Here is a 72,089-nt window from a genome sequence, read left to right as displayed (position 1 = left end):
TGTGAGCTTCCATAACAGACTGGATACACGTGGCCATAGCACGATGAGCGGCCATAAGCCTCGTAACTTTATACATTTTCATGCAGGGTGAGATGTTTTTTACAATACCTGAAGTTTACTTAAAATTGGTTGCCTTTAGGGTTCCCCATTGTAAATCGTCGCACAAACTAAGCGTTTCCTGTCCAGATAATGTTCTACAAATTTATCAGTCAGGTCGCATTGCTAGTTTCATTCATGGGTCTAAATACTGTGTATGACAGGGCGTCTTCTTGATTCAGAGTTTTTCCGAACTTAATCTGATAGCTAGTGGCTGGCAGGCACACCGCTCCTCGCTCGCTTCAGACCTGCTACTGACTCGCTTCACATCTCGCTTGCTACTGACTTCCTACGAACGCTGAAGTGCGGTCTCTCCTGCCAACAATGCTTTCTGGTGCAGACAGTCCCTGCTACCATTACGAAATGTTTCGGATTGACAGATACAGTTCTCTTTTTGTTTTACAAGATACCTCTATTCCTTGAGTAATCGATGACTTATTTGTAGACTTTCTTCTAACCTTGGTTAGTTTTGGGAGAAAACAGTGTTCAGATAACTTAAGCACTTTATTAGCAAAAGTGTTATATTTTTTATTCATGCCATGAGCCCTGCAAACATCACTCCAGGTAATGTCTCTGAGGAATGTCCTAAAATAATCAGTTTTTGGGTTATTGATTACCCTTTTAAGTGCAGATTTAACAGATGTTATGTCCTGTTCCGTATTAACATTTAACAGAAGGAACTGCATGTCATGGTCTGAGAGACCGTTGACTGTTTGTTTTGTAATATAATTTTGTTCATTTCTATTTGTAAGCAAATGGCTACCCTACTTGGGAACTTAACAGTGGGAATTAAGTTGAATGATAGTGTTAGTAACTCAAATACGTTCTTATTGGGAAGGCCTTTAAGGAAATCTACATTGAAGTCACCAGCAACCACTGTTTCTTTATTTTTGGTTGTTAAATGGGCCAGCACAACTTCAAGGTAGTTTATGAACAGATTAAAGTTACCTGCTGGTGTTCGATATACACTTGATATTATAAACGTTTTTTTATGAAATTCTACTTTTGTTGCACGTGCTTTTATATGCTGTTCTAGGCAAAATTCATGAATGTGTGTGTTCTTAAATTTATGACAGTTCTTGATGAATGTGGCAATTCCTCCTTTCTCCATTCTGCTCTACAAAAGTGAGATGCTAACCTAAATCCTGTAACACCTAGAAGTTCTATACCAGCGATCACATGATGTTCAGAGAGGCAGATTATGTCATCTGGGTTTGAGGACTCTATTTCATCTATACAGATAATTAGTTCATTCATTTTATTTCTCAATCGTCGAATATTTTGATGCAATAAACATGACTGTCATTTCACATTGACTGTGTTAAAATTGGGCACTGTTGAAGTTTTTGCTGACTGTTGGAAATTCTTAACCAACAGCTGTTTATGCTGATGTAATAAGCTAGAATTATGTTTTTTTGGTTTCTTTGTCAGACTGGAGGTTTGTCTCAGTCCTAATCTCTCTTAAAACTTGTTTTCTTTTTGTCCTCCCTACACCAAAAAAGGGTCTTTTCTGAACTGTATAAGCTCTGGTGTTTTATCACTCATGACAGTGCCTGCCCCCATTTATGCAATTGTGTATTTACACTGGACATATTATTCTCTTTACAGAGACATAGAAGTGGTTTCCTACTGTACTTATTCCTTAGTGTCGCTATGACAATACAGTTCCTTTAGGTTCCCTGTACTGACATCTTCTAGCACATAACATCCGTCATGTGGGATCGAGTTTATTTTAAATTCTCCTTCCTAGAATAATTGCCATTTTCTTTGTCCTGGGACCTAGTATGAAGCTCTACCCTACGTCTTATGGGGTAGACTTTCATATCATAAACATAATCTTTTATGATACGTGTTCGATATATAAATACTTCATGGTATCTGGGAAGCAATTATATTAATTGTCCAGACTGTGAATCGTCAATGTAAGATGCCTCTTTCACCTTCTCCTCTATTGTGGCGCAGATGTCACTCACTGTATTGGGTGCATCATTGTTTCTTTTAGTATGACACTTTTGTGGGTGATCATAGTCTAACACCAACATTTTTTTTTTTTTTTTTTGCTGACAGATACGTCTAACCCTCTTGCCAGCGGAAGGATCGCACCGAACATCCGATTCAACTTCGACGTTATTAGTCGCTGCAGGTACTTAAGTTCACATGTTCCCCGGGTGAGATCTATTATAGCCTCCTGTCCCGTAAAAACTCATGGCCCAGTAACACCGGTATTGATAAGTTTTCCAAAGGAAACCTCAACCTTTGTCTGGTACTTTATAATTTGTGCCTTCTTTCCCAGCGTTCCTATAACTTTGCAATTCGTAACAGGCAAAATGTGCTGTCTTTTTATTTGCGTTACCTTCTTGAAAAATTGTGCGTTCATCACCGATACACTCGCACGTTCGTCGAAGAGGATAATGGCTGCTACACCATTGATGGTTCCATTGCCACTTGGCTGAATACTTTCATTTCCTTCCCTGTCAGCGACGGTAGATTCTTGATAGAGTTCATCTTCGCTTTTCTTACCATCCTGATAGCGAATCATATTGACGTTCTCTTGCATAGAACTATTGTCTTCATTCATGGTCTCGGTCTCCTGGCGAAGGCCTACAGGGACAGAGATTATTTTGTTGACTTTGGTGTATTCTGCTTCGGCTACGAGGATACCTCCATTATTTTCACATTTTGTGGTCTACTTGAGTACCACCATTGTGGATACTGATTATTCGGCATGGGTATAGCCTGTACGTAATTTACTGGCTGACCCGTATTCAAAAAATTTTGTTTCGGCTGCCAATGACTTGGCCCTGGTTGTTGCCAGTATTCAGTGTCACAACGCATGTTTTTTGGTTTATCCTTGTACGGGCTGTCCGATTTATTTTCGTTTCGTCCTTTACGATTAGAATTATTACTGTTGTTGGCATTTTCATTACTATAATGCCTTTGGTTACTATTCGAATGCTGGTAGTCATTGATTTAATGATAATTATTATTATTACAGAGGTGATCAGATTTTCGGTTGTAATGATTTTTACTATTACTACACTTTCCATTGCCATGGGTTTTGCTTTTGTTTTTCTTGTGACTGCCTTCGCCCTTACTTCCATTGTTTCGGTTTCAGGAACCTTTCCCGTTTGAACAGCTGGCACTATTTATTGAGTCAGAATTCTTTGTGGCGTCTCCTTGGACTAAGTTAAACGAGTCTATTACAGATAAAAATTCCTTAAGATTAGTATCTGCCACGTTAAACAGTTTCTCTCTAGTATTTATTGGCAGTCTAGCCTTCAATACTCCTAACAGGTCTCGTATGGTTACTGGTTCATCCCAGTACCTTGTCATATTAATATATTTTTCAAGTGTTTCCTCAAAGAGCCTGTCTTCGGGTTATATATCTCTGCGTTATATACAATCTTTCTTAGCCGTTTTTGAGTCGATGCTGACCAGAACTGGTCTACACACGCCTTCTCAAATTCGTTAAATGTTTTCATGTTTCTGCTGCGTTAAACGACACAGGAAATGTGTGAAACCACAAACTGGATTTTCTGTTCCTTCCTCCAAGACTTTGGAAGAACACTTCTAAAGTTTCTAATAAAAACTATGGGATGAATATTCTTTTCACTCTCCTCTTTGAATACTTGGAATTGGCGGTGTTTAATCAAGCTCTCTTCTTGCATTAAGGGACTAAAGTGCATGGAGTTGTTGTCATTAGCAGGCGATGTACTGAATTTATCGCAAGTACACTCTGCTTCATAATTCGGGTTATTGGTAAAACAAATTGCTGAGGTAATACAGACTGATTACCGAAACTATGTCTATTATGCACTGCAATAGAGGATGTCGGCAAATTTTCATTGTTCTTTTGCCTGTCAGTACCAGCGTTCTCGTTGCTGTGTGCTGACATTGTTTCAAGATTGTGATTTTCAGTGTTCAGTACCTTGGCTACTTCCGTTCGGACTTGTTTCTATACTTCTATGGAGATATCATTCTGTATTGACTCCATTGTTGCAGTCAAAGCTTTGAAATGCGTTTATAACTCCTTCTATTTACTTTTGTATTGCATATGATTTCTACATTGTGTTGTTCTGCTTCTCTTTCCCTGCAGTCATCTTTTTATGGTTTGACTGCACTCGGAAAGAAAGGAAATTATAAATATTGCCATATTTTAGAGTCTACTGTTAGAAAAAAGTATTTTTGTGTGTGTACATACTGATGCAGAGGACGGAGAAGGTAGGTACGCAGAAATTCTACTTTTTAAAGTTAACAATTTACTGATTTATATTTTGCGATTTTTCGACTATAGTAAAATAGTAAAAAAAAACTGCATGGAAAGAGCAGTAGAACAATGGGCACTCGCAGAGATGACATCCAATACTAATGTAAATACCTGATGTTGAAAATTGGAATAAGATACTGAAACGATTGGTAACATTCTTGGCGTTTCAAGAGAAAATTGATGCACGTTGAGGAATTATGAAGGAGCACATCATAAGAAGGGTCAGGGGACAGAACAAGGTAGCTCATTTTTTCTGATTTTAATGTTGGGGCTCTGATTGCATCAACATACGGGGTGTTCCATGTATCTTGACCACCATAAATAACTGTTTGTCCAGATGAAAATTACAAAATGTTTCAAGCAAATGTTATTCAGCTGTCAGGAGGACATCAATCAGCATGATTGTCTTCGTTGTAGCTTTGTATTTTACAAAGATATGACCAGCGGTATAACTTTTGTAAATAGCAACCTGTATTCTTTATTCGGTAATTCATTTCCTTTCCTAAAGACCTATTCAAAAATGTATCACCGTGTACCATTCATTGAAACACAACGTTATTAATTACATAACAGAACATTGACGTTGACGCTTCCAGCGCGTAGTGCAGGTACTTGGGTTTGACACTGGACAAATGTAAACACAAGTAGAATGCACACCCGTTATTCCGCCAGCCATCGTCAGTTGAAGAGTTGTTTGAGTTTAATGTACACCAAGGAAGAGAAGGTAGAAATGCTATTCATCTATGGGGATTGTAAGTTAGCAGAACAGTAATTACAATATTATTTTCTTATGTACGGGTACATTTAGTACAGTAGTTTAGTCCTTTAAATACTGTTGTGTAGAGTAGGCATCAGTAAAGGCTGTCCTTCCTACAAACTGCACCGACATAACGTTTCTTTTATTGTTGTTGTTGTTGTTGAAGGTAGGCGAAATGCTACTCAGGCAGCGGAACTGTACAGAGAGCGATATCCTGAAAAGAACCCACCTTCCCGGCGGATGTTTTCTCGTCTTGTTGCGACGCTTCAGGAAACGGGAAGTTTCAACCAACGACAACGCAATCGTCGTAGCACTCGCACAGACGAAGCTACCTTAATTAACTATTCTCGCTTCCATTGCTATGAATCCACACGTGAGCACACGACAGCTTGAACACGAGATTGGCTTTCCTAAAACCAGTGTACATCGTATTCTTATACGTCACCGGTTTCATCCTTACCATGTACACCTATATCAAGAATTGCATTGGAATGAATTCCAGAATCGTGTACAGTTCTGTCAGTGGGCACAGCAGCAACTCCTCGCTTAGCCGAACTTCTTCTCCAGTGTTCTATTTACCAATGAATCTTCCTTCTCAACCAAAGGACAGGGAAATACAAAGAACATGCGTTATTGGTCCAGCGACAATCCACGATGGCTTACACAGGTGGAACATCAGCGTCAATGGAGAGTTAACGTGTGGTGTGGGATGTTTGGTACTACAATTATTGGCCCTTATTTCATTAATGCGAATCTAAACGGCAAAGCGTATGCCAACTTCCTCAGACGAATTCTTCCTCCTCTTCTGGATGACGTGCCGCTAAGAACCAGAATGCTTATGTGGTATCAACACGATGGATGTCCAGCACATAATGCCTTGCGTGCACGTCGTGTTCTGAACCGATAGTATCCTGCCAGATGGATTGATCGAGGAGGAACAGTTACTTGGCCTGCTAGGTCTCCTGATTTAAATCCCCTGGACGTTTTTCTTTGGGGATGCATTAAAGACGTCTATCGCGATATTCCAACAACTCCAAGGACACGCAGGAAGGTATCGTGCTTGTTTGTAATTCTCTTCAGCAGGCAACACTGGAAGCAGTAAATAATTCTTTCATTCAACGAGTGCATCAGTGTATCGGTGTCCAGGGTCACCTCTTTGAGCACCTTTGAATGTTCTACTCCTGGAAAATGGTACAGGAGAGTCGAAGTCAATTATGTGATATGTTTTTACTTGCTTTTCTTTTGCTTTTTGACAACTCCAGCAAGTGGACGAGTTTGTGATCCCGGGCTCAAAGTCAGCGTTGTGTTATGTAATTAATAACGTTGTGTTTCAATGAATGGTATACTGTGATACATTTTTGAATAAGTCTTTAGGAGAGGAAATGAATTACCGAATAAAGACTACAGGGTGCTGTTTAAAAAAGTCATACCGCCGTTCATATCTTTGTAAAAAACAACGCTACAACGAAGACAATCATGCTGATTGATGTCCCCCTGACGGCTAGAGAACGTTTGCTTGAAACATTTTGTAATTTGCATCTGAACGAACAGTTATTAAGGTTATCAACATAAATGAGGCACTCTGAATAAGAATAAGTGATACTTCTTATTTGACAAATTAAACATCCTGAGGGCATCTAATGTGGAAATAGTGTAGTTGTAATCCGGAGTTTTCCCGGAATGAAGTAATTTCCCAAAATGCAGTCGACGCCACTCTGTAACGGGAAAGAAACAAGTGAATGAAGAAATGGACGCAATAATTCCTTAATAAATCACAACAAAGTGAATTTCTGGTTGTTATAATACAGAGGTAGTACTCATGTCACGTATGTTTAGCTGTGGGGCAGCTGACTGGAGATCTCCACCTCATCAGGACGCAAAAAATGAAACAGGTTTTGCAATTCCTTATATTTTATCCTGTAAATAGGACGGAGATCTATTATACGAGTAAATAACGGAATTGCTCGATTTAGGTTACAGTGAACACAAGATAACTTTAGAGCTATTTTGCACAAGATACGTAAAGAACTGTACCATGGTAAGTAGGTACGGGCAGGTAAAGAAGCAGCCCATCCATTGGTTGACACTGTAGTGTTGTCATTATAATGCCCGTTTAATTACTCCGTGTTCCGTTGTTTGGTATTTCAGCATACGGCAGTGACTGGATTCTGATGATATTCTCTTAATAGGCTGAGTTTTGAAAGAGCTTTTCGCAAGGTACTTAGAGTCTAACAGTGTTTTCCATTTCTTGATTAACTCTGACCACAGTCAAAGGAGATACCTTACATCTGGATGCATCGACCATTTTCTTGAAATCTTCAAATGTTTTTATCACTGCCTTTGTGTTCCACTATCTGCCTTGGGTGGAAGAGACAGGCGAAATACCATCAGACTTCAAGAAGAATGTAATAATTCCATTTCCAAAGAAAGCACGTGCTAACAGATGTGAATATATCGGAACTATTAGGTTAATAAGTCATAGTTACAAAACACTAACACGAATTATTTACAGAAGAATGAAAAAATTGTTGGAGGCCGCCTTGGGGAAATGTAGGAACATGCGAGGCAATATTCACCCTACGACTTCTCTTTGACGATAGGTTAAGGAAAGGCAAACCTACGTTTATAACATTTTTAGACTTAGAGAAATATTTTGAAAATATTGACCGGAATACTGTCTTTGAAATTCTGAAGGTAGCAGCGGTAAAATACAGCGAGCGAAAGGCTATTGACAACCTATACAGAAACCAGACGGCAGTGATGAGTCCAGGGGTATGAAAGGGAAGCACTGGTTGAGAAGGGAGTGGGACAGTGAAGTAACCTGCCCCTAACGTTATTTAGTCTGTACACTGAGCAAAAAGTAAAAGAAACCAAAGAAAAGTTTCCAGTACGAATTAAAGTCCAGGGACAAGAAAAACATAACTCTGACTTTTACCGATGACATTGTAATTCCGTTAGAGGGAGCAAATGACTTGGAAGTGCAGTTGAACGGAATGGATATTGTCTTGAAAGGGCAATATGAGATGAACATCAACAAAAACAGAACAAGCATAATGGAATTTAGTAGAGTTAAATCAGGTGATGCTGAGGGAATTAGATCAGGAAACGAGAGATTTAAATAGTAGACGAGTTTTGCTATTTGAGCAGCAAAATAACTGATGATGGCCGAACTAGAGTATATAAAATGTAGACTGGCAATGGCAAGAAAAATGCTTCTGAAGAAAATAAATTTGATAACATTGAATATAGATTTAAGTGTCAGTGAGTCTTTTCTGAAAGTATTAGCATGGAGTGTAGCCAAGTCTAAAAGTGAAACACGGATGATAAACAGTTTAGACAAGAAGAGAATAAAAACTTCTAAAATTTGATGCCATAGAAGAATGCTGAAGATTAGATGGGTGGATCGCGTACTAACAAGGAGGTTGAGAATAGAACTCAGTAGAAAAAAAATTGTGGTACAACCTGATTAGAAGATTGATAGGGCACGTTCTGAGACATTCAGGGACAAGCAATTTAGTACTGGAGGGAAGTGTGAGAGTAAAATTCGTAGAGAGAGACAAAGAAATGAAGATAATAAGCAGATTCAGAAGTATGTAGATTGCAATAATTATTTGCATTGAAAGAGGTTGGTACAAGATAGAGTACCATGGAGAGCTGCATCCAACCAACCACCGAACAGGAAACCACAACAGCGACAAAATAAAATTATTTTTATCGCATTTTAAGTACGAAAGGCCACGCACTGGGAACGTAATTTTTATCCTCTTCACGCCACTAATTTGACTGAGAGTTTTGTAATGAATGAAGAGCAAGCAGATTGAGTTTTATTTTGACTACCAGCAGAATCACAAAATGTACAGGATGTCCGAGGAGGAGAAGTCAGTATTCAGGGATATTGGAACACGAGCGTTCGAATGGCAAAGGTGTAGTAACCCAGGCTCTAAGATGCATACCTTCATCCGCTATACTGAGAAACAAATTTACTGTAAGTATTTTGTTTTCCATATTTTGAGATGTGATAGTACGGTCCGGTAACCATGGGCTCTAAAGCGTGTGTCTTAAGAGCTATGAGAACATGTTCATGTTCGCCTTGTGAAACACATTTCTTCTACTAAACAAGTGCTCATCGCCTTTAAGTTATCCATTTAAGAGCCCATGTTTGCTACACTTTTTTCTTCGAATGATTGTTCATGTCATATCTCTCAATACTGACCATTCGTCCTGGGACACCATGTACAGAGCTCTTAAATGTCCTCATCCAAGGCTTGAGTGATGAAGTTAAAAAGGAAAGATGTCACTTCATTTGCCCCCTTTTTTGCGGTGCATTCAGGATGTACATTAAAAAAGGACTCACCTGTTCATCCGCCTTTTGCAAGGACATGGATACCGAACGAATACATCTATTGTTTCCTCTTGTGTTAAACGTCATTGGTTACTATACTTGACAGGGATACATTTTTTTGCAAAGTCTATGCAGTTAGACACTTTCATTTTGTTTTTCCTTTGGGGGGGGGGGGGGGGGGGAGAGAGAAACTGCATCAAAATTCTGTTTGCAATGCCCGATGAGTGAGTGCTGACTTGCCTGTTTGTATGCCCCCAAAATGGACTTCCCTGGTTCTTTCCCTTACAGAAAAACTTTGGATGCCACTATCTGCGGACTCGCTTTCTTCCGCAATTTTAGCCTCTCAACACATGTCTGCATCGAAATGAAGAATAACGCTATTTCGTAAAAAATAACTTGTCTGTTTTTTTTCCACTGACCCATCCTTAAGCGCTTTTCTGAAAGGTACCGAAACACATCCAACTTATCCTGCAAGATACTCGTGTGATACTTGCGTTTCATTTGCAGTTTCCTGTTATCAATCCATATCCAATAAATGTTACAGCTCATGTAGAGAGATACAGAGCCGCTAAAAAGGGCTGGCATCTACAGACGTCTCGTATCTTCACAAATACCTTTAAAACGCAACCAAGCAAATTATTCAATGTTTGCACTGTGTACTTCAAATATAGGTATATGATAAAGAGAAAAACTGTGTCAGCGAATTGAAATTCTTTCTCAGCAGTTTAACGAATGGTTCATGTTTGCGCTGATGGTCTGTTACTATAAAGAATACAAATGACCTATCCCTTCTTCGCACGAGTATGGGACCGCGCCTATTAATCATACCCCATAGCATCCAAATTAATCGTATACGCAGGGCCTGGCTAGAAATGAAAGTGACAAAAGAATACTATTTATGGTGCGGGTGGGACCTGGGCTAAGCCGTTAATGTTAGCTTTCTTTCCAGGCAGAGATTCACGTAGCAGAAAGAATATCAGACAGTAATCCGAGGGTTTTGCAGTCGTATCCCTGTACGGAAACTATTATTTTATTTTTAATTTTTACATTATTTACAGTGAAAATAAATCCAAATACTTCTCAAGATATTATATTTATCAATATTTTCCTGAAAGGCATGAAAAGTAAACCAAAGGAAAATTTTTGAGTGCAGATAAATTTCCAAGACGCGAATGTAGAGCTTTGCAAATAACTTTCCAGGACGGGATTATAGTTGAAGTGCACAGGGCTTCGTATTGCATTAGTTTCATATTGACCTTCGAGCAGCTCTCGGTAGCTGCAAGCGAACAATAGGTTAATTGTGCAGGTAAAAACGGCCTATCGTTCGTTAAAGCGTATGGAGATGGATATTTTGGGAGAGCACGTTGAAAACGACCAAAATGTAAATATGACACTGTTGACATGTGAACATATAATCATTTCGTAGATGTGTGCAGCTGTAAGCAGCAAGTCACCACAAGAAATTTTGACATGTGTCCTCCAGTGAGAGAAATTTACACATAGGAAAAATCCTCCAGTGAAGCGACATTCAAAGATACAAATATTTTTAAGGATTCACGAACGTACTTAGCCGCCTCAAGATAGCATTGTAACAGCAATGGGATCGTTTATCATTCTTACAGTTCTACTAAGTAGCTTCTGTAAGAAAATGCAATTATTTTAATATTAAAATTTTATGCCATTATTTTCCCATTGGTCTTTACATATATTTGATAGACGTTCAAGCCAATGCATTGTGCAAAGTTTCCTTCATTTATTAGTGACTTTTGACTGTGAAACTTCAAAGAAATTCTTACGCAGTAAAAAATGTAAAATTTGTACAGTTGCACTTCAGTTCTGACGAAAGTTCTTTCTCTGACTCGTGAATGATTAACAAAGAGCTGACACGATGTTCAAATCGTTTCGTCATTGAGCAATGCGGCTGTAATCCTATTGAAGAAGGCCTTCTGTGAAAATACCAGTTTCCATTTTTGAGTGATTAATACACGAGGTGTTCAATAAATAACGCAACATATTTTTTCCCGGCCAGTTCCGGTTGTAAAAAAAAAAAAAAATGTGGGATTTGTTGTGAGACATAGTGACATATTTCCGCTTCATATTCTGTAAGTAGGCTGTTTAGGTTTTTATGTTGGTAACGTCACGTAGCGCTCTGTATGAAAATAATCACTGACTGTGCTGTGTCCAGTCTGTGGCTGGTTTGCATTGTTGGAATTTGCTATTGTAGCGTTGGGCAGTTGGAGGTGAGCCGCCAGCAGTGATGGATGTGGGGAGAGAGATGGCGGAGTTTTGAGAGCGGATGATCTGGACGTGTGTCCATCAGAGAGAGTAAATTTGTAAGACTGGATGTCATGAACTGATATATAAATATATTATGACTTTTGAACACTATTAAGGTAAATACATTGTTGGTTCTCTATCAGAATCTTTCATTTGATAAGTATGCCTATCAGTAGTTAGTGCCTTCGGTAGTTTGAATCTTTTATTCAGCTGGCGGTATTGGCGCACACTGTATTACAGTAGTTTGAGTAAAGAAGATTTTTGTGAGGTAAGTGATTCATGAAAGGTATAGGTTATTGTTAGTCAGGGCCATTCTTTTGTAGGGATTTTTGAAAGTCAGATTGCGTTGCGCTAAAAATATTGTGTGTCAGTTTAGTGGATCAAATGGCTCTGAGCACTATGCGACTTAACTTCTGAGGTCAGCAGCAGTCGCCTAGAACTTAGAACTAATTAAACCTAACTAACCTAAGGACATCACACACATCCATGCCCGAGGCAGGATTCGCACCTGCGACCGTAGCGGTCGCTCGGTTCCAGACTGTAGCGTCAGTTTAGTGTTGATCAGAATAAGTAAAGAGAGAAATGTCTGAGTACGTTCAGTTCTGCTCAGCTGTTTGAAAATCAAATAATGTAAGAGGTTTATCAGCACAGTAATTCACAAATTTTTCTAAGGGGACGTTTCAATTCTAAAGTTTCATGAAGTTCCGGTATGTGACGGAGATACGCAGCCTCCATAATGGCGTCTGTGACGGACGACATTCTGGATAGACGGCTGTCATGGAGTTTCTTTGGAGGAAAACCAAAGCATTGCAGATATTCATAGGGGCTATCACAATGTCTAGTGAAATCTGGCAGTGAGCAAAAGTACGTGAGTCGTTGGGCGAGGCGTCTCTCATCATCGAAACAAGATCACGCAAACCTTCCGACGTCCCGTGTGCCGGACGGTCGCACACACACAGCTGTGACTCATGCAATGTTGGAACGTGCGGACACACTCATTCGAGGTGACGGACGGACCACAGTCAAACACCTTGTTGCACAACTGGACGATTCGATTGGTAGTAGTGACATACTCGTCCACCAGTAGGGCTACTCAAAGGTGTGTGCCAGTTGGGTTCATCGCCGTTTAACAAAGGACCATTAAGGGCTTCCATGTGTTCGGCTCAATGAAGAGCGCACTCCGCAGGAAGCTGTATGTGGATGATGAGGAGGTTACTGATGCAGCAAGGCACTGACTTCGACGTCGACCCGTAGTGTGGTACCATGCGGGCATACAGGCGCTCTCGGTAAAGTGGCATAAGCCCTTGGGATTAAATGGAGATTGTGCTGTTAAAGAACGCTTTGTAGCCGCAATAGTGGGGAATAATATGGTGTATTGGAGTCCTGAATAAAATCACACTGCTTTAAAAAAAAAAAAAATGTGTTGCATTACTTGGGCGTCCCTCGTAGCATGGAAATATGATACTTTTAAACATTTCTACTGCACAACTCATTGTTAAATAAATTAATTATTCGGTAAAGCAGTCACATGATAAAAAAAAAAAAACTTGCATCATGCACTCGCCCAGTCTCAAGACAGGACAGAGACTGACAGAAATTTTGCATGAAACAAGGAAAGTGTTATAGGATTTGTTGTTATATATACAAGCAGCTTCTCAGTACTCAACACAGATATTTGGCTAGTTAACAGCTTTATACATTTCAGGTGTCTTTCTTTCTTTTGCGTGTGCCGTGTTTGCCGCGGATACGCAGGGTCGGCATGGTTAAACGGATGTGGCAATGTTAGTTGAAGGGGTGGCCGGATGCCCTTCCTGCCGCCACCCCGTACCCCCCAGGATGGAATTAGTGTACCCCAACTGTATGCGACTAGTGTAATCTATGGAATAGTGCGAAAGTGTTCAGATGTCTGCGAGCCGTGTAACTGAGACGGGACGTGGGGACCAGCCCAGTATTCACCTAGGGGGATGTGGAAAACCGCCTAAAAACCACATCCAGCCTGACCGGCACACTAGCCATCGTCGTTAATCTGCCAGGCGTGTTCGATCCGGGGCCAGCGCTTACCCGAGTCCAGGAAGCAGCACATTAGCGCGCTCGGCTAACCTGGCGGGTCTTATACATTTCAGGTGCAACAAGTGCAAATTGGTTCTCGGAATTGAAAGTAATACTATAACTTGCAATAATGAGCAGCAGCCGCTGCAAGCCAATGAGCACATTTGAAATTCAGAGATGGAACCTTCGCAACGCCCTTCACTGTCCATACGGTTGCACATTTCGTGCCAGGATTGGTCTGCTAAGTCATTCGAAACATTTTCATGTGTGAACTGCGATGCAGCAAATACAGGTGAAGAGTCAACACTTTGATATACTGTAAGAAAAAAAAGGATGCACCACGAAGGAATTATCTGAATGGGACGAAAATCAGTGTCGTGATGTGCGTTTACAGACAAACAAATAATTACAATTTCAGGAAAATTGAATGATTTATTCAAGAGAACGAGCTTCACAAACTGAGAAACTCCAAAAAGCGTTGCTCCGCCTCTGGCGCTTATGCAATTAGTTATTCGGCTTGGCATTGATTGGCGGAATTGTTGGATGACCTCCTGAGGGTTACCGTGCCCGATTTTGTCAAACAGGCGTATTAGATCGTCCAAGTCGCGAACTTGTTGGAGGGCTGCTAATAATGCTGCAAAAGTTCTCATTTGAGAAGAGATCTGGCAACCTAGTTGGCGAAGGCTGGGTTTAGCAAGCACAAAGCCAAACAGTAGAAACTTTCGCCGTGTGCGGGTGTGCTTCATCTTGCTGAAGTGTAAGCTCATCACTGAAGAGTCCTGCTCTGAACTGATCCACGGTGACGAGCGAAGACGTATCTGGGGACGCCCCGTACAGCAGAGGAATACCAACCTGACCGTCGACTGCCATATGGCCCGACAACCAAGATTAGTATTTCACCAAGATAAAGTCTTCCCGCAAACGGTGAGAGTTTCTACTGCTGGCCTCCTTGCTTGTCGAAACTTGGCCAGTAAGATCGCCGGATCTCTCCCCAGTTCAGAATCTTTGGAGTATTAACGACAGGGTCGTCCAGCCAGCTCCGATTATTGACGATCTAACACTCCAGTTGGATAGGACTGGGCACAGTATCTCGCAGAAGGACATCCTGGAAAACTGTCAGTAAACGCCAAGTCCAGCAACTTCTTGCATAATGACCAAAGGTGGAGCAACGCGTTCTCAACTTGCTCAGTTAGTGAAGCTCGTTCTCTTGAATAAATTATCCAGTTTTATGAGACCGTAATAATTTGTTTGTCTGAACATGTACATCACAATCTTCAAATGGTTCAAATGGCTCTGAGCACTATGGGACTCAACTGCTGTGGTCATAAGTCCCCTAGAACTTAGAACTACTTAAACCTAACTAACCTAAGGACAGCACACAACACCCAGCCATCACGAGGCAGAGAAAATCCCTGACCCCGCCGGGAATCGAACCCGGGAACCCGGGCGTGGGAAGCGAGAACGCTACCGCACGACCACGAGATGCGGGCTCACAATCTTCAATTTCAGTCCCATTCAGATAATTCCTTCGTGGTGCGTCCCATTTTTTTTTTCTTTTTCTGTTGTAGAGGGTACGACGACGACGACGATGACGATAAAATACTCAGACTACCATACTATACCAATTCTGAGGAGCCAGTTTAAAATCCATAAACAGGTGCATCTGATCTGTCCGATAGCAGACAGTACCACAGTGCTCATCACAAGTTAGGCCGATTTTTCCACACACAGCTTAAAGAACCTTATGTTTTGGAGAAAAGTTTTTCGGTGAAAAGTTTTCAAGATCTGATCAGCAGATTAACTAATATTAAATGCTCTCCTCAGACGAAATTAGTTTCCTCCGATGTAGTTCGCTTATACACTAACGTCCCAGTAGACACAACTCTGGATATAGTAAAAAAAATAAAAAAAAGCACTCCGTCTTCAGTCCACGAGTGGCCTACCGGGACCATCCGACCGCCGTGTCATCCTTAGTGGAGATGCGGATAGGAGGAGCGTGGGGTCAACAGACCGCTCTCCCGGTCGTTATTATGGTATTTTTGACCGAAGCAGCTACTATTCGGTCGAGTAGCTCCTCAATTGGCATCACGAGGGTGAGTGCACCCCGAAAAATGGCAACAGCGCATGACAGCCCAGATGGTCACCCATCCAAGGGCCGACCACGCCCGACAGCGCTTAACTTCGGTGATCTCACGGGAACCGGTGTAGACTGTGGAAATAGTAGAGAAGAATTTGCTAACCCATAAGAAAGTAACTGTACTGGCCGTTAGAGAACTCGTGGCTCTGCTTAGGTTCGTTCTCAAGTGTAGCTATTACAACTTTGACAATAAATTGTACACACAGCCCTTTGGTTTAGCCCCCTTTCCCCCAGCTAGGAAAGATTTTCTTAAATTCTTTCGAAGTGAACTATTTTAAAGGAAATGCTGGAATACTGAATAACATTAGGCTCCATGCCCGATAGGTGGATGACATACTCATCATTTTTAGAAGCACAAAGAATGAATTAGGTTAACTGTTTCTCAACTTTAATCAGTTTCATGAAAAATTGTGTTTACAAAAGAACTGGAAAACAGTAGCAGATAACTGAATTACCTTGATCTTACGAGTACATGACGACAAAATAGACTTCAATATTTTTCTTAAGAAAACTTTTTCTGATAGCATAACTTCATCTGACTCAGCACATCCCCAAGCTGAAAAACTGACCTTCTCCCATTCTAGTGTGCATCGAGCACTGATTACTCCATTATCACCTGAGAGCTTGTGAGATGAGAGTAAATCAATAAAATCTATAGCCACCAATAACCGCTATAATCCCTCACTATTTGACAGAATTTTGGAAGAGAAAATCTCAAAAAATTTTTTACATTAGATGATAGGAAACGGGAAGATGTGGAAGGGAAAAGATGCTTTATTTGCATACCGTTTCTAGGTAATATTTTGCACAAAAATAGACGACTTCTTTCTAAGAAATGCAGCTGCGTTTTGTCTTTTGAACTAACAACTTGAGAGGAAAGTTAATAAAAAACTTAGAACGCAAAGAGAATAGATTTTCCCAGTCGGGGGTTTATAAGATAAGATGTAATGAATGCCCACGTTCCTATATAGGTCAGACGGGGAGGGCAATTAGAACTAGGTACAAGGAACATTTACTGGGCAGAGGTGGTGTCAAAATTCATGGCTCAACATACGCTGATCATCTCGTTCAAAGCAGACATTCCCCTAGTAATTTGGAAGATACTGTTATTTTATGTTGAGAGCAGAAGGGACGTAGGTTGGATTTATTGGAAGAACTTCTAATATTTAAACACAGTTCCTACGATAAGAATTCAATTTTGAACGATCAACTGCAACTGAAAAATAAAAAATTCCTCAATGGTTTTCGTCCTGTGTTCGAAGTAACATAATTATTACATCGGGCTACTATACTGTTTTCTGAATACCAAACTTTTCGTAAGCGTTCCCAATAAAATGTACATGTCTGTATAATCAGGTCACTTCTCACGTAATTTTCATAACCCTAGTTCTACGAGGGCTATTCCGAAAGTAAGGTCCGATCGGTCACGAAATGGAAACGACTATGAAAATCCGATAAAGCTTTGCACAGATGTGTTGGGTAGTGTCTCTAGTATAACCCCAGTTAGCATCACGTCGCTCTTCTCATTTCTGAGCTCGCAGTGAGTGCGTAAAGATGTCTAGAAAATAGTGTCTGCCGCCAAGTACGGGGGCCTGGTGAGAAATTTCCCCTGAAGCTATGCAGCTAACATTACATAACTGTCGTGCTGTTTCGTCTTCAAGACAATTCTCAGCCGCATTCTGCAGGGGCAATGAAGATGCTCCTGCATCGTTTTCAAATGGAAATGTGAGATTACCCACAATACAGCCCGTAATTGTCTCCCTCTGAGTTTCAGCTCAGGTCACATGAACCGCTGGTTATGAAGACAACATTTCGGCACAAGACAACGAGCCGTAGGCCAGCGTAGAGAATTGGCGGAGAGCACTGGCGGCTGCCTTCTATAGCGAGGGTATGGGAAAGTTGGTACAACGCTACGATACACGTCTAAGTCGGGTCGGCGACTATGGAGATAAGTAGCTGCAAGGTGTATCTAACTGTTGCAAATAAAACATTTTTGATTTTTACCGTGGTTTCCATTTCGCGACCTATCGGACCTTACTTTCGGAATAGCCCTCGTACTATTGTAACACTTTTTGATGCTTCCTGTCGCTCACTGTCTTCAAAATTTGTGTTACAAAAATGTTTCGATTTTAGCATGTAGTACAGTTATATCAGCTGTTTTCTGCGGCTGTAGAATGGTTCAAATGGCTCTGAGCACTATGGGACTTAACTTCTGAGGTCATCAGTCCCATAGAACTTAGAATTACTTAAACCTAAGCTAAGGACATCACACAGATTCATGTCCGAGGCAGGATTCGAACCTGTGACCGTTGTGGTCGCGCGGTTCCAGACTGTAGCGCCAAGAACCGCTCGGCCACTCCGGCCGGCGGGGCTGTAGACCGTAGGACGGATCAGCGCAATCTAGGCGCAGTTTTCTCAATTTCTGTACATACATGAATGTTGTTGTTGCATCTTTATCCGTTACTGGTCACACACGCCACATCTTTTACCTGTAATATTTTATGCATGACAAAACTGCTTTTACGATTGTCAGTTTTAGTTATGGCTAAGCCTATTGGCGGCACATCATGATCGGCATGTAAAACGTAAGTTTTTGCTTATTTTAGTACTTAATAACTTTTCACCTTTTTGAAATGTATCGGTGTCAATGTTAGGCACCTGGCCAGTCGGCCACTCAGATATGTTTTGCATGTGGCCATTCAGCCTGCATTTATGATAACAAGTGGACGTACTTTTATCGCATTTGTAATAATCTCCACTGTACGTATGTCGTGTTTTTATAAAATCCTAATACTCTAAACTTTGCATTTATCTCTACATACTTATTGCTAGGTAATAATGCTTCTCAAGAAGACCCATTTATATGGGTTGAAACCTAGGTCAAAAAGTTTTGGCTCTTGCCTACCCACCAAGCGAGGTGGCGCAGTGGTTAGCACCCTGGACTCGCATTCCGGAGGACGACGGTTCAAACCCGCGTCCGGCCATGCTGCTCTAGGTCTTCCGTTCAAAAATGGCTCTGAGCACTATGCGACTTAACTTCTGAGGTCATCAGTCGCCTAGAACTTAGAACTAATTAAACCTAACTAACCTAAGAACATCACACACATCCATGCCCGAGGCAGGATTCGAACCTGCGACCGTAGCAGTCACGCGGTTCCAGACTGAAGCGCCTTTAACCGCACGGCCACACAGGCCGGCTAGGTCTTCCGTGATCTCCATAAATCGCTTCAGGCAAATGCCGGGATGGTTCCTTTGAAAGGGCACGGTCGACTTCCTTCCCCATCCTTCCCTAATCCGATGGGACCTATGTCCTAGCCGTGTGGTCCCTTCCCCCAAATCAACGAACCAACCCACAACCTTCCGATGTATTTATTCCACAAGTTACATTTGTACAGTTGCTGCTGTAGCCATGCTTTATACTCTATACCAGGGGTCTCCAAACTACGGCCCGCGGGCCGAAACCGGCCCGCGAGGGCCGGCAAACCGGTCCGCGTTAGCTGGCCGGACATCCCCGGTATCCGGCCCGCCAAATATTTGAGGTGGTACCTATACTGCCAACAATTGAGTTTTGAGGCCTGTCGCGACCAATACACAGCGACATTGGCTCTGCTACTCGCTACAAGACTACATAATTAAACTTATTGTTGCGGCGCTTGAAATAAGAATGCGTTGACATACTCTACCTCTATTACGTCTTGCAGTAATAGTGTTGCTAACAATGATTTTGAGATTTCGTTAACTTTGCAGAACGCTTTCGTGAAGAATGTGCAGTGACATACTTTTTTGTCGGTGAAATTCGCCAGAATAAATTACGCCAGAATTTCGGTCAGGTACGTCCACCAATCAAAATTATGTAATTAAATCGTAGTTCGTTTCAGTGCTAGCTGTTCGCACAACCTTAGATTTTTGCGATTTCATCTTTCCTTTAGCCTTACATTACGGTGATCATGGAGTGCTAGGGTGCTTCAATCCCACTAGGTAGATCTTGGCCCTTATGACTTCGTGGAGGAGTCAATGTGGCCCGCGGACTAAAAAGTTTGGAGACCCCTACTCTATACCAGTTCAGAAGATTTACGGAAGCGGTGTACATTCATTAATCTGTGGTACCTAGGAGCCACAGCGTCAGCCCAGAGGTGCCCAGCGCCGCTGTAACAGGTGTCTGCGCGGCGGCTGGCCGGCGCGACAGGGACTTAAAAGGCCGGCGGCGAGCGCGCTGCGAAAGGGCGGGACGGCTGCTGCGTGCGTCTGCGCCATCCTTACGCGGACGCGCCGGCTGCCATCGCAGGACACTCTTTCTCAGTTTGCCGCTCGCGTTTTTGTTCCGAGCGAGAATCATACGCCGGCCTTCGGTACCTGACGACAATCGCTAGGGCCGCTCTCTCGCCACGCAGGAAGTCATTCCGTCTTCTGACGTACAAAGAGAGTTGGCATGTAATTTGTCCAACACATAGAGAAAGACGTCATTGCCCACAGAAATTCTCCTGTAGACCTACGATTATAACGGGCAGCCGAATGAAACCCGAACATCACCACAACGGGACCACGGATGGCTCCATTCACACTTAGAACTACTTAAACCTAACTAACCTAAAGACATCACACACATCCATGCCCGAGGCAGGATTCGAACCTGCGACCGTAGCGGTCGCTCGGCTCCAGACTGTAGGGCCTAGAACCGCACGGCCACTCCGGCCGGCCAACTGCACCGACTTTTGCACTTCATTATCCGACTGAAACCGACGTCCAGGTATGTCTTTCGTCAGGTCGCCAAAGAGATGAACATCACACAGTGAAACATCCGGGCTGTACGGAGGATGTTGCAGCGTTCCCCAGCCAAATCGCTGAAGAGTAGCCTTCGTCCGATTGGCAGTGTGGGGGTGGGCGTTATTGTGCAGCAGGATGATTCCATCCGACAGTATTCCGACATCCCGATTGCAAACAGCAAAGCCAACAGTGGAAACATCCAACACCTCCATCCAACATCTCGCCATCAAAGAAATCCAAAGCTGTTCACACAAGTTCCGGTATGGTCATGACGACCTTCTTCTTCGACTTGTAATGGTACTTGAATTACGTAACCATTACAGCACTTCACCTCAACCTCTCGATACCAGCAATATTCTACTGTGTTTCTGTAAAAGAGTTAAGATATTTCTGTGACAACATTCAGATTTAATTTCATTAATGTAGAGGTACTTCGATACATTGATATGTATTTATTCCAATGATATTATTCTTATGTGTATTCTTTCTTTTGTCACTATGATCTTTGACGTACTTGTAACTCTGATTTTTGGGTGCGTAAGCGGTTATTAGAGAGTCAAGCTTTGGTCGTAATGTTAAAAAGACGCAAATTGTAGTAAGTTTATGAAATGTGAAGTTAAACAGTGAGGAAGATATTTTCAAGTATGTTTTATATTGTGATGTTTTGGAACGAGTTACGTGATATTGCAACAAAAGTAATAAAAAGGAAGTGTAAGTTAAATTCGGAGTGCTGATTACTTTTTTACATCACCATTGTCCTAACTTGCAAAAGTTTAATCTTCAAGAATGGTTAATGACCTATGCCTTATCACATCTATAATCTAGGTTTAAATTAAGTTTCATAAAAGAGAAAACTATCAATTATCTTTAATTACTTATTTAACTTGTCGTAAATTACAGTGGCTGATGTGGCTTCTCAATAATTATAGAACAGAAAAATCATCGCGTTTCAGATTTTTAACTTCTAATATCAAATGTGAATACCACGAAGTGTAATTGACGATCGGCATTAGTATTACGTAAAAAGGGGATGTAACAGATGCGACTTCTGCAGTTCTGTGTGAAGTCTTATGCGCTCTTATGCGGCATCACGTGCGTTCATTACCTTGTCGTTGGTTAGGCAGCGTCAGGGGGCGGCGGGCGGCGCAGCTCCACACACCTCGCCGTCTCGGAAGCAACTCTTTCTAACTTCTCCTTACTACAAGTTACCAAAGTTGGTTTAAGAAAAGCTATCTGGCTGTGTTTTCAACTGACCAATCAGGGTGTCCGTCCCTTATCGTAGGGCCTCCTAGCCTACACGACTCTGCTCTCAGCTCCTGTTCTCGTTTCTCCCCTCGGAACTGCGTCTGTTTCACGGTGGGAACGTATGACATGCATTTAGGCATTCTTGTGTTAGTCTGTGGTATTCCATTTGCTCACTCGTTTATCGTATTACTTTGGTTAATTTAATGTCAGGATTTATTCGCAGCTATGTGACATACTGCCGGATTTGCTATCATGTCAGGTTTTTCATGGAAGGTGTTGGATTTGACTGACACCTTACAATAGGAGGGCAGCGTGGAGGGTAAATATCGTAGAGGGAGACCAAGAGATGAATACACTAAACAGATTCAGAAGGATGTAGGTTGTAGTAGGTACTGGGAGATGAAGAAGCTTGCACAGGATAGAGTAGCATGGAAAGCTGCATCAAACCAGTCTCTGGACTGAAGACCACAACAACAGCAACATCCGAAACTGTTTCGAGCGCTTTTTGGAAATCAACCTGGCCCGATATCTACTGCCTTCTGGGTCTCCTCACATCGCTGTTGAATATTTCCTTTCTCTTGTAATTTTCTTCACAGGCATGAAAAGGCATTAAAGGCGAGCTACCTCGTGCTGTCTGCCAATCTGCTGGTCATGCATAATATACTACAAACATTTTCGTTGAATCTTCCTGCTTCCCTACTTTTAGAATGAGTACAGAATACAGAAAAGAGTTTCAGAACAAGACCTTCACTTATACCAAATTATTGTAGGCACACTAAGCAATCTCGCACTGCTGTACCATGTATGTCACATGTTTTCGTACTGACCAGCCTATATTGAGTACGTTCAGTACCGTCATGTCACAGTATTTATTGGCGGACGCCGAGAAGTGCTTAACTTATGGAGAAGTAGATATTATGCATTACATTTCAAGCAAAATGCGCAACTCAATCAGTATTGCTGCAACCCGGCCAAATTTTACCAAAATCATCACCAAAAAAAGAAATAAATACTTTGATGTCTCTCGGTGTTACTTAACTAATTCCTTCAAACGTTCGAATTTTATGACATGGAAGTCCGGTAGTACTGCCTTCATACTAACTTTTCTTCAAAACTGTATTTAAAAGAGTTGTCAAGTAATAATAAATTATTTCGACAATGAAATGTGATGTAAGCTAATCCAAAAATCTTTGTGGCAAAGATACATTTACTGATGGTTAATTCATCGAAGAAGAACTGTGAAGTCGACATAGAAAAATCGCTTTCGTCCACGAAACGTTATTCACTGACGAATCAGGAGTTTCAGTCAAGAAAATTTTGGGATGACCCAACTTATTTATATGTTAACTTACAGTAAAGTAGTTAACACCAAGCAAAGAGTTATAATGTGTTTTATAACTAATAAAACTCAGCAACTGTAAATTAGTAAAATTAGGATTATTAGGATGTTCCTAAGGAAAAGAAACGAATAAAGATGAATCAGTTATAGTTTTTTTTTGTCAAAGAATTCCGTAGAGCCAGGGAAGTAAAGTTCTTTGTAAGGCAATGCAGTGCTTTATGTGCGCGATAAATCTGGATTCTCTGTTTAAAGTCTACCGGTATTACAGGGTGGGGCACTCTGCTTTCCATTTGAGAATACCGCACGTGGTGCAAGAGTTATTGGTTGCTATCCGCGACGCAATGGAATGCGGCCATGACCTATGAGTTGAATAACAGAGTATTAAACTTCTGTTTCTTGATCGGTAGCTCATTCTCAGGGAGAATTCTTAGGTTAACTGCCAGACTGGAATGTCACCGTACTTGATGGTGAACACAGCCAGAAATCTCAGTTCAAGCTTCCTTATTTCGGTTCTTAATGGCTTTCGTAAATTACTTGTGATGGATCTCTTGGTGGTTCCTTCCAACAAGAGCGGCTGTTTCTTACAGCATCCTTGTTCTATGGAGGTGGCTCTGTGCTGCTAGTGAGATCAAAGTTGACTAGTCATTTTACATTAATAGAGGAAAAATAGGTTAATAACTTAATAGAGTATAATCTAAATTCTGGGAGAACAATCGAACGTCTCGCCCAGTGCCAAAAGTCCTTCACGGAGGTCACGGAGTGGACGGACACAGCTGACCGTGATGTGAAGATTGGCGACAGTGGACGAAATTTTGGAATATGCTTTGAAATGCCTGAGTGAGGCCACAAAAATTCTCTCACATACATAGAACAGTAATGTTTACCAAAAGAGTTCTAGGAGGTACTAATATTCATCCGAACATTAAGAGGAGCTATTACCATTATCCATATTCCTTAAAATCCTTCTCATATGAAACAAAGAAACAAGCGAACATGCCATTGTTTTGGACAATATTTGATGAAATTCATTTCTTTACACGTGAAAGCAATACCAGTTTTTAGCAGTCGTATCCGCAAAGAACAACGCTTTCTTGTTTGGCCGATAGACCAGATAAGACGAAAACTTGCAGTATTTTGATTCAACGAAGTTACTGTAAATCCGATTTTCCACTCCACACATTTCGATGGTGGTGGTAGAGGGGGGAGTGTCATCTATCAACAGGATGACGTTTTAAAAGTTTGGGTGGAGGAAGAAATTTTGATGTAAGGAACCTATAGCCGGAAATGTGAAACAAAGTTTCTGAATTACCTGATAGGGAAATATATCCAACGTAGTTGTGCCAAAGTGTCCACAACTGCGCTGGTAAAAATCGACCTACTATCTGTATGAGAAGTTACCAGATGAGATTCTCAGTGAATATTTGGGCTGGAATTCTTGGAGAATACGTTATTGGGCCACAGGCCCTAGCAAATGATTTGAATGATTTCTGGTATTTGACCTTCCTGGAGGATGCCTTGCCGTGCCTGGGGACGTTCCCTTGCAATGGCGAATCAGTTTGTGCTTTCAGAACGACGGCGCTCTAGCGCATATCGAGCTTCGAGACAACTTATAGCGGGTAGTAATTGGAAGGGACTGCCCAGTCTCTTGGTTGTGCATTCCCCTGACCTCACCCTTCTTGACTTTTTCTCTGCGATTATGTCAAGTCCATTGTGAACTCAGCGCCACTAGGAACGGTACCTGAGCTTATTGAGAGCATCTCTACAGCATTTGATACCATCAGAGGAGAGCGAAATGTTTCACGGAATCAGACGAAACATGGTTCGTCGTTGCCCATTATGTAACGAAGTTGATTTTGCACTGCATATTTACTCTACAGTAATAAATGAAAATAACTAGTTTGGTTTTGTTCTACAGTATTACTTTTATTGTGTTAACTGGTTTTCGGCTTACAAGGCCATCTTCAGACATTTTCTGAGTGTTGTCACGAAAGAAGTTACAATGTTTGTAAACAACATTGGAAGAGAAGTTACATGTCTACATTGAAGCAGAAACATACAGTAAGTAACATCGTTGACAGAGTGGTGGTAATGCAATGTAAAAAATAAAAAAAATTGAACAGTAAGTAAATAAAAATAAAAGTGGAGTACACAGGAAAAAAAACATTAACACAAAATAGGAACAGCATGCGTACGTAACACTTTCTATTAATAAACAAAACTAATAAAGTAAAATAAAATTAGTATTTCACTAGGCTACTTCATGAGGTATAAAACATGGAGAGTGACACACGAACCAATTAAAAGAAGAAAGAATTATCGATGTAACTGCAGAATGTAGAAGGAACTTGAGTAATATTAATAAGATAAAAAGAAATGAATAAATGCAGGAAAATGGAGGAGTGTGAGAGAATATACGGAAAATGCAATCTTTGAGAAAGTGATGGTACGGCATTTTAAAAGGTAAAAAAGGCTGAACAATACACAAATACAAAAGGAGCAAACATGAAAAACATTAACATTATACTCAAAACTGTGACTATGTAACAGTTAGCATTAAATAAATGAACCAAGTAAAATGAAAACAAGATTTGATGAGACAACTACAAGAGGTATTAAAGATGGAACGTAATACAAGTACCAGTTAGAAGAAAGCTTTAAACAGTGGTGAAGCCGCAGATACGGTTTACAGTATTTGATTATACTATACTGTCAATTAACGATTTCCAAACGAGAGTATTCTGGTGTTTCATTTAGTCTACCGAATGCCTGAAAAGAACAGAGTGTTGTAGAAAATTTATTTCACATTTCCGACTACAGGTCCCTTACATAAAAGGTTCAAAATGTCGTCGTCTATAGTCACCCAAATTTTTAAAACGTCGTTCAGTTCCGTCCTGTTTAGTGTATAGAATGTTTCGACACGGCCCGTCACAATTTCGTCACCTGTGCAAAACTCGTCCTCTCAGAGTAGCACTTACACCGTCTCGATTATTTGTTGGATGTATTCCAACCTCCGCCTTGGCCTATCTTTCATTCATCTAGTTAGTTGGATGCTTATCCCCAGTGTCTTAAAACATATTCTCTCAGCCTCGCTCTCTTGTCGTCCGTGATTCGCCATATTCCTCTCCTCCCATTCTTTGCAGAGAACTTCTTCATTTATTACCATTTTGATGCACTTAATATTCAGCATCATTTTCTAACATAACATCTCAAACGCTTAGAAACTCTTCCCCAATTTAAATACAATCCAAAATTAAGTTCGATACAATGCTATGCTCCAGACGTGGAATCTCCGAAATTTCATCTTGTTTGATGCATGTAAGCTCCTTTTGTCGAGGAACGACCTCGTTGCCTGTGCTAGTTCTCGCGTCCGTCGGCCGTCGTAATTTAATATATTATTATTGTTATTATTATTATTATTTATTGTTGCCGACTTACGTGGTGGGCCTTAATAAAAATGATATTCCATTTAATTTTGATTTTACGGTTAAATACTTTCCTGAAGTTCTCCTTTTTAACAATATTAATCTCAAATTATTTGTTACGTTAATGAATGTTAGACTTGCTGCATCTTAAAACATGAGCATACAAGCTGAACAATGTAATAAACTTTTCATATTAATTTCCTCGGCTAGTCAATTCACTTTAAAGCAAAAGATCTTTAGTTATTAATTACAATTGCGACCCACACACGCGCGAGAGTATTTTTTCTTACCTCCGTTAACCATTGTATTGTAGTCGGAGTCCTGGCTCTGGGTCTCGGCTATGGTACTGAAAATAAGAATCTTAAAGCTAAGTATTTTCTGCAACGTCGGGCGGCTGTGGAGAAAAATTAATATTATGTTAATAGCGGGCGAGTTTTCCGCTTCCGCTAATTTTTCATACGTTAATATCGCCACGTAATGGCGTCGTTGGCTGCATCGGCCGCTGCGATTGTTGAGCTGTAAATTACTTGAATGCAGGTTAATTCAAGGAAGGCGGACATGAAATCGGGATCACCTCTTACAAATTAAAAGTGCACAATAATATTAAATCATTATATTATATGCTTAACTCATACAAATATGCTTACATTTGCCAGCACTCGAAAGATGTCCGTCGATACACAATAAAGACAAGAGAAGAAGTGAAGACGACTAAAAAATTAACAAAAGAGCGTATCTTGTCGTCTCTTTAGATCACTTTGTTATATTTCTTTGCATTGCATTTCTTTGCATTTCTCGACAGAGAAATTATTGTTTTACGGCTACATGAAAAAAATATATTATTCAATTTATGAATGTCTTTTCTTCATAAGTATTGTTTTTAAGTCTTTTCGTAATATGGCACTGGGGACGCTATATTGCCCCCGAAATGTTTATGTCATAAAAAATGTTCGTGTTTTTTGACATAAATATTTCCACTTTCATGTCCACAGTGTCCACACGCAGATTTTTCTTTCACAGTCTACATATGTCACATCGTATATTTAAACCGTTAAATTACTGAGGTGTGTTGCACACAAAGTGTAATACAGATGAAGTTATCTACATAACAATATAATATACAATTGGTTACGTATACAGTCATGTACAAAAGGACATAGAATCAATTAGTTCCATTTGCAGTGTTCAAGGTATACAATCACTAGTTAGTCTGTAGAACTTGAAGTCCCAGGGGTGTCAACTGTTCGCTCCCCATTTGGCGCGGCCGTAGGGAAACCCTGGGGAAAACCTCGGCGGAGCGACAGACTAACTGCTTTGGTTACTTTCACTTAATTGTTTCTGGGATGTCATTGGAGTACAGGTTGTGCATACTTTGTCAACAATTTTTCGTTGCACTATGCAAAGGAATGAGGTCATTATAACAATTGATTGCGGTGTCGTTGATGATCTACGCCGCGACGTTTAGCTCGCGACGGCGTCGGTTGGTGTGTTCGGTGCTCGGCGTTCGCGGCGGCTGCGGAGAGGTCAACGCCCGCTCGACGCCAGCGTGTCTCTCGCCGTCGCGGAACGTCAGAATCAGCTGATCGGCTGCACGGTTGGTGATGCGCTTCTGCCTCGGCTGGGCGTGGCGGAGTGGGATGATATCCGCCCCCCGCGCTTGTTGGCAGGAGTCAGCTCTGCTACGCATCTCCGACGTAGTACATGAAACATGCACACAACCAACGTAATATTTGTTTCCCGCTGCAGATGGTTACGCTAGTGGGAAAGAAGCATTTATTAGTGCGGCAGTTGTCGTTAAGTTTTCGCCAGTTTCCGAGTGTCAAGCTAGCACTGTCTTGCAGAATACATGACATGGATCTTCTCCCGTGAATGAAGTTTTGTTGCGCCACTGTTTCCATTACACGTCAGTTTTTGTCTTGATACAATTATTTATGTTTTCGCCGCACTCGCAGGCACTGGTGAGTGTCCCAGTACGAGCTTAGCACAAACATTCGCCGTTTCTGCGGTCGCTGTTTTGCAACAGTCCACGCATCACGCATCGCATTCCAATGTCGCATTATTGTGCTCACTGAAACTACAGTCTGTCCCAAAAATATTGACTGTGGGTTCACTTCACGTTAACAGTTCACATTTATAAGCAAATTCACAGTTTTTCGAGCGTAATATTGGCGTTTGGCGTCCTTACCGCTGTTGAACGTTCAATACTAGCACTTCACTGTCCGTATCACAGTTTCACCTTCACAGTTTTTCACACTGCTTAAAGTAACTGTTTCGATTAGTTCACAAACACTAATGTATTTCATTCAGTCTGAACTGGATTTTGGCTCGTGCTGGATTTTACCAGTCTCTCGCACTAATTATCTCTTTTCATTTTCCACTTAGAGTCGTACTTGCCTTCAGATTTTTTGACTATACAATTGTATTTCCGTCTCATCTGAGGTAGGTTCCCATGTCATGTCTGCCCACTCATTGAGTACCGAGCGAGGTGGCGCAGTGGTTAGCACACTGGACTCGCATTCGGGAGGACGACGGTTCAACCCGTCTCCGGCCATCCTGATTTAGGTTTTCCGTGATTTCCCTAAATCGTTTCAGGCAAATGCCGGGATGGTTCCTTTGAAAGGGCACGGCCGATTTCCTTCCCAATCCTTCCCTAACCCGAGCTTGCGCTCCGTCTCTAATGACCTCGTTGTCGACGGGACGTTAAACACTAACCACCACCACCACCCACTCATTGCGTACTTGCCCTCCAGAGCCAGGCTCGACTTTACAAAAATTTGCCTCTCGCAATACTGTACACATTTTCTAATCTAGGCCTAGCGTGCAAGTTCCTAGATTAGTGTTTGATTTGTGACTTTTGTTTACACGATAAATTCGTGTAAATCTCTGCCTTAGCAGATGGCAATATATTTTAACAGTGCTTAGCGGTAATCGCGTTTACTGATTTGCTTTGTACTTTGTCCACAACACATGAGGTACCTTGGGTGATGTACACCCTGCACTCATGTTGTTTAGTAAATTATGATTGAGCATATTTCAAGATCGATATAGACATAAATACATGGAACAACATATACACTATAATATTGAATTTCATAAGTTGCGTTACTACTACAGTTCAAAAATATCCATGACACACTAATGAAAAAATTCTTTGATCATTACATGCTGTTGAACTTTTTTTAAAATATTTTTTAAAGCATTTTTTAAAAATGAAATTTGTAAAATATTCTTAAACCTACGTTCATTTTTTTTTGTAATTACTTTAAACTTACTGTTATTCCTTAACATCTACAAAATTAAATCGCACTAATCTTGTGTGCCTCATTGTCTTTAAATGTTACACTAAAATCTGAACATTTACACACAGAAAAAAAATACGCTCTAAACTTAACCTATTATTCACATATGTAAAAGTTGCTCTACTGAGCGAACGTCTTTAAGTCTTTGTATGGATAGAGTCCTTTAATCTCTTCGGATTCTACGTCACCCAACAAATAGCTGCATCCATGTGGTATGTCTATGATTTTGTAGGGCCCGGCATACACCGGTTGCCATTTTTTATTCTTTTTCGCTAACAGAGATGACTTGGGATGAGTCCTTATTAGCATCAAGTCACCTGGTTGATACACTGTTACCTTCTTTATTTTCTTGTCATGCTTCTCCTTTCGGCGCTCCGTGCACCTCGTTAAGTTATTTAGAGTCTCAGCTATAATTTCTTCGTGAGGTACAACTTGTCGTGGTACAGTTGGTAATGGTGACAGCCAGCTGTCGGTTTCATTCTTTCCAAACATGACTTCTAGTGGAGTATAACCGGTGGCTGAATGTGGCAATCTATTGTGGAGTTCCTCAAAAGTCGAAACGTATTCTGCCCACTTGGTGTGGCGATTCGGAATGTAAGTTCTCATGAACCTGTTCAACTCTTTAAAGGTACGCTCTACAAGACTGCTCTCCGGGTGAAATCGAGCTACAAAAATGTGTTTAATACCTTGCTGTTGTAGAAACGTTTTCCATTTGAGACCAGTAAAATAGGTGGCATTATCGGATAATATGATCTGTGGTTTGCCAACATTAACAAAATAATCTGTTCGTAATTTCTGAATGAGGGGTGTGGCCGTTGAAGCTTTTACAGGATACAATTTTAGAAATTTGGAAAAGGCATCATATACAGCAAATACATATTTCACACCACCTCTGCCAGTGGGTAGTGGCCCAAGAATGTCAACAGAAACTAGTCGTAATTGTTTGTTAGGAACAACAGGGTGCAATTCACTTATAGTGGGCAGATTTGTAGGTTTCGTCCTTTGACAAACTACACATGTCCTTACAACATTCTGAATTATTCTTTTCATAATCTTGAAAATGACATTGTCTTGCGAGAAGTGCTCTACATTTTTCAATACCCACGTGTCCCCACGAAAGGTGCACGTGCCAGATTAAATCACTGATACATACTTCCGGTACACAGATACACCACAAGTCCTTGTTAACATCCTTCCGGTAATATAATACCCCATTTTGCACAGAATAATGGCTACCTATCTGATTTCCACCCGAAGATAGGAGTTCTTGTTTGACTTTTTCCAAGGCGGGATCTTCGTCCTGTAAACTAGGCAGTTGCTTGCACGTCTGCAGGAACTTTTTTCGACAAGTAGGGTCTTTCATAACTAAAATTTTGTACTCTGTTGCCTGTTCTAGTATTGTTGTTAACTCAGGCAGACCTTGCGGCAACCGTGACAAAGCATCAGGTACTACGTTGTCACAACCTTTTATATACATTATTTGAAATTGATATTCCTGCAGAGCAAGCATCCACCTAGTCAACCTGTCGTGCATTAACTTGCATGTCAGCAAAAAAACTTAAGGCCTGATGATCACAGAAAATTTTTACATTTTTTCCGTACACATAGTATCTGAACTTCTTCATGGCCCATACTACTGCTAGTGTTTCGAGTTCGGTGACTGTATATGATCGTTCACAACTTGACAACACTCGGCTTGCGAAACCGATTATTCTTACGTTCTTGTTTCCACCATCCTCATCGATTTGAAATAAACAAGCGCCTAGTCCGACAGTGGAGGCGTCTGTAGCAAGGCAAAATTCCTTTGACATGTCAGGATGTGACAGTAGATTAGCATTTAGAAGGGCTTGTCGTATTTGCTCAAATGACTGCTGGCACAGTTCATTCCATATCCAGGGTGTATTCTTTCTCAACAAGTTTAACAGGGTATTATCATTTAAAAGCTGGTCAGGTATGAATCGTCTGAAAAATGACACTAGACCCAGAAATGCCTTTAACTGTTTCTTGGTTCTAGGAGGAGGGAAGTTCTCAATTGCTGCCATTTTCTTCGGATCGGGCACAATACCTGTAGGTGATACTACATGACCAAGAAATTTTATTCTCTCCCTGCCAAATTTGGATTTTGCGAGGTTTGCTGTTACGCCTACCTCAGAAAATCTTTTTAGTACGCATCTCAGCGTGTCCATGTGGCTTTCCCAATCGGGAGTAGCTATTAATAAGTCATCGACATACAACGTTACTCGGTCCAACAAATCTGGTCCTAATACTTTATTGAGCGCTGCAATGAAGACACCTGCACTAACATTTAATCCAAATGGTAAAACTTTAAATTGGTAACTTCTGCCGGCAAACACAAAGGCAGTGTACTTCCTTGATGATTCAGTTAGTGGAATTTGCCAATACGACGAACGCATATCGACAGAGGTCAGATATTTAACTCCATAAAACTTCTGTATCTGTTCGTCCAGGTTTTCTGGTCGCGTTCTGACAGGTACAATTATTTTGTTAATATCGCGCGCATCAAGCACGAGACGTATACTGCCGTCCGCTTTCGCTACGGCCACGAGCGGACTGCTGTACGGGGATAGAGATGGTTCAGTTATCCCCCAATGAAGCATTTTTCTTATTTCCTTCGTAACTGCCTCCTTCTTTGACCACGGGATGGTGTAGTTTGCGTGACAGTAAGTAACGTGAGGTACCACTTCGATGTTATAGGTTAAGCCCTCGATAACACCGGGTTTTTCCGAAAACACATTCTCATAATCTGTAAGTAGCTGAGTCAATTCGTTTTGTTGTGCTTCAGTCAAATGTTCTTACTCCCTAACTTTCATGGCTATCAGTTTCCTTTTTTCCTCTTTATCTCCAGTAATAAATTCTTTATAATATGCTTGTCTTGTACTTAAGTCAGAATATAAATTCATTACCTGTATTCCTTCGAATCTCGACTGAAAGCTCCGGCAATATTTACCGTGCACTTCCCGTGTCCTCAACAACGGCAAAATTACACGTCTATCCTCATTCATAAGGCTTACTTTCCCGCACAAGAGGTCGATTTTTGCGTCCCTCTGGCGTAAAAATTCCATCCCCCGGATGCAAGCAACACCTAATCCCTTAACTACTAGGAACGAGCTTTTCATTGCTTCATTTCCTACCGTAAACTCGACTTGCACCTGGTGCTTTATGATATGAGATTGTGCACCTATTGCACCTGCAACACGACAATTCTTCACTGGCAATACTGGTATTCTATTATTTTGACTCAAGTACTTGTAAAAATTTGCGCTCATGACATTGGTTGACGCACCGGTATCGACTATTATGTGTATTGGTGCTCCATACATATCTGCTTGCAATATAGCCTGCACAACACTTTTGTCGGTTCGGTTACACTTCTGCGGTATGTCTACAAGTTCCTTTTCTATTTTTATTCCCTCATTGTATCTCAGCATACAAAGTTTATGGCTGTCATCCGTGAATGTGCCCTCACTACACCATCCTGCAGCTAACAATGGAGAACGTATTGTGGCTGTCTTTAGTTTAACGGATGAGCATTAGTGGGTTGACAGTTGTCTGTCACTTCCACTAACCTCACATTGTGGTTCTGGTTGTTGTTATTGTTGTTGCTACTGTTGGGTTGGCCGCCCTGCCTCCACGATGGTGTATTTTGATATTGTGTATGGCTCTGGTTTTGCGGTGGTCGGTTGTAACTTCCTGACATGCCCTGTGATGGACCTGGGTTGGCGTTCCATTGTGGCGCTGTGTTTTGTTGCCACAGTGGCGTCGGTTCGTTACGACCACGCCACTGGTTTCGGTTATTCCGCCATTGCGGATTGCCGTTACCGTTATATCCATTACTCACGCGTCCATCATGATGTCTCTTTCGATTTTGACGATTATAACCGTTGCCGTTATAAGCATTGCCACTGTTTGTGCCTCGATTCTGTTGCCGGTGCTCTTCCCTATTCCCGTTACCATTTGGTACTAAGTTACTACCATTACTGTGGCTGCTATTGTAATCGGCTTTTTGTTGATTACAGCCTGCATGGTTCCACTTGTTTTCGATTTTCATATCTTCGATCAATAAGTCAACAGAATCCACTATTTCCATGAATTGTTCTATATCGTATTCCGGCACATTGATGAAATATCTTTTAATTTCACTGGGCAACTTCATTTTTATTAATCTGATTATGTCACGATCGGACATTGGCTCGTCCCAGTACCTGATTTTGTTTATATACTTTTCGAAATATTTGCGTAACGTTCCCATCTTAGGATTGTACATTTTTGGGCTGTACAACTCCTTTCGTAGTCTTTCTTGGACGCTATCGGACCAGAAATTTTGCAACAAGGCACCTTCAAACTGTTGCATCGTTAGACATTTTTCGGACACGTCGGTGACCCACAGTGCCGCGTCACCTTGAATAAAGGAGACCACGAACTGTATTCTTTGTCTTTCCGTCCATGTCCTGGGAAACACATTCCTGAAGCTCTTAATAAATACCACAGGGTGGACATTTCGGTTTTCACTATTGAAGGGTTGGAATGTCCTGTGTTTTATTACATTGTCCTCTTTTTTGCACATCTGATTGCTACATTCTGGGATATTAATTACTTCGTGATGTGCGCAGCACGGTATCGCATGTTGTTCGTGCTCATAATTCACATTAGGTTGCGGTTGCGCACTCGCACCCTGCCTACCGTCAGCGTTATTACAGTAATCAGTACGCGGAGTCGGATTCATTATCTGTCCGCCACTGTTTACATTGCTTTCCAATGCAGACAGTCTCCGCGCGACCTCCTGTTGCCAGTTTGGCATCTCCACTGTCACACGGGACTTGATCTGTGTTAATTCGGCATTTAGTGCGGCAGCGCTAGCGTCAATATTTACACTCGCGGCCGCAGTCGCTTGTTCTACAGCTGTTTTTACGTCGCTTTCAATCTTTGCAGATATCTCGCGATCCTTTACTTCTAGCCATTCATTTAATTCTTTTTCTACTTTTTGAGCTTGCACTTCCAAATATGCGTCAATACTTTTCCGTGCATCTATCTCCACATTATCTACGCGGTTGGTTCAAGTCTGGACATTATCTTCAAGCCTAGCCTGCGATATCTGTAGCTTTTTCATCTCGCCGGCTAAGCTTTGCACAAGATCGGGTATTTCTTTGCACGCGTCCCGCATCTCGACAAGTTCGCTTTGTATACGGTCTAGTTTCGCTTCACTGCGCTGCTCTTGCTCACTGAGCTTTTGCGTAAATTCTTTCCCTTGGTCATGTAGCATTTGCGTTAATTTTTCTCCTGCTCATGTAGCATCTGAGCCAGTTTTTGATCTCTCTCCCTATCTCTTTCTTCTAACCTGCGCTGAAATTCTGCAAATGGGTCTGCAATTGGTGAGCATACTGGTGTCCCGCTTAATCTAGCACTCGTTTGGCCCCCCTGCCCAGGCAGTGGAGTTATTCTATTCCCATTCTGCTGTGGAGCGTCATTCACCGTCCACAGATCCTCGCCCCCCGCTCCGGAAATTATGTTATCCGAGGCGGTGGCTTGGGATTCGTTTGCGTACTGCAAATGACCCTCACTTTCCATATTAACAGAATTTTGTTCTTCTGGTACGAATGCTTTAGGTTGTCCTATCTTACCCATACTAAATTCACTTTAAGCCACTGACAAATCTTTAACACATACACACCCGAATAATTATCGCCTCCAAAAATAAACATATAAATACACAAAACGAATAATTATCCCCTCCAAAAACAAACACATAAATACACAAAACACCGAAGGTATCTCATGTGCAGATGGGTTCGATATTCCGCACAGAGCTACACAGGATGCTTGCACAGTAGGCCTTACCTTTATTTTTCTTTATCGTAACCCCTTTCCTTTTCTACACTTTTTCTTCTCCAGATCTCCTCAGGGTGTGGTTTTGTTGTTGTACATGTAAAATAATTCATATAGGCATTAATATTTTACAACAATTAGACACATACATAATTACATTCCTTACAATAGTAAGTATTATATTAATAAATCTCGAATTTTCTTTGATCGGGCCCCAAAGTTGCGGCGCCAATCTCGCGTCCGTCGGCCGTCGTAATTTAATATATTATTATTGTTATTATTATTATTTTTTATTGTTGCCGACTTACGTGATGGGCCTTAATAAAAATGATATTCCATTTAATTTTGATTTTACGGTTAAATGCTTTCCTGAAGTTCTCCTTTTTAACAATATTAATCTCAAATTATTTGTTACGTTAATGAATGTTAGACTTGCTGCATCTTAAAACATGAGCATACAAGCTGAACAATGTAATAAACTTTTCATATTAATTTCCTCGGCTAGTCAATTCACTTTAAAGCAAAAGATCTTTAGTTATTAATTACAATTGCGACCCCCACACACGCGCGAGAGTATTTTTTCTTACCTCCGTCAACCATTGTATTGTAGTCGGAGTCCTGGCTCTGGGTCTCGGCTATGGTACTGAAAATAAGAATCTTAAAGCTAAGTATTTTCTGCAACGTCGGGCGGCTGTGGGGAAAAATTAATATTATGTTAATAGCGGGCGAGTTTTCCGTTTCCGCTAATTTTTCATAAGTTAATATCGCCACGTAATGGCGTCGTTGACTGCATCGGCCGCTGCGATTGTTGAGCTGTAAATTACTTGAATGCTGGTTAATTCAAGGAAGGCGGACATGAAATCGGGATCACCTCTTACAAATTAAAAGTGCACAATAATATTAAATCATTATATTATATGCTTAACTCATACAAATATGCTTACATTTGCCAGCACTCGAAAGATGTCCGTCGATACACAATAAAGACAAGATAAGAAGTGAAGACGACTAAAAAATTAACAAAAGAGCGTATCTTGTCGTCTCTTTAGATCACTTTGTTATATTTCTTTGCATTGCATTTCTTTGCATTTCTCGACAGAGAAATTAATGTTTTACTGCTACATGAAAAAAATATATTATTCAATTTATGAATGTCTTTTCTTCATAAATATTGTTTTTAAGTCTTTTCGTAATATGGCACTGGGGACGCTATATAGTCTGCTATATCAAAGAGTATATACTCTTTGCTTGGTACGTCAACCGTCATTTTGCTTCCTACGTAGTGAAATTCCTGCATTTTGGTGCTACGTAATGCCAGTTTTGATGTTAACTTTGTAACTAGTTTCTTTTCTGGTACTACTCGTGACGTTTGTATTCCTTTGGTTTATTCTCAATCCATTTTCTGAGCTCATTAGACTGTTCGTACCAGCCAACAGGTCCTGTAATTCTTCCTCGCTTTCACTGAGGAAAGCAATGCTATCTCCAAATTTTGTTATGGATATCTTTTCACTCCGTATTTTAATGCCACCCTTGAAACTCTCTTTTATTTCCGACAGCTATTTTAAAGTTCCTGTAGTTGAATGTGTCCTTTACAAACAAAAAAATGGATCAAATGGCTCTGAGCACTATGGTACTTAACATCTGTGGTCAGCAGTCCCCTAGAAGTTAGAACTACTTAAACCTAACTAACCTAAGGACATCACACACATCCACGCCCGAGGCAGGATTCGAACCTGCGACCGTAGCGGTCGCGCGGTACCCTACTGAAGCGCCTAGAACCGCACGGCCACACGGTACGGCTGTCCTTTACACGATCATTTCCATACGATTTCTTCATTTTTCCTGCATCCATTTCCCTTTGGGTCCCATGCATTTCCTATTGATTTCATTCTAAAGTGACTTATATTGCTGTATCCCACTCTTTTTCTGATCGTTTTTGTGTTCCCTTCTTTCATTGATCATTCGAAGTATTGCCTCTGTTACCCAAGTTTCCTTCACCATCATCTTTTTATACATGTATTTGCTGCCCATATCCCGTAAATATCTTTTATAGTGTTGTCTATCCGTCTTCAACTAACCTACTCACTTTGATATTCATTATCTCCGTCTCTTTAACCAAAGATAGCGTCTAACGCTCATTGTATTTCCTCAGTACTTCGGTATTACACTTGTTTCCACACTGATTCTTCATGACAATTCTCTTAAACGTCAGCCTACTCTTCACCATTGCTAAATAGTGATCTGAGCCTATATCTACTAACCGAACGAGGTGGCGCAGTGGTTAGACACTGGACTCGCATTCGGGAGGACGACGGTTCAATCCCGCGTCCGGCCATCCTGATTTAGGTTTTCCGTGATTTCCCTAAATCACTCCAGGCAAATGCCGGGATGGTTCCTCAGAAAGGGCACGGCCGACTTCCTTCCCAATCCTTCCCTAATCTGATGAGACCGATGACCACGCTGTCTGGTCTCCTTCCCCAAACCAATCAACCAACCAACCTATATCTCCTACAAGGTATGTCCTACGAGTCAGTATTTTAATTCGAAATCTCTGTTTCCACGATATATTCCAGCTGTTATTTCCTCATGCCCTCAAGCCTTTTCCAGGTATACAGCTTTGTTCTGTGGTTCTTGAGCCTTTTATTTGCTATTGTTGTTGTTGTGGTCTTCAGTCCTGAGACTGGTTTGATGCAGCTCTCCATGCTACTCTATCCTGTGCAAGCTTCTTCATCTCCCAGTACCTACTGCAACCTACATCCTTCTGAATCTGCTTAGTGTATTGATCTCTTGGTCTCCCTCTACGATTTTTACCCTCCACGCTGCCCTCCAATGCTAAATTTGCGATCCCTTGATGCCTCAAAACATGTCCTACAAACCGATCCCTTCTTCTGGTCAAGTTGTGCCACAAACTTCTCTTCTCCCCAATCCTATTCAATACCTCCTCATTAGTTACGTAATCTACCCACCTTATCTTCAGCATTCTTCTGTAGCACCACATTTCGAAAGCTTCTATTCTCTTCTTGTCCAAACTGGTTATCGTCCATGTTTCACTTCCATACATGGCTACACTCCATACAAATCCTTTGAGAAACGACTTCCTGACACTTAAATCTATACACGATGTTAACAAATTTCTCTTCTTCAGAAACGATTTCCTTGCCATTGCCAGTCTACATTTTATATCCTCTCTACTTCGACCATCATCAGTTATTATGCTCCCTAAATAGCAAAACTCCTTTACTACTTTAAGTGTCTAATTTCCTAATCTAATCCCCTCAGCATCACCCGATTTAATTTGACTACATTCCATTATCCTCGTTTTGCTTTTGTTGATGTTCATCTTATATCCTCCTTTCAAGACACTGTCCATTCTGTTCAACTGCTCTTCCAACTCCTTTGCTGTCTCTGACAGAATTACAATGTCATCGGCGAACCTCAAAGTTTTTACTTCTTCTCCATGAATTTTAATACCTACTCCGAATTTTTCTTTTGTTTCCTTTACTGCTTGCTCAATATACAGATTGAATAACATCGGGGAGAGGCTACAACCCTGTCTCACTCCTTTCCCAACCACTGCTTCCCTTTCATGCCCCTCGACTCTTATAACTGCCATCTGGTTTCTGTACAAATTGTAAATAGCCTTTCTCTCCCTGTATTTTACCCCTGCCACCTTCAGAATTTCAAAGAGAGTATTCCAGTTAACGTTGTCAAAAGCTTTCTCTAAGTCTACAAATGCTAGAAACGTAGGTTTGCCTTTTCTTAATCTTTCTTCTAAGATTAGTCGTAAGGTTAGTATTGCCTCACGTGTTCCAACATTTCTACGGAATCCAAACTGATCTTCCCCGAGGTCCGCTTCTACCAGTTGTTCCATTCGTCTGTAAAGAATTCGCGTTAGTATTTTGCAGCTGTGACTTATTAAACTGATAGTTCGGTAATTTTCACATCTGTCAACACCTGCTTTCTTTGGGATTGGAATTATTATATTCTTCTTGAAGTCTGTGGGTATTTCGCCTGTCTCATACATCTTGCTCACCAGATGGTAGAGTTTTGTCATGACTGGCTCTCCCAAGGCCATCAGTAGTTCTAATGGAATGTTGTCTACTCCCGGGGCCTTGTTTCGACTCAGGTCTTTCAGTGCTCTGTCAAACTCTCACGCAGTATCGTATCTCCCATTTCATCTTCATCTACATCCTCTTCCATTTCCATAATATTGTCCTCAAGTACATCGCCCTTGTATAGACCCTCTATATACTCCTTCCACCTTTCTGCTTTCCCCTCTTTGCTTAGAACTGGGTTTCCATCTGAGCTCTTGATATTCATACAAGTGGTTCTCTTTTCTCCAAAGGTCTCTTTAATTTTCCTGTAGGCAGTATCGATCTTACCGCAAGTGAGATAAGTCTCTACATCCTTACATCTGTCCTCTAGCCATCCCTGCTTAGCCATTTTGCACTTCCTGTCAATCTCATTTTTGAGACGTTTGTATTCCTTTTTGCCTGCTTCATTTACTGCATTTTTATATTTTCTCCTTTCATCAATTAAATTCAATATTTCTTCTGTTACCCAAGGATTTCTATTAGCCCTCGTCTTTTTACCTACTTGATCCTCTGCTGCCTTCACTACTTCATCCCTCAGAGCTACCCATTCTTCTTCTACTGTATTTCTTTCCCCCATTCCTGTCAGTTGTTCCCTTATGCTCTCCCTGAAACTCTGTACAACCTCTGGTTCTTTCAGTTTATCCAGGTCCCATCTCCTTAAATTCCCACCTTTTTGCAGTTTCTTCAGTTTCAATCTGCAGTTCATAACCAATAGATTGTGGTCAGAATCCACATCTGCCCCTGGAAATGTCTTACAATTTAAAACCTGGTTCCTAAATCTCTGTCTTACCATTATATAATCTATCTGATACCTTTTAGTATCTCCAGGATTCTTCCAGGTATACAACCTTCTTTTATGATTCTTGAACCAAGTGTTAGCTATGATTAATTTATGCTCTGTGCAAAATTGCTGTTACTAGTTGAAAACTGCTACACGACTCAAGAAATCTTCTCCTCTATTTTTTGTATTATCGAGCCAACATCTTTCCGTAACTCTATCTTCCCTTCCTTCTACCGCGTTTCACTCTCCCTTGATTATTAATTTTCATCTTTCTCATACTAAGGTAACCATTTATTGTCCTCATACATTCTCTATCTTTTCATCTTACGCGAGTGACGTTGGAATCCACAAGAAAGTCTGGACACCAACACAAAATCTTAGATCTATAAACAAGGATAAGATGACTCGTTATGTTATTCATGTATTTAAAGTATTTCGCCACAGCTGCGTCCATTGGCGGAGGAGTAGACCGATCGGTGGTGAGTAGGCTGATGAGTTGCCATAAATTGGCGCATCTGTTTTTTGAATGTTCTGACCAGCCACTCCAGATCTACTATGCCTGCACTACGCTAGTCCGTCCTCTTTTAGAATACTGCTGAGCAATGTGGGATCCTTACCAGATAGGAATGATGGAGTACATCGAAAAAGTTCAAAGAAGGACAGCACGTTTTATATCATCGCGAAATATGGGAGAGAGTGTCACAGAAATGATACAGGATTTGGGCTGGACATCATTAAATGAAAAGCGTGTTTCGTTGCGACGGAATCTTCTCACGAAATTCCAATCACCAACTTTCTCCTCAGAATGCGAAAATATTTTGTTGAGATCGACCTACATACGGAGAAACGATCACCACGATAAAATAAGGGAAATCAGAGGTCGTGCGGAAAGATATAGGTGTTCGTTCTTTCCGCGCGCTATACGAGATTGGAATAATAGAGAATTGTGAAGGTGGTTCGATGAACCCTCTACCAGGCACTTCAGTGTGATTTGCTGAGTATGTGTGTAGATGTAGATGAATTTGCCGCTGATTGGAACAGACCGTTGAAAGAATGATTGAAACGCAGGTGCTATATAACATAGGACAGTTGTCAGAGATGATGTTGGGGTGAACACGTCTGTGGCAGGAATTGTAGACAAGACACAAACGGTAGACGAAGTTGTTGTAGCAGCAAACCCTGAGAATTACGGGAAGTTGGAAAGGGAAAAGATAATGAGCACAGATATGTTTTCTGCAATAATCCGACGAAATCGAAGTGAACTCTTCTCTGAGTCCTCGGTAGGTAAGAGTGGGACATCTTGTGTTACGATGAGGCAACGAAAAATAATTGTTCAGTACGCCGAGTCTGTGTTTTTTAGAGAATACTCAGCCAGCTTTATTGTACAGCCGACAAGACCTTCAGAGAGTGTCGCTGACTGAGGCCTAACACACCACAGGCTGCCTATCCAAATCTGCTCTCGATTCACACATCAGGCCTAAAATAGTGATGTTGGGGAGTGTAGACGAAAGTACACTACTGGCCATTACAATTGCTACACCACGAAGATGACGTGCTACAGACGCGAAATTTAACCGACAGGAAGAAGTTGCTGGGATTGCAAATAATTAGCTTTTCAGACCATTCACACAAGGTTGGCGCCGGTGGCGACAATTACGACGTGCTGACATTAGGAAAGTTTCCAACCGATTTCTCATACGCAAACAGCAGTTGACCGGCGTTGTCTGGTGAAACGTTGTTGTGATGCCTCGTGTAAGGAGGAGAAATGCGTACCATCACGTTTCCGACTTTGATAAAGGTCGGTTTGTAGCCTATCGCGATTGCGGTTTATCGTATCGCGACATTGCTCCTCGCGTTGGTCGAGATCCAATGACTGTTAGCAGAATATGGAATCGGTGGGTTCAGGAGGGTAATACGGAACGCAGTGCTGGATCCCAACAGCCTCGTATCACTAGCAGTCGAGATGACAGGCATCTTATCCGGATGGCTGTAACGGATCGTGGAGGCACGTCTCGATCCCTGAGTCAACAGATGGGAACGTTTACAAGACAACAACCATCTGCACGAACAGTTCGATGACGTTTGCTGCAGCATGGACTACCAGCTCGGAGACCATGGCTGCGGTTACCCTTGACGCTGCATCACAGACAGGAGCGCCTGCGATGGTGTACATAACGACGAACCTGGGTGCACGAATGGCAAAACGTCATTTTTTCGGATGAATCCAGGTTCTGTTTACAGAATCACGATGGTCGCCTCCGTGTTTGGCGACAACGCGGTGAACGCACATTGGAAGCGTGTATTCGTCATCGCCATACTGGCGTATCACCCGGTGTGATGGTATGGGGTGCCATTGGTTACTCGCCTCGGTCTCCTCTTGTTCTCATTGACAGCACTTTGAACAGTGGACGTTACATTTCAGACGTGTTACGACTCGTGGCTCTACCCTTCATTCGATCCCTGCGAACCTTACATTTCAGCAGTATAATGCACGACCGCATGTTGCAGGTCCTGTGCGAGGTGTTTAGTCAATATAAAACAATGGAAGATGTTTGAAATTCTGAGAAAAATGACAGTAAGCCGTCGGGAAAGGTAGGTAATACACAGTGTGTTCAAAAACCAAGAAGAAACAGTGCGACTGGAAGGCCAAGGATGAAGTTCTCGGATTAAAAAGGGTGTATGTAATACAGGGATGTACTGTTTCGCCCCTACTGTTCAGTCTATACGTAGAAGCCGTGGAGGAAATAAAAGAAAGGTTCAAGAGTGGGACTAAAATACAGGATGGTAGAATATCAATGATAAGATTCGCATTACTGTCCTCAGTGATTGTGAAAAAGAATTACACGATCTGTGGAATGGAATGAACAGCCTAATGAGTACAGAACATGAATTGTTAGTAAAACGGGAAAAGACATAAGTAACGAGATGTACCAAAAATGAAAATAACGAAGTAATCGCCAACACTTACTCATCGATTTACGAAGGCTTTCGTTCAGTTGTGATTAGTGTTTTAGAGGTAAATACAAACATGCCTCCAGTCATCAACAGTCCAATGTCGGTGTTGACGGGCTCAGAAAAGACGTAAAGCTATGCTTCGTCCAGTCATCAAGGGTACACGGGGGATCTTCGGTTCCGAAAGCCCATATCGATGACGTTTCTTTGGATGATTCGCACGCTGACACTTGTTGATGGCCCAGTATCGAAATCTGCAGCAATTAGCGGAAGGGATGCAACTCTGCCACACTGAACGATTCTCTTCAGTCGTCGTTGGTCCCATTCTTGCAGGATCTTTTTTCGGTTGTAGCGATGTCGGTGATTTGATGTGTTACCAGATTCCTAATATTCACGGTACACTGGTGAAGTGATCGTACGGGAAAATCCCCACTTCATCGCTGCCTCGAAGATGCTGTGTCCCATAGCACGTGCGCCGACTACAGCACCACGTTGAAACCTCACTTAAATCTTGATAACCTGCCATTATATCAGCAGTAACCGATCTAACAACTGCCCCAGACACTTGCTGTCTTATATAGGCGTTGCCGACCGCAGAGCCGTATCCTGCGTGTTTAAATATCTCTATATTTGAATACGCATGCTTATACCAGTTTCTTTGGCGCTTCATTGTATAAGTCTGGAATATCAACTGTGTTTGCTTGCATACCATGCGTAGGACACTGACTGAATTCCAAGCTAGTTGGTACAAAGTACTTCCTCGATACAACAAGAATAGCAGTTACGTAAGTATCAATAGCCACCTACACGAAGTAGTTCACTTTGGTTGAAAGAATTTTTCTTGCTTTTTATCATCACTCAGCGTTGTAGTCGACTCTGTTGTATTAGGACAAAAAGTGTACTTCCTTATAACGGCTATTTTTATGATAATATGCATGACCAGCTGTATATACACAATACATCACTGTAACATGATGATGTACACAGGGCACCATAGTTATGTATGAAGTGTACTGAGGCCAGCTGTGAGGTAACTGTAAACAGCGGCCTTTGTGCAGTCTGAACTCTTGACAGTGTATAGTCCAAGAGGGACTATGCCGAAAACGGCTGAAAAGTGATAACTTTATCTGCTGGTACGTACCACCGACTATATGTGAAATAGGTAAACTTGTACTTTGGTGTTAATATGTGTGCGATTGTATTTTAATTGGTTTCTATACTGCCTCTACCACTGAAGATCATCACTCAGTGATCCCTAACTAGATCTATTGCAATAAACGCAAGTTGCGACTAACAGTGGCTTTAGTTTGAACCAATTTGTACCAAATTTACTACAGGAAGATGGTTACATAGTTGTCTGACTGCTAGGGTCGGATATCTGACAATCCTTGCACTGGAGAACTAATTGACACGGGTAAAACTGCCTATCGTTGTAATTGCTAATGTTGTAAGAGGTGAACTTACAAAATCCAAGCTCCATGACTGCCCAAACAAATCGGTAAAGTCCTCGTCGCTGAGTTACTATCTCATTCAGCCTAGGTAGCAGAATCTCAGTATCGGTGATGATTAAATTCTCATAATAAATGGCTGGCGAAAAACGGAGTCCAAAACACAGCGAGGTCACTGTTAGCGTAAAAAGATAGTCGAGAGTGAATACGGAAAGACAGTGAACCTGTGAAACAAGCAGTATTCGAACACTGTATCAAATGACGTGGTCTGAAGGCTACAAGTGGTAACAGGCGCACGGCAGAATGTGACCATGCTCACGTGTTAGCTCGGAATCCGGCCACAGGGAGTACGCACTGTAATTTTCGCTTAGGGCACGCTGGATACATGCAGGTACGAGGGCAGTTCAATAAGTAATGCAACAGGGGTTGTTTTATTCAGCATTGAAATACACCAGGTTATTCCCCAATCTTTTAGCTACACAACACTATTTTTCAACGTAATCTCCATCCAATGCTACGGCCTTACGCCACCTTGAAATGAGGGCCTGTATGCCTGCACGGTACCATTCCACTGGTCGATGTCGGAGCCAACGTCGTACTGCATCAATAACTTCTTCATCATCCGCATAGTGCCTCCCACGGATTGCGTCCTTCATTGGGCCAAACATATGGAAATCCGACGGTGCGAGATCGGGGCTGTAGGTTGCATGAGGAAGAACAGTCCACTGAAGTTTTGTGAGCTCCTCTCGGGTGCGAAGACTTGTGTGAGGTCTTGCGTTGTCATGAAGAAGGAGAAGTTCGTTCAGATTTTTGTGCCTACGAACACGCTGAAGTCGTTTCTTCAATTTCTGAAGAGTAGCACAATACAGAGTTGATCGTTTGACCATGGGGAAGGACATCGAACAGAATAACCCCTTCAGCGTCCCAGAAGACTGTAACCATGACTTTACCAGCTGAGGGTATGGCTTTAAACTTTTTCTTGGTAGGGGAGTGGGTGTGGCGCCACTCCATTGATTGCCGTTTTGTTTCAGGTTCGAAGTGATGAACCCATGTTTCATCGCCTGTAACAATCTTTGACAAGAAATTGTCACCCTGAGCCACATGACGAGCAAGCAATTCCGCACAGATGGTTCTCCTTTGCTCTTTATGGTGTTCGGTTAGACAACGAGGGACCCAGTGGGAACAAACCTTTGAATATCCCAACTGGTGAACAATTGTGACAGCACTACCAACAGAGATGTCAAGTTGAGCACTGAGTTGTTTGATGGTGATCCGTCGATCATCTCGAACGAGTGTGTTCGGACGCTCCGCCATTGCAGGAGTCACAGCTGTGCACGGCCGGCCCGCACGTGGGAGATCAGACAGTCTTGCTTGACCTTGCGGCGATGATGACACACGCTTTGCCCAACGACTCACCGTGCTTTTGTCCACTGCCAGATCACCGTAGACATTCTGCAAGCGCCTATGAATATCTGAGATGCCCTGGTTTTCCGCCAAAAGAAACTCGATCACTGCCCGTTGTTTGCAACGCACATCCGTTACAGACGCCATTTTAACAGCTCCGTACAGCGCTGCCACCTGTCGGAAGTCAATGAAACTATACGAGACGAAGCGGGAATGTTTGAAAATATTCCACAAGAAATTTCCGGTTTTTTCAACCAAAATTGGCCGAGGAAAAAATGTGTTGCATTACTTATTGAACTGCCCTCGTATTACTCGGAAGTGACGTAAATTTGACGTTTACAAGTGAGCCGCGCATGCACGTCACGGAAGTGGAGCACACCTGTCTCCTACTAATGTGACACTGACTCCAGTTTCTCCCGACTTCAGTGCTGTTCATCGTAGTATCTTTTGAAGGTTTTCACCAACGATGCGTCATTAAATGACATTCACTCATAAGAAATCTTATCAAGGATGATGTTTTTGTTATAAATCTTCAATGAGCCATTGCTTTGAAACGACATACTGCAAGTTATAATACAAAGACAACGTCACTTCAGAGTAAGCCTTGTGTGAATATAAAGCGTCCCTCTCGGCTTGCACCATATGCAGAGCCGCAAGGAATTGTGTCGTCTTGCTTAATGATGTAAAATGGAAAGATGAATACAATGCTTATTACAGCAGCTATACAATAATTATAGCATACTCTGATAACGCTGTACCTGATGTTGAAATCACTATGAAGAGAATTATGAAACGTGAAGTGCGTCACTATGATCTAGAGCGAAGCCAAAATCAGCACCAACCACACAATGTAAGAATTTGTAACTTACACAAAAGACGATGCTGACGTTACAAGAAACGTGTGGGAAAGATTTAAAAAAAGCTAAAAAATATATCAAAATTATGACACGCAGACAGCCCATAACTGCAAGCTTTCTCATTTAAATCTTTTCGGAGATCACGTTAGGGAATCAATGTTTCTATAGAGAAATATAAATGACCTCATTCCTCTCATCAGCAGTTGAAGTACAAGCGACATATATAGACTTTCCGCCGCGGGGGTAGCAGCGTGGTCCGAGGTGTCTTGCCAGAGTTCGCACGGCTTCCCACGTCGGAGGTTCGAGTCCTCCCTCGGGCATGGGTGTGTGTGTGTGTGTGTGTGTGTGTGTGTGTGTGTGTGTGTGCGTATGTGTGTGTGTGTGTGTGTGTGTGTGTGTGTATTGTCGTTAGCGTAAGTTAATTTAAGTTACAGTAAGTAGTGTGTAAGCCTAAGGACCGATGACCTCAGTAGTTTGGTCCAATAGGAACTTACCACAAGTTTCCAAAATGTTATGGACTTTCAGAATGTAAAATATTACTAAGAGTTGGTAATTCCACTGTACACTTCGATTTCCTGATAAGAAGGTTAGACAGACGAAAGACGAGGAAAGATCCGTACCCAGTGACTGGAAAGTTGCACAGGTCACACCAATATTCAAGAAAGGTAGTAGGAGTTGGCTCTGAGCACTATGCGACTTAACTTCTGAGGTCATCAGTCGCCTAGAACTTAGAACTAATTAAACATAACTAACCTAAGGACATCACACACATCCATGCCAGAGGCAGGATTCGAAACTGCAACCGTAGCGGTCGCTCGGTTCCAGACTGTAGCGCCTAGAACCGCATGGCCACTCCGGCCGGCGGTAGTAGGAGTAATCCACTTAATCACATGCGCGCATCATTAACGTCGATATGCAGCAGGATTCTGGTGTATATATTGTGTTCGAACATTATCAGTTACCTCGGAGAAAACGGTCTATTGCCACACAGTCAACATGAGCTTAGAAAACATCGTTCTTCTGAAACACAACTAGCTCTTTTTTCGCATGAAATGTTAAGTGCTATTGACAAGGGATTTCAGATTGATACTGTATTTCTGGATTTCCGAAAGGCTCTTGACACTGTACCAAACAAGCGGCTCGTAGTTAAATTGCGTGCTTATTTAATACCGTCTCAGTTATGTGACTGGATTTGTGACTTCCTATCAGAGAGGTCCCACTTCGTAGTAATTGACGGAAAGTCATGGAGTAAAACAGAAGTGACTTCTGGCGTTCCCTAAGGTAGTGTTATAGGCCCTTTGCTGCTCATTATCTACACTCCTGGAAATTGAAATAAGAACACCGTGAATTCATTGTCCCAAGAAGGGGAAACTTTATTGACACATTCCTGGGGTCAGATACATCACATGATCACACTGACAGAACCACAGGCACATAGACACAGGCAACAGAGCATGCACAATGTCGGCACTAGTACAGTGTATATCCACCTTTCGCAGCAATGCAGGCTGCTATTCTCCCATGGAGACGATCGTAGAGATGCTGGATGTAGTCCTGTGGAACGGCTTGCCATGCCATTTCCACCTGGCGCCTCAGTTGGACCAGCGTTCGTGCCGGACGTGCAGACCGCGTCAGACGACGCTTCATCCAGTCCCAAACATGCTCAATGGGGGACAGATCCGGAGATCTTGCTGGCCAGGGTAGTTGACTTACACCTTCTAGAGCACGTTGGATGGCACGGGATACATGCGGACGTGCATTGTCCTGTTGGAACAGCAAGTTCCCTTGCCGGTCTAGGAATGGTAGAACGATGGGTTCGATGACGGTTTGGATGTACCGTGCACTATTCAGTGTCCCCTCGACGATCACCAGTGGTGTACGGCCAGTGTAGGAGATCGCTCCCCACACCATGATGCCGGGTGTTGGCCCTGTGTGCCTCGGTCGTACGCAGTCCTGATTGTGGCGCTCACCTGCATGGCGCCAAACACGCATACGACCATCATTGGCACCAAGGCAGAAGCGACTCTCATCGCTGAAGACGACACGTCTCCATTCGTCCCTCCATTCACGCCTGTCGCGACACCACTGGAGGCGGGCTGCACGATGTTGGAGCGTGAGCGGAAGACGGCCTAACGGTGTGCGGGACCGTAGCCCAGCTTCATGGAGACGGTTGCGAATGGTCCTCGCCGATACCCCAGGAGCAACAGTGTCCCTAATTTGCTGGGAAGTGGCGGTGCGGTCCCCTACGGCACTGCGTATGATCCTACGGTCTTGGCGTGCATCCGTGCGTCGCTGCGGTCCGGTCCCAGGTCGACGGGCACGTGCACCTTCCGCCGACCACTGGCGACAACATCGATGTACTGTGGAGACCTCACGCCCCACGTGTTGAGCAATTCGGCGGTACGTCCACCCGGCCTCCCGCATGCCCACTATACGCCCTCGCTCAAAGTCCGTCAACTGCACATACGGTTCACGTCCACGCTGTCGCGGCATGCTACCAGTGTTAAAGACTGCGATGGAGCTCCGTATGCCACGGCAAACTGGCTGACACTGACGGCGGCGGTGCACAAATGCTGCGCAGCTAGCGCCATTCGACGGCCAACACCGCGGTTCCTGGTGTGTCCGCTGTGCCGTGCGTGTGATCATTGCTTGTACAGCCCTCTCGCAGTGTCCGGAGCAAGTATGGTGGGTCTGACACACCGGTGTCAATGTGTTCTTTTTTCCATTTCCAGGAGTGTATATAAATTAATTGGGAGACAATCTGTGCAGCCGTGTTAGGTTGTTTGCAGATGACGTTGTCTTTTATCGACTAATCAAGTCATTAGAAGATCAAAACGAATTGCAAAACGATTTAGAAAAGATATCCAAATAGTGCGAAAATTGGCAGTTGACCCTAAATACCAAAAAGTGTGAGGTAATCCACATGAGTGCTAAAAGGAACTCGTTAAACTTCGGTTACACGATAAATCAGTCAAATCTGTACTAAACTCTACTAAATACCTAGGAATTACAATTGCGAACAACTTAAATTGGAAGGGATACACAGAAAATGTTGTGGGGAAGGCTAACCAAAGACTGTGTTTTATTGGCAGGACACTTAGAGAAAATGTAAGAGGTCTACTAAGGAGACTGTCTGCACTAAGCTTGTCCGTCTTCTTTTAAAATACTGCTGCCCGGTGTGGGATCCTTACCAGATAGGACTGACGGAGTACGTCGGGAAAGTTCAAAGAATGGCAGCACGTTTTGTATTATCGCGAAATATGGGAGAGAGTGTCACTGAAATGATACAGGATTTGGACTGGACATCATTAAAAGAAAGGCGTTTTTCGCTGCGATGGTATCTTTTCACGAAATTCCAATCACCAACTTTCTCTTCCGAAAGCGAAAATATTTTGTTGACACCGACCTACATAGGGAGAAAGGATCACCACTATAAAATAAGCGAAATCAGAGGTCGTACGGAAAGACTAGGTGTTCGTTCTTTCCGCGGACCATACGAGATTGGAATAATAGAGAATTGTGAAGGTGGTTTGATGAACCCTCTGCCCGGCACTTAAATGTTATTTGCAGAGTAGTAAAATACTAGTATTAATGTGGTTCCATTTTGTGGTAGTCGAGTCAAGCAAACATTTCTTTCACATTGATTTGTTCAGGTTTTACACAATGTAGATTATTTCACAAAAAGAAAAAAACATTAGTAATGAAATATTACACCCTAGCGCTTGTCATGTTGCTAAAGACATCAACTATACAAACACTCGGACAGTTGTTATGAGAACCTGCAGTCAACAAGGAAATTACAGTTCAGTATCGCTAGGAACAGGAAGGAAAGGAAAATTTGCTTTAAGTATTTCCATCCGTCCGTATTAAAACCTAAACTATTTTTGCATATTTTTGCACATTTCTAATTATATTTAGCAAAAATGTCAATTGTTTGTCACTTTTATCACAGTAAGTTTACAACTTTCAAAAGGTCACCGTTTTGAGCTTAATGATGTAGGAGCTGATTATTGTTTCGCGAGATATATGATCAATAATTAAATTATGATGTTAATTCGTTATCGAATCTACTAGTTAAATTAATTTAACTCTTTTCATTAAGCTTAATGCTTTTCTTATGGGCTGATTTTAATTATTAAATAACTGAGATAATTAACTGTCTCCACAAGAAGACTGTGAAATCCTCGTCGCATCGGCCTCGAAATAATACTATAGGGTGCGGACCAAAATATGCGAATACCAAAAACACAAACATTACCAAACCTTAAACGATGTAGGTAAACGGTTGGCAGTGAAAACAGCTTCCAGTCGTCTTGGAATACAGATCAGTTACCGTTTTCAAAGCAGTTTTATAACATTCTTACCGCAAAACAGTGGCTACAATGAGAATAGCGATCACGCCGCTCGGAGTGGCCGCGCGGTTTGAGGCGCCATGTCACGGAGTGCGGGGCCCCTCCCGCCGGAGGTTCGAGTCCTCCCTCGGGCATGGGTGGGTGTGTTGTTCTTAGCATAAGTAAGTTTAAGTTGCGTGTAAGTCTAGAGACCGATGACCGCAGCAGTTTGGTCCCTTAGGAACTCACTCACATTTGAACATTCTGATAGTGACCACACGTCCTTTTCACCAAAGTGGACCATAAAGATTCAATACTAATGAGATCTGGTAACTGTGGTCACCAGAGAAGATGCGACGATTCATTCCCGTGCTTACAACACCAGTGCTGGAAAATGCGAGCTTGTCGTCTTGGAACACAGCATCGCAATCGGGGAACAAACATCGCACCATGAAATGGTCACATAATCGTTAGCACCAAAGCGACCTTGTGGTGTACCCATGAGATCTTGAAATACCACGGTACGGCTGCCCTATTCATCACCGAACCCCCGTCATGTCTACTCTTGGGACGTAAACTCGGTCAGAATCTGGAAATAGTGTGGAACAACACTCATCTGGCTAAATGGTTTTCCTTCACTGCTCGGTAGATAAGCCAGGTTTTACGGCTTTGGCACTCCGTTTTCCTTTTACGGGCGTTTACATATCTGTTGTTTGGTTTTACAATTCCAGCTAGCTGTGCTCCCAAGTTACGGAGATCGCTTCGTGTTGTTTTGGCGACATCCAGTTTTGCAGTGACTAATACATCTGTCTTCCTCTTACTTTCCGTCACAGTCCTCCTCAATGAGCGTCTGCCATGATTAATCAACACTGACCTTTCTACGAATTGTGTCTTAGCATATCATGTTTTTCCTCTTCCCTATGTGAGGCATAACTCTTCGATGCGGCGCTCCTTCAAACATCTAGCACTTCGGTTACTTAGGTTAAAGATATTGTAAGTAGGCTGTTTAGGTCTTCTTACTGGTAACGCCACGTAGCGCTCTGTATGAAAAATCCCTGGCTGTGCTGTGTGCAGTCTGTGGCTAGTTTGCATTGTTGTCTGCCATTGTAGTGTTGGGCAGATGGATGTGAACAGCGCGTAGCGTTGAGCAGTTGGAGTTGAGCCGCCAGCAGTGGTGGATGTGGGGAGAGAGATGGCGGAGTTTTGAAATTTGTAAGACTGGATGTCATGAACTGCTATATACACTCCTGGAAATTGAAATAAGAACACCGTGAATTCATTGTCCCAGGAAGGGGAAACTTTATTGACACATTCCTGGGGTCAGATACATCACATGATCACACTGACAGAACCAGAGGCACATAGACACAGGCAACAGAGCATGCACAATGTCGGCACTAGTACAGTGTATATCCACCTTTCTCAGCAATGCAGGCTGCTATTCTCCCATGGAGACGATCGTAGAGATGCTGGATGTAGTCCTGTGGAACGGCTTGCCATGCCATTTCCACCTGGCGCCTCAGTTGGACCAGCGTTCGTGCTGGACGTGCAGACCGCGTGAGACGACGCTTCATCCAGTCCCAAACATGCTCAATGGGGGACAGATCCGGAGATCTTGCTGGCCAGGGTAGTTGACTTACACCTTCTAGAGCACGTTGGGTGGCACGGGATACATGCGGACGTGCATTGTCCTGTTGGAACAGCAAGTTCCCTAGCCGGTCTAGGAATGGTAGAACGATGGGTTCGATGACGGTTTGGATGTACCGTGCACTATTCAGTGTCCCCTCGACGATCACCAGTGGTGTACGGCCAGTGTAGGAGATCGCTCCCCACACCATGATGCCGGGTGTTGGCCCTGTGTGCCTCGGTCGTACGCAGTCCTGATTGTGGCGCTCACCTGCACGGCGCCAAACACGCATACGACCATCATTGGCACCAAGGCAGAAGCGACTCTCATCGCTGAAGACGACACGTCTCCATTCGTCCCTCCATTCACGCCTGTCGCGACACCACTGGAGGCGAGCTGCACGATGTTGGGGCGTGAGCGGAAGACGGCCTAACGGTGTGCGGGACCGTAGCCCAGCTTCATGGAGACGGTGGCGAATGGTCCTCGCCGATACCCCAGGAGCAACAGTGTCCCTAATTTGCTGGGAAGTGGCGGTGCGGTCCCCTACGGCACAGCGTAGGATCCTACGGTCTTGGCGTGCATCCGTGCGTCGCTGCGGTCCGGTCCCAGGTCGACGGGCACGTGCACCTTCCGCCGACCACTGGCGACAACATCGATGTACTGTGGAGCCCTCACGCCCCACGTGTTGAGCAATTCGGCGGTACGTCCACCCGGCCTCCCGCATGCCCACTATACGCCCTCGCTCAACGTCCGTCAACTGCACATACGGTTCACGTCCACGCTGTCGCGGCATGCTACCAGTGTTAAAGACTGCGATGGAGCTCCGTATTCCACGGCAAACTGGCTGACACTGACGGCGGCGGTGCACAAATGCTGCGCAGCTAGCGCCATTCGACGGCCAACACCGCGGTTCCTGGTGTGTCCGCTGTGCCGTGCGTGTGATCATTGCTTGTACAGCCCTCTCGCAGTGTCCGGAGCAAGTATGGTGGGTCTGACACACCGGTGTCAATGTGTTCTTTTTTCCATTTCCAGGAGTGTATATAAACTAATTGGGAGACAATCTGTGCAGCCGTGTTAGGTTGTTTGCAGATGACGTTGTCTTTTATCGACTAATCAAGTCATTAGAAGATCAAAACGAATTGCAAAACGATTTAGAAAAGATATCCAAATAGTGCGAAAATTGGCAGTTGACCCTAAATACCAAAAAGTGTGAGGTAATCCACATGAGTGCTAAAAGGAACTCGTTAAACTTCGGTTACACGATAAATCAGTCAAATCTGTACTAAACTCTACTAAATACCTAGGAATTACAATTGCGAACAACTTAAATTGGAAGGGATACACAGAAAATGTTGTGGGGAAGGCTAACCAAAGACTGTGTTTTATTGGCAGGACACTTAGAGAAAATGTAAGAGGTCTACTAAGGAGACTGTCTGCACTAAGCTTGTCCGTCTTCTTTTAAAATACTGCTGCCCGGTGTGGGATCCTTACCAGATAGGACTGACGGAGTACGTCGGGAAAGTTCAAAGAATGGCAGCACGTTTTGTATTATCGCGAAATATGGGAGAGAGTGTCACTGAAATGATACAGGATTTGGACTGGACATCATTAAAAGAAAGGCGTTTTTCGCTGCGATGGTATCTTTTCACGAAATTCCAATCACCAACTTTCTCTTCCGAAAGCGAAAATATTTTGTTGACACCGACCTACATAGGGAGAAAGGATCACCACTATAAAATAAGCGAAATCAGAGGTCGTACGGAAAGACTAGGTGTTCGTTCTTTCCGCGGACCATACGAGATTGGAATAATAGAGAATTGTGAAGGTGGTTTGATGAACCCTCTGCCCGGCACTTAAATGTTATTTGCAGAGTAGTAAAATACTAGTATTAATGTGGTTCCATTTTGTGGTAGTCGAGTCAAGCAAACATTTCTTTCACATTGATTTGTTCAGGTTTTACACAATGTAGATTATTTCACAAAAAGAAAAAAACATTAGTAATGAAATATTACACCCTAGCGCTTGTCATGTTGCTAAAGACATCAACTATACAAACACTCGGACAGTTGTTATGAGAACCTGCAGTCAACAAGGAAATTACAGTTCAGTATCGCTAGGAACAGGAAGGAAAGGAAAATTTGCTTTAAGTATTTCCATCCGTCCGTATTAAAACCTAAACTATTTTTGCATATTTTTGCACATTTCTAATTATATTTAGCAAAAATGTCAATTGTTTGTCACTTTTATCACAGTAAGTTTACAACTTTCAAAAGGTCACCGTTTTGAGCTTAATGATGTAGGAGCTGATTATTGTTTCGCGAGATATATGATCAATAATTAAATTATGATGTTAATTCGTTATCGAATCTACTAGTTAAATTAATTTAACTCTTTTCATTAAGCTTAATGCTTTTCTTATGGGCTGATTTTAATTATTAAATAACTGAGATAATTAACTGTCTCCACAAGAAGACTGTGAAATCCTCGTCGCATCGGCCTCGAAATAATACTATAGGGTGCGGACCAAAATATGCGAATACCAAAAACACAAACATTACCAAACCTTAAACGATGTAGGTAAACGGTTGGCAGTGAAAACAGCTTCCAGTCGTCTTGGAATACAGATCAGTTACCGTTTTCAAAGCAGTTTTATAACATTCTTACCGCAAAACAGTGGCTACAATGAGAATAGCGATCACGCCGCTCGGAGTGGCCGCGCGGTTTGAGGCGCCATGTCACGGAGTGCGGGGCCCCTCCCGCCGGAGGTTCGAGTCCTCCCTCGGGCATGGGTGGGTGTGTTGTTCTTAGCATAAGTAAGTTTAAGTTGCGTGTAAGTCTAGAGACCGATGACCGCAGCAGTTTGGTCCCTTAGGAACTCACTCACATTTGAACATTCTGATAGTGACCACACGTCCTTTTCACCAAAGTGGACCATAAAGATTCAATACTAATGAGATCTGGTAACTGTGGTCACCAGAGAAGATGCGACGATTCATTCCCGTGCTTACAACACCAGTGCTGGAAAATGCGAGCTTGTCGTCTTGGAACACAGCATCGCAATCGGGGAACAAACATCGCACCATGAAATGGTCACATAATCGTTAGCACCAAAGCGACCTTGTGGTGTACCCATGAGATCTTGAAATACCACGGTACGGCTGCCCTATTCATCACCGAACCCCCGTCATGTCTACTCTTGGGACGTAAACTCGGTCAGAATCTGGAAATAGTGTGGAACAACACTCATCTGGCTAAATGGTTTTCCTTCACTGCTCGGTAGATAAGCCAGGTTTTACGGCTTTGGCACTCCGTTTTCCTTTTACGGGCGTTTACATATCTGTTGTTTGGTTTTACAATTCCAGCTAGCTGTGCTCCCAAGTTACGGAGATCGCTTCGTGTTGTTTTGGCGACATCCAGTTTTGCAGTGACTAATACATCTGTCTTCCTCTTACTTTCCGTCACAGTCCTCCTCAATGAGCGTCTGCCATGATTAATCAACACTGACCTTTCTACGAATTGTGTCTTAGCATATCATGTTTTTCCTCTTCCCTATGTGAGGCATAACTCTTCGATGCGGCGCTCCTTCAAACATCTAGCACTTCGGTTACTTAGGTTAAAGATATTGTAAGTAGGCTGTTTAGGTTTTCTTACTGGTAACGCCACGTAGCGCTCTGTATGAAAAATCCCTGGCTGTGCTGTGTGCAGTCTGTGGCTAGTTTGCATTGTTGTCTGCCATTGTAGTGTTGGGCAGATGGATGTGAACAGCGCGTAGCGTTGAGCAGTTGGAGTTGAGCCGCCAGCAGTGGTGGATGTGGGGAGAGAGATGGCGGAGTTTTGAAATTTGTAAGACTGGATGTCATGAACTGCTATATACACTCCTGGAAATTGAAATAAGAACACCGTGAATTCATTGTCCCAGGAAGGGGAAACTTTATTGACACATTCCTGGGGTCAGATACATCACATGATCACACTGACAGAACCAGAGGCACATAGACACAGGCAACAGAGCATGCACAATGTCGGCACTAGTACAGTGTATATCCACCTTTCTCAGCAATGCAGGCTGCTATTCTCCCATGGAGACGATCGTAGAGATGCTGGATGTAGTCCTGTGGAACGGCTTGCCATGCCATTTCCACCTGGCGCCTCAGTTGGACCAGCGTTCGTGCTGGACGTGCAGACCGCGTGAGACGACGCTTCATCCAGTCCCAAACATGCTCAATGGGGGACAGATCCGGAGATCTTGCTGGCCAGGGTAGTTGACTTACACCTTCTAGAGCACGTTGGGTGGCACGGGATACATGCGGACGTGCATTGTCCTGTTGGAACAGCAAGTTCCCTAGCCGGTCTAGGAATGGTAGAACGATGGGTTCGATGACGGTTTGGATGTACCGTGCACTATTCAGTGTCCCCTCGACGATCACCAGTGGTGTACGGCCAGTGTAGGAGATCGCTCCCCACACCATGATGCCGGGTGTTGGCCCTGTGTGCCTCGGTCGTACGCAGTCCTGATTGTGGCGCTCACCTGCATGGCGCCAAACACGCATACGACCATCATTGGCACCAAGGCAGAAGCGACTCTCATCGCTGAAGACGACACGTCTCCATTCGTCCCTCCATTCACGCCTGTCGCGACACCACTGGAGGCGGGCTGCACGATGTTGGAGCGTGAGCGGAAGACGGCCTAACGGTGTGCGGGACCGTAGCCCAGCTTCATGGAGACGGTTGCGAATGGTCCTCGCCGATACCCCAGGAGCAACAGTGTCCCTAATTTGCTGGGAAGTGGCGGTGCGGTCCCCTACGGCACTGCGTATGATCCTACGGTCTTGGCGTGCATCCGTGCGTCGCTGCGGTCCGGTCCCAGGTCGACGGGCACGTGCACCTTCCGCCGACCACTGGCGACAACATCGATGTACTGTGGAGACCTCACGCCCCACGTGTTGAGCAATTCGGCGGTACGTCCACCCGGCCTCCCGCATGCCCACTATACGCCCTCGCTCAAAGTCCGTCAACTGCACATACGGTTCACGTCCACGCTGTCGCGGCATGCTACCAGTGTTAAAGACTGCGATGGAGCTCCGTATGCCACGGCAAACTGGCTGACACTGACGGCGGCGGTGCACAAATGCTGCGCAGCTAGCGCCATTCGACGGCCAACACCGCGGTTCCTGGTGTGTCCGCTGTGCCGTGCGTGTGATCATTGCTTGTACAGCCCTCTCGCAGTGTCCGGAGCAAGTATGGTGGGTCTGACACACCGGTGTCAATGTGTTCTTTTTTCCATTTCCAGGAGTGTATATAAATTAATTGGGAGACAATCTGTGCAGCCGTGTTAGGTTGTTTGCAGATGACGTTGTCTTTTATCGACTAATCAAGTCATTAGAAGATCAAAACGAATTGCAAAACGATTTAGAAAAGATATCCAAATAGTGCGAAAATTGGCAGTTGACCCTAAATACCAAAAAGTGTGAGGTAATCCACATGAGTGCTAAAAGGAACTCGTTAAACTTCGGTTACACGATAAATCAGTCAAATCTGTACTAAACTCTACTAAATACCTAGGAATTACAATTGCGAACAACTTAAATTGGAAGGGATACACAGAAAATGTTGTGGGGAAGGCTAACCAAAGACTGTGTTTTATTGGCAGGACACTTAGAGAAAATGTAAGAGGTCTACTAAGGAGACTGTCTGCACTAAGCTTGTCCGTCTTCTTTTAAAATACTGCTGCCCGGTGTGGGATCCTTACCAGATAGGACTGACGGAGTACGTCGGGAAAGTTCAAAGAATGGCAGCACGTTTTGTATTATCGCGAAATATGGGAGAGAGTGTCACTGAAATGATACAGGATTTGGACTGGACATCATTAAAAGAAAGGCGTTTTTCGCTGCGATGGTATCTTTTCACGAAATTCCAATCACCAACTTTCTCTTCCGAAAGCGAAAATATTTTGTTGACACCGACCTACATAGGGAGAAAGGATCACCACTATAAAATAAGCGAAATCAGAGGTCGTACGGAAAGACTAGGTGTTCGTTCTTTCCGCGGACCATACGAGATTGGAATAATAGAGAATTGTGAAGGTGGTTTGATGAACCCTCTGCCCGGCACTTAAATGTTATTTGCAGAGTAGTAAAATACTAGTATTAATGTGGTTCCATTTTGTGGTAGTCGAGTCAAGCAAACATTTCTTTCACATTGATTTGTTCAGGTTTTACACAATGTAGATTATTTCACAAAAAGAAAAAAACATTAGTAATGAAATATTACACCCTAGCGCTTGTCATGTTGCTAAAGACATCAACTATACAAACACTCGGACAGTTGTTATGAGAACCTGCAGTCAACAAGGAAATTACAGTTCAGTATCGCTAGGAACAGGAAGGAAAGGAAAATTTGCTTTAAGTATTTCCATCCGTCCGTATTAAAACCTAAACTATTTTTGCATATTTTTGCACATTTCTAATTATATTTAGCAAAAATGTCAATTGTTTGTCACTTTTATCACAGTAAGTTTACAACTTTCAAAAGGTCACCGTTTTGAGCTTAATGATGTAGGAGCTGATTATTGTTTCGCGAGATATATGATCAATAATTAAATTATGATGTTAATTCGTTATCGAATCTACTAGTTAAATTAATTTAACTCTTTTCATTAAGCTTAATGCTTTTCTTATGGGCTGATTTTAATTATTAAATAACTGAGATAATTAACTGTCTCCACAAGAAGACTGTGAAATCCTCGTCGCATCGGCCTCGAAATAATACTATAGGGTGCGGACCAAAATATGCGAATACCAAAAACACAAACATTACCAAACCTTAAACGATGTAGGTAAACGGTTGGCAGTGAAAACAGCTTCCAGTCGTCTTGGAATACAGATCAGTTACCGTTTTCAAAGCAGTTTTATAACATTCTTACCGCAAAACAGTGGCTACAATGAGAATAGCGATCACGCCGCTCGGAGTGGCCGCGCGGTTTGAGGCGCCATGTCACGGAGTGCGGGGCCCCTCCCGCCGGAGGTTCGAGTCCTCCCTCGGGCATGGGTGGGTGTGTTGTTCTTAGCATAAGTAAGTTTAAGTTGCGTGTAAGTCTAGAGACCGATGACCGCAGCAGTTTGGTCCCTTAGGAACTCACTCACATTTGAACATTCTGATAGTGACCACACGTCCTTTTCACCAAAGTGGACCATAAAGATTCAATACTAATGAGATCTGGTAACTGTGGTCACCAGAGAAGATGCGACGATTCATTCCCGTGCTTACAACACCAGTGCTGGAAAATGCGAGCTTGTCGTCTTGGAACACAGCATCGCAATCGGGGAACAAACATCGCACCATGAAATGGTCACATAATCGTTAGCACCAAAGCGACCTTGTGGTGTACCCATGAGATCTTGAAATACCACGGTACGGCTGCCCTATTCATCACCGAACCCCCGTCATGTCTACTCTTGGGACGTAAACTCGGTCAGAATCTGGAAATAGTGTGGAACAACACTCATCTGGCTAAATGGTTTTCCTTCACTGCTCGGTAGATAAGCCAGGTTTTACGGCTTTGGCACTCCGTTTTCCTTTTACGGGCGTTTACATATCTGTTGTTTGGTTTTACAATTCCAGCTAGCTGTGCTCCCAAGTTACGGAGATCGCTTCGTGTTGTTTTGGCGACATCCAGTTTTGCAGTGACTAATACATCTGTCTTCCTCTTACTTTCCGTCACAGTCCTCCTCAATGAGCGTCTGCCATGATTAATCAACACTGACCTTTCTACGAATTGTGTCTTAGCATATCATGTTTTTCCTCTTCCCTATGTGAGGCATAACTCTTCGATGCGGCGCTCCTTCAAACATCTAGCACTTCGGTTACTTAGGTTAAAGATATTGTAAGTAGGCTGTTTAGGTTTTCTTACTGGTAACGCCACGTAGCGCTCTGTATGAAAAATCCCTGGCTGTGCTGTGTGCAGTCTGTGGCTAGTTTGCATTGTTGTCTGCCATTGTAGTGTTGGGCAGATGGATGTGAACAGCGCGTAGCGTTGAGCAGTTGGAGTTGAGCCGCCAGCAGTGGTGGATGTGGGGAGAGAGATGGCGGAGTTTTGAAATTTGTAAGACTGGATGTCATGAACTGCTATATACACTCCTGGAAATTGAAATAAGAACACCGTGAATTCATTGTCCCAGGAAGGGGAAACTTTATTGACACATTCCTGGGGTCAGATACATCACATGATCACACTGACAGAACCAGAGGCACATAGACACAGGCAACAGAGCATGCACAATGTCGGCACTAGTACAGTGTATATCCACCTTTCTCAGCAATGCAGGCTGCTATTCTCCCATGGAGACGATCGTAGAGATGCTGGATGTAGTCCTGTGGAACGGCTTGCCATGCCATTTCCACCTGGCGCCTCAGTTGGACCAGCGTTCGTGCTGGACGTGCAGACCGCGTGAGACGACGCTTCATCCAGTCCCAAACATGCTCAATGGGGGACAGATCCGGAGATCTTGCTGGCCAGGGTAGTTGACTTACACCTTCTAGAGCACGTTGGGTGGCACGGGATACATGCGGACGTGCATTGTCCTGTTGGAACAGCAAGTTCCCTAGCCGGTCTAGGAATGGTAGAACGATGGGTTCGATGACGGTTTGGATGTACCGTGCACTATTCAGTGTCCCCTCGACGATCACCAGTGGTGTACGGCCAGTGTAGGAGATCGCTCCCCACACCATGATGCCGGGTGTTGGCCCTGTGTGCCTCGGTCGTATGCAGTCCTGATTGTGGCGCTCACCTGCACGGCGCCAAACACGCATACGACCATCATTGGCACCAAGGCAGAAGCGACTCTCATCGCTGAAGACGACACGTCTCCATTCGTCCCTCCATTCACGCCTGTCGCGACACCACTGGAGGCGAGCTGCACGATGTTGGGGCGTGAGCGGAAGACGGCCTAACGGTGTGCGGGACCGTAGCCCAGCTTCATGGAGACGGTGGCGAATGGTCCTCGCCGATACCCCAGGAGCAACAGTGTCCCTAATTTGCTGGGAAGTGGCGGTGCGGTCCCCTACGGCACAGCGTAGGATCCTACGGTCTTGGCGTGCATCCGTGCGTCGCTGCGGTCCGGTCCCAGGTCGACGGGCACGTGCACCTTCCGCCGACCACTGGCGACAACATCGATGTACTGTGGAGCCCTCACGCCCCACGTGTTGAGCAACTCGGCGGTACGTCCACCCGGCCTCCCGCATGCCCACTATACGCCCTCGCTCAACGTCCGTCAACTGCACATACGGTTCACGTCCACGCTGTCGCGGCATGCTACCAGTGTTAAAGACTGCGATGGAGCTCCGTATTCCACGGCAAACTGGCTGACACTGACGGCGGCGGTGCACAAATGCTGCGCAGCTAGCGCCATTCGACGGCCAACACCGCGGTTCCTGGTGTGTCCGCTGTGCCGTGCGTGTGATCATTGCTTGTACAGCCCTCTCGCAGTGTCCGGAGCAAGTATGGTGGGTCTGACACACCGGTGTCAATGTGTTCTTTTTTCCATTTCCAGGAGTGTATATTATGACTTTTCAACATTAGTAAGGTAAATTCATTGTTTGTTCTCTATCAAAATCTTTCATTTGCTAACTATGCCTGGTAGTAGTTAGTGCCTTCAGTAGTTTGAATCTTTTATTTAGCTGGCAGTAGTGGCGCTCGCTGTATTGCAGTAGTTCGAGTAACGAAGATTTTTGTGAGGTAAGTGATTTGTGAAACGTATAGGTTAATGTTAGTCAGGGCCATTCTTTTGTAGGGATTACCGAAAGTCAGATTGCGTTGCGCCAAAAATATTGTGTGTCAGTTTAAACACCGTCATGTATAATTTTGCTAAGGGGACGTTTCATATGTCGACCCTTAGCTGAGGATACCTCACTGGAATCTTCTGATTTTTTCTTGTAGTTTGTGTAATTAGTGTAGATTTTGTTTATTGCTAGCGCGTAATTGTAGAGAGAATCTCATTTGTAGTTGCAGTCTTTCATTGTTGTACAGTAAAACAGGTGTGGCACGCATGTAAATTTGCACCAAGTATTTCGCAGCTGTGCTTGCAGTTAACTAGATATTATTTTCAGTACTATGTTAATGTGTTCTCTTATTTTTGCTCTTCAAATAGTGTTTTTCTGTGTTGTCGTGTGAAATATTGTGACAGTAATGGCGTGTGAAAAACGTAATACTAGGCTCCAAAGTAAACTGAGAAATGACAGTGAAGACGAAAGCAGTGTGTTAGCGCCACCATGTAATGAATTAACTAATGTTCAAAGTAGTAATATGGCAGTTGTGCATAGGGAAATGGAGCAGGCTGCAAATAATGGTGTAGACAGTGAAACAATTGGTGACCAGGGAAGCATTATCGATCGATCGGTCGGCAACAGCTCGCCTCAGGATTCCGAAATGACAGGACACAATCTTGCAAATACCGTAGATCCAGGTTTTGCGTCCTCACCGTTTTTTTTTCTCAAATAAATCAAGACACATTTTCTGCTTTTCAAAATGCGAATATTGCCGGTTCAAATGCACTGCCGAACAGCACTGAGGAACATGTTTCAGACACCAGTGCACTGTTATTACAGTTAATGCAACAAATGGGACAAAGACTACAAAAGTTGGACACAACGCTTGAACAAAATCAGAAACAAATGGGACAAAATCTTCAAAAGTTAGACACAATGGAACAATATCTTCAAAAGTTAGACACAATGGAACAACACCAGACACAAACACAGCAACAGTTAGACACAGTGGAACAAAATCTTCGGAAGTTAGACACTACACTTGAACAAACACGTGAAGATTTAACTACTGAGTTACATAAAATCGAATCGAAATGTCAAAAAGTCTGTAATGACGTAAAAACACAAATTTGTGAGCATTTCCAACCTATTTTTTCGCGTCATGGAAATGCATTACAGAATCACGAAGCAGCCATAAAAGAACTGCAGACTATTGTTCATGAAAATCACGATACCTTGCAAGCTAAAACTGACTCAGTTGCATCTACCGATTCGGTTACGCAACTTGCAAAAACTCAGGAAAACTTAAAGGACACAGTAGATACGATTTCTGAAAGAAATTGGCTAGGCGCATTGGATTTTGAGATTGAACCGCCGAAACGAAGTAACAATGAGCGATGTGCGACTCGCCGACACGATGATTTTGACTATAAGCTGTTCATTACTACACGTAAACTCAAAACATTTAAGAATTCTGTCAACGACATTCATCCACGAGCATGGCTCCATCAATTCCCTCATTGTTTTCCTTCCAACTGGTCATTGCAGCACAGATTAGAATTTATGTGTGGCTACTTAGAGAATGAACCAGCTGTAAGAATGCGATCGGTCATTCACGATTGTCACAGTGAAGGAGAATTTTATCATGCCTTCCTCTCAGCGTATTGGTCTCAAGCTACACAAGACCGAGTAAAACATAGCATCATAATGATGAAACGTTTCGAACAATCTGAATTTTCCAGTCTTATGAAATATTTTGAAGACATGTTGCATAAGAATCAGTATATTTCAAACCCATACAGCCCCTCAGAACTCATCCGCATTTGCTTAATCAAACTGCCTGAACATTTACGACATATTATTTTAGAAGGACGTTGCAAAGACGACATTGAAGCTTTTCAGGGACTGTTACAAGAACTGGAAATTGACACTGACAATCGCGGAACGCGAAAACAGGAGCACAACAATTACAGGTCACATCTGTCACAATTCCGCGATGACAGGAATAATACACGACAAGACTATACTTACAACGTAAATCGTGACCAAAACAGACACCAGCGTTGGCAGAGTAGTAATAATTACAGGGAAAGATCACCTCTCTGCAGTAATGACTATCACAGAGACAATCAGAGAAACAGACAATATGGGAACCAAAATAATTATTATCAAGGGAGACAGAATAACTTTAGATGCAACGGTCCAGCGCGCAGTTACGATTCAGGGAGAAATTCTCCACCACGTGACCGACAAGAAAGAAACTATGGAATCTACCGACATGACAGCAGACGATATGATCGTAACGACAGACCTGAATTACATCAGAACTGGCGGGATTCAAACAGAGCAGGGCCCTCTCGACAAGGTGAATTTGTAGAAGTTAGGTCTCCAAATTCCAATAACGACGCGCGCCAACAAAGACACAATAGGCAATGACTCATACCGCTGGCAGCCACAAAACGTACTTAGAAAAATTATACATGACTGTGTTTAAACTGACACACAATATTTTTGGCGCAACGCAATCTGACTTTCAGTAATCCGTACAAAAGAATGGCCCTGACTAACATTAACCTATACGTTTCACAAATCACTTACCTCACAAAAATCTTCGTTACTCGAACTACTGCAATACAGCGAGCGCCACTACTGCCAGCTAAATAAAAGATTCAAACTACTGAAGGCACTAACTACTAATAGGCATAGTTAGCAAATGAAAGATTTTGATAGAGAACATCCAATGTATTTACCTTACTAGTGTTCAAAAGCCATAATATATATAGCAGTTCATGACATCCAGTCTTACAAATTTCAAAACTCCGCCATCTCTCTCCCCACATCCACCACTGCTGGCGGCTCACCTCCAACTGCTCAACGCTATGCGCTGTTCATATCTATCTGCCCGACACTGCAATGGCAGACAACAATGCAAACTAGCCACAGACTGCACACAGCACAATCAGTGACTTTTCATACAGAGCGCTACATGGCGTTACCAATAAGAAAACCTAAACAGCCTACTTACAATATCACCCACCATACAAGCGCCAACAATCTGCCTACGTTCAAATTCACTTGGCTGAGACATAATGTGCTCGCAACTATGCAGGACACTATTGTAATCACGACTGACACTTGCAGTTTATTGAGGACATTGCATAGGTGCCGGTCGTTGTCAAGTAGAACAGCGCAACCTGCAAACTTGGCTAGCAAGTGCATTTATGCTCAAGCATGTATTTCTCACGCTATTTCCATATTTCTATCCAGCCTTTGTAATTCTATTTGAGAAACATCAGCTCGACGGCTCTCAGAAATAGTTTTTTTCCATTAAAATAACCGAAGTGAGTGGTGTATGTATGTATGGTATTCTGCCTTACGACAGGTCTTGTCATGGATTAAGCCTCTTCCACTTTTGTCTGTCCATAGCCAGTCTTTTCATTTCTGAATATTTGCCTCCTTTGATATTGTCCAACACTTCATATCTTCTTTTTCCTCTTTCCCTTTTTCCTCCACCATTCTTTCTCTTCCTTCCTTCAATAAACAGTCCCTCCTCAAACAATGGCCAATCCAGTTCCGTTTTCTCTTTCTGATGACTTTCAGCATGTTTCTTTTTTCTCCAACTCTTCTTAATACATCTTCATTCCTTAGTCGGTCATCCCACTTCACTTTTTCCATTCTTCTCCATATCCACATCTCTAGTGCCTCCAATTTTCTTTCATCTCCCTTCCTCAATGTCGAGGTCACAGCACCATATAGTGCAACACTCCAGATGTAGCATTCGACAAGTCTTTTCCTCAGATCTTTGTTTAGTGGTCCACAAAGTAATTTCTGTTTCCTCTTGAATCCTTCTTTTGCCATTGCAGTTCTTTCCCTCATTTCTGTTGAGCATCCATTATTACACTTCCCAAGTAATTGAAGTTATTCACATGCTCTATTTCCTCTCCCCCTATTTTCGTACGGCATTTTCTCTCCTTTCCTCCATTTACCATACTTTTCGTTTTCTTGTTGTTAATCTTCATTCCATTTGTTCCATCTCTCTTGCACTCTCAGCCATCACAACCATGTCGTCTGGAAAGTGAGTGGAGAGTAGGTAATTACCGTGAGAGCATATAATTATGAAATGGAAATAAGCGTCGTAATAATTGCGAAATACATTGTCCTGATTTATGTTGGTTAACATCCTGGGAGATTTGCGATCTTCACATACATATTTAACACGCCAGCCGTCTGCAAACCAAACTGCAATAGACAAGGGTCTGGAGTACTAGTTGTCTAGAATGACGGGTGAGGGGATGTTGCGCTACTCATCACCGCCTTTAGTACTGAATTAGAGCAGGAAGCCGATAATCACCTCGCTACGAACGGGCACTAAGCAATAACTCCTTCTCACATCGGGTAGGCATCAAGAATAACCTTTTTTGCGACTGTTAGAAGAAATCACGTGCTGTTTTCCTGCACTTTCTTCTAAGTGCAGCAAAACCGTTTACTACGAAACCTTATGAAACTGATCGTGCTGTTTCCAACAAGTGCCTTTTTTTTGTCATGAAGACACTTTATAAAATGTCATATTTTATTTCATGGAGATAGTAAGGCGAAATTTGGTGTATTAACTGTGACTGTATTAACATACCCATGTGCAAGTGATTCCCAGTCTCTGCTGAGTTCCTTCTTATAATCTATGTTGTATATAACTGTTATGTCAACATCCCTTTGCTGACAGTAATGTACCTATGTGGACGTTGTAAAATAATTTTAAATCTTTCAAATTATTTTTATTGTGATTTCTCTGTATATGTGATTTTAAATTTGTATTTAAATGTTGACAGTATGACATCTTCATTTGAAGAAACAAGTGCTTAGTTCCTAGTCCTGTGAACTCTGGAAAACAAAATTTCAGGTGGCAAGTATAAGGAGAAGAACAGTGCCAAAAATGGAACAAAAACACAACATGTAGAAAACCATCCACCAAATCAGCTACTGAAGATGTATTGCAAAGAGTAAAGGTGAAACGCGAGTGGCACGAAAACTGTGTTTCATTCAGTTGTAATAAGACGGTCCAAAAGTAAAAATTATCCACATGCCTTTGGCAGTATGGTTTAATAAACAAGCCAAACAAAATAAAAAGATGTAGTACAGAATTACGGAAAGTGCATCTTGCGTTTTCCTGTTTGTACCTAAATAAGCTTGGTCAAGGCTAGGCCAGCATATCGGAAAGCCATTGCAAGTGGTCTCTAGCTGTGTCGGTGGCCGCCTTTGATGCAGGTGTGCAGCAGCACCAACCAACCAGCGCGCTTAACAATGGGCGCTGTTGCGACAAAGCTGATGACGCACGCTGGAGCTACCTTGCAGTTAATCTGAGGTCGTCCGTTGCATGACGCACCGCAATGTCCACGCGATACATCAAACGGCCTACTGCGGCTGACGCAGAGTCGGCAGCTCTGTGAAAGATCAGCCCAAGGCAAAGGATTACACAGCGTGTATACGAAAATACGTACTACCTGATGTGACATGCTCTTTTGTGATCATAAGTTTTCAAAGTTATACCCAGAGCGATACACTTGAACTTATGATTTACGACTGTTATGCACTACTGGTGTCAGTGTTCGTTTATTACTACAGGTATCAGAACGTTCGCTGAACTTCATCCAAGAAGGGGTGAGACTCTAAAACTGCCATTACGAATGCAATTGGTTCGATGAGAACATGACATCGGGGCATGCAAGGTACATTTTTCTATAATATTAAGGAGCTAATGATCTTAAATTCATCTGCATCTACATACACTCTCGGCAAGCCACCATACGATGTGTGGCAGAGACTATCCTGTGCCATTACTTATCATTTCCTTTCCTGTTCCTCTCGCAAATAGAGTGAGGGAAACATAATTGTCTATATGACTCTCTGTAATCCCAAACATCTCTTATTTTACCCTTTGTGGTCGTTACGCGAAGTGTACGTCGGCGGTAGTAGAACAGTTCTGCAGTCGGCTTCAAGTGTTGATTGTCTAAATTTTCTCACTAGTAGCCTTCCCTCCAGGGTTTCCCATTTGAGTTGCCAAAGCCTCTCTGCAGTATTCGTGTGTTGTTCGAAACTGCCGGCCATAAATCTAGAAGCCCGCCTCTGAATTGCTTCGATATCTTCCTGGTGCCGATCGCAAATACTCGATCAGTACTCAAGAATAGGTCGCTATATGCAGTCACCTTTACAGATGAAACATAATTTCCAAAAATTCTCCCAATAAACCGAAGCTGGCCATTCGCCTACCCTAAAACAGTCCTATCATGCTCGTTTCATTTCATCCAAGAACAGGTCGCACTCGCGTCCTATGTGCGGTCTCCTTTACAGTTTAACAATACTTGTCTAAAAGTCCCCCAATAAACCGACTTTGTCCGTTAGCATTTCCTATTACAACCCTTACATGTTCGTTTCGTTTCATATCGCTTTGCAAGGTCACACCCATGTCGTATTAGAATATTACGAGTTTTCTTTCCTACCTATCTCCATTAACCTACGTTTTTCCACATTTGGATCAAGCTGCCATTCATCACACGAACTAGAAATTTGGCTCCAGTCACCTCTATCCTTCTACAAGCATTCAGCGACGACACCTCCTACACCACGGAAACAGAAGGAATGAAATTTCTCTAACACGCGGGCTGTAGTTGTGTGCCCTGATTAAATATTAGTCTGCCCCCGGTAGCTGAGTGACGCCGGCGCGGTAGCTCAGCGTGTTCGGTCAGAGGGCTGATTGGCCTCTGGAAAAAAAAAGAGTAGATCAACAAAACGAACTTGAACGGATGTCATGTGACGTCCGCAACGACCAAACACAACGATCAATAACGAACAAAATGAAAAAAAGAAGAAAGAAAACAGTGTGTGGTGTCACCGCCAGACACCACACTTGCTAGGTGGTAGCCTTTAAATCGGCCGCGGTCCGTTAGTATACGTCGGACCCGCCTGTCCCCACTATCAGTGATTGCAGCCCGAGCGCCGCCACACGGCAGGTCTAGTCTAGAGAGACTCCCTAGCACTCGCCCCAATTGTACAGCCGACTTTGCTAGCGATGGTTCAATGTCTACATACGCTCTCACTTGCAGAGACGACAGTTTAGCATAGCCTTCAGCTACGTCATTTGCTACGACATAGCAAGGCGCCATATTCAGTTACTATTATGTGAACAGATAATATTGTGAATCATGTACCGTCAAGAGCGACGTTCATCATTAATGGATTAAAGTTAAGTATCAAACTAATTACGTCCACTTTCTGAATTCTAATTCCTTGTCATGTTCCAGACCTCACGTCAGTATAGTCCTTCCCTCCTCACGCCACCCTGCGTGAGCTAAATCGCGTGCATTTCGGCCTCCACTAGTAACGCGGTGTTGGCTCTTCTGCCAACACAATAGAGAGTGGTCAGTGCGACAGAATGTGAATCCTAAGGTCCCGGGTTCGATTCCCGGCTGGGTCGGAGATTGTCTCCGCTCAGGGACTGGATGTTGTGTTGTCCTAATCGTCATCATTTCATCCCCATCGATGCGCAAGTCGCCGAAGTGGATTCAAATCGAAAGACTTGCACCTGGCGAACAAGGATCAAACAGTCAGCATGGAGAAAGAGTGCATATACACATAAGCACGTGTGATAACTGTGGATCTTCCGAGAGAAAGTACTGGAAAAGTTGTCATAAAATAGATCGAATAAACAAAAAATCGTATTGATTGAATGTTAATCACGAGACTGAAGTGTTGGTAATGATTTCACGGGAAAGTTAGAGAAACAGAGCTCCTAAGAGTAAAATCATGGCTGATCGATCAATCTGAACCACTGTGCCTGTCATCCCATACCAGGTTGACACGCCGTGGCTGCAACACTTAACATCGTTTTGCGCGAGACGAGGCGCGGTCAGACTGCAGGCAGGGTCGCACGTCAGCGTGGCGCGGCCCGTCTGCACGTGAACCGCCTTTTCCTCTCGAACCTCTCGACGACCAGGTCCATCTGCTATGACTCAAGGCCAAGAAGTGCTTATTACGACACTCAGCGAGGACGTCTGTACTAAGGCTTTCAGCAAGGAAATGCCTGATACTTCACTCAGCTGCTCCTTCTCAGTGTAAGCCCACCAGAACTGCCATTTTGGCCAATCTGGGATGCGTACTTTATTCCACCAACCCAACTTCCTAATAGTTTTGTTCTCGAAGGTTCGGTGTCGAGTATTGGGAAGATTTCCAACGCCGATCTGGGATATCTGGTATGCGTACTTTATTCCACCAACCCAACTTCCTAATAGTTTTGTTCTCGAAGGTTCGGTGTCGAGTACTGGGAAGATTTCCAACGCCGACCTGTCCGCACCCCTCTGTCCAGTAACATGCGAGCGCTGCCCTGTGGCAAATAGCCGTACCCGAAGATCGCGAGTTTCGATCTATCAAGCAGCGTCCCCCCAAAAATTTTCTTTAACTTTGTCTTCTCAATGTTTGCGCCCAAGGCATCAGCGGCTTTTCGGCACTGGCCGAAAGACTCGCCCTTGGAAGCGCCCTGCGGCTACTGCACAATATTGCAATGTTACCGCAAAGGACACGCCATTTGGGTTGATGGTCTGTCACACAGGGAAAGCTTTACATTCATATGCGCTTCCTGGGGAGGACAGGGCAAGTTCGCTGAACTCAGCACGTAAATGAATTCTTCCCCCAGCGTGGCTAATTCTGTCAGTGATGCACGCCTCCCTCAGCTGCACTGAATGCTGCAGCAGGCTGCCGTTGACATGACTGAGAATGAAGTAAACCTGCACTTTAAAGTTAAGAGAAATTAAAGGAAATCCTCTACAATCGTCACTCAATCCCAAGGATAATACAGCTCTCTTGCATATACATCGGAATATATTGATTAATTACACCTAAATTTTTGATGGATTAGCTGTGCTGTATAAAAAGGAGAATGAAACACGAGGCCGGCTACAGCCCGACGCACTTCACTGTCCGCAAGATCATTTATTTGTGGAACTTC

This window comes from Schistocerca nitens, chromosome 4 (genome assembly GCF_023898315.1).
Source record: "Schistocerca nitens isolate TAMUIC-IGC-003100 chromosome 4, iqSchNite1.1, whole genome shotgun sequence".
Lineage (NCBI taxonomy): Eukaryota > Metazoa > Arthropoda > Insecta > Orthoptera > Acrididae > Schistocerca > Schistocerca nitens.
Note: the sequence above shows the minus strand (reverse complement) of the source record.